Below are 72089 nucleotides of genomic sequence, written 5' to 3'. Positions count from 1 at the left end.
ATTTGACATGTTGTTTAATATATAATGAATTCATTGAAATTTGTATGTTTGAATGAAATGTTATTTCGAAATGATTAAAAATTTGACAAGTCATTTGTTATATATTGTTTATTCATTCAAATAATTATAATTTTTATATCTATTTGAATAATTTGTAATTTACACATCTTAAGTAATTTAGATGTTTGAATAATTTGACATGTAGAAATCATCATCATGCCAAGGAAGAAACCAAAAAATCAAACAAATGAAGATAGAGAGAGAGATTTGGCAATTAAAAGAGATAAAATGAAATTACTACATGAGCAAAAAAAATTGCAAAGCAATAATGAAGAATTGACTTTCGAAGAGGATCAAGAACCACCGGTACAAAGAAACAAAGAGAAAGAATTGGAAAGACAAAGAGAACAAATGAGACTATTACACTCAAGAAGACAATTGAATTGTGAAGCTACACCATCTTCCAATGTTGGAGTCATATTGTCCACCACACCATCTTCCAATGTTGGAGTCATATTGTCCGCTACACCATCTTCTAATGTTGGAGTCATATCATCCGCTACACCATCTTCCAATGTTGGAGTCATATTGTCCACTACACCATCTTCCAATGTTGAAGTCATATCATCCTCTCATGTTGAAGAGACACTAATTTTTAGATCTGATGATATACACACTCCATCATGTCATGTTGAAGGCACAAAATCAACACATCAAGTAGGTGATATTCCATATTTTGCATCTTATTGTCAAGGCACATCATCTTCGGTTCAAGGTACAAAATACACTCGACCTTATGTTGATGTTCAAAATATTGAGGGAATGGAAGAGATTATAACACCTTCTAGAATTCATTTTAGAAGACCAAAATATTTGATTGATATTGATACTAACATTTTGAAATCAATGCCTGACAAGATTAGCAAGTGTACTTGTCAAAGAAAAGTTAATCTTATGTGGAGATTATTTTTTAAAGAATTAAATATTACAGGTCAATGCCAATTATTTGCTGAAATGATGAGGAATTTGAAATTTAGGCCTATCATGAAGATTCTTGGGCTAAGAACGATAGACGATTCAAATGAAAAAAATATTGTAAAGAATCTAATGAGTGCTTATGACAAAGTGGGTTCTAAATTAGACACCGAAGATAGTAATATCACAAGACGAGTACTTACATCGACAATAGTAAGTAGCCAAATGAAGAAAGCTTGACTCATGAGAAAGAAAAGAAAAACATTAAAAATTGGTAGAGGTACTCTAAGGAGAGTCATGCTAAGGCATAAGAGATTGGAAGATCCAACAAATGAGTTATGGACATTTAGCAGTAGACTACTGTGAAAGGATAAAGAAATTAGTAAAGCCTTGAAATCATTGATCGAAGATTTTTGAAAAAATAACACACGTGTTTCCCCTAATCAAAGAGATGTTGTAAGAAGGAGGATTGGTAGCCAAAATCGCGAACCACATGCGAAACATTTTTTGGACTCAACTCAGACACAATTTTTTGCAAAATTTATTAGTATGTATCCTCAAATTCGAATAAGTCAAAGATTTTTTGAGATGGGTAAACCTTTTTATGTGAAGATAAATCACACACGCACAACTTGTTGTTGTAGGATACATATTGAATTTTCTAACCATTTTGATATTTTTAGGCATATATGCGTAGTTTTGCATTCTCAGTTTGTTTTGCAAGATTGTGACATGAATGAGCCACCAAGATCTTCAAGAGAATTCATATCCAACATTTTATGTGAAATAGGAGATGACCAATAATTTTACAAGACATCATGCTTGGATGGTACATGCTTATTTTGTGGTTCTTTGCAACTTTTATCAACTTGTCAACATATGGATAGTACACATGCAATTGGAAATGAAATAGTAGATTACAAAAAATTTAAGACAGTGACATATGCTCTAAATGATGGGAAACATGGTAAAAGATGTGATTTAGTCATTGAAAAGATTCCAGTGTATGAGTTCATGAAGATTTTTTGTAAAAATATTATTTACGAGTATGCAAGGCATACCCATAGAGCTCGATGGCTAGATTTGCAATTCAAGTTGTGCAAGGATACATTTTCACTAGATACCATTGTTTCAGTTGTAGATTTCGCAGAGAACTACACACTACAACCACAAAATGAGGTGCAAGAAAAGTATTATACTTCTCAATAGGTTTCCATATTTGTTCACATAACATTCATACATTCACCTACAAGTACAAAGGATGATAGGAAGATTTTGAGGGAGTACCATTTTTACATCAGCAATGATTGATCACATTTTATGAAGTTTGTACATGGTTGTTTTCAACTATTTTATGGAGATTTGGCTAATAGGGGCATAACATATCATCAACACATTATTTAGTTAGACAATTGTGCATCTCAATTCAAGAATGCATGGATGTTCTATTGGTTGAGTAGGATGCACAGGTTGTGTAGAATTCAATATATGTGAAATTTCACAGAGGCTGGTCATGGTAAGAGAGAGCACGATGGTGTAGGTGCATGCATTAAAAGAGCCTTGGCTTGTGAAGAACTAAAGTAAAAAGATGGAGCAATATTGATAGATGCAAAATCCATCGTCCAATGGTGTAACGCTACAATGGGTCCAGGTAAGGAGGTGAGTCTACAGTTTGTAGATTTTTTTGGTTGATAGATAATACTAACATTGCACCATATCAGGATTGTTGCACACTAACATGATCTAGTAAGTTACACTCTTTTAGAAGCTATGATGCAGGTTCATGGAGTATCCACACATGAAAAATGGCATGCTATTGTCCATCATGTGCAAAGAAAAATTGGGATGACTGTGAGTCAACTGAATGGGTGGACAAATGGGATATACAGGTTTTGGACCCAATTGACACCTATCATCCCCCACAAGCACTAGAAATGGTAGAGATGGATTCGTCTATTGACTTTGACTGCTTGTCAGATCTAGTGCAACCCGATAATATATATATTTATATATCTTTGTAATTTCAATATGTAACTTTATAACTTTTACCCAAGTATTTTTTGAATTAATGATCACATTTTGTACATTTGCCACTGCAGGCCATATTTTTGTTATTATTGCACCTGAAGACAATGAAGAAGGGACATATTATTATTTGTGTTGTTGTGTTGAAGCCAAACAAAAATTGGATCACTCGATTATAGATGGTGAAGGTTTAGAGTACCATGTCAATGTGGTGGTTGTAATAGGCACATGGCTTAGATGATATTCTATGAAGAACCCTAACTTGTGGTTATTCAAGGATTGACAAAAAAAGAGGAAGATTCTTCATTATTCAAACCTTGTTGTCGCATCAAATGTCCACTTGATAAAATATGGTGGAAAACCATATAATAAGATTCTTTGGAAAGTTCGCAAGTCAGACCATGAGGCAATACATGAGACATTAAAATGTTGAGTAGATCCAATTGGCTCATTAGATTGAATAGGGAGAGAGGGAGAGAGAGAAAGAGTGATCAATTAGATCCACATACAATGTTACAGCCTCTTCCCCAAGATGATCCACATGACTAAGGTGGACCATATTATTATGATGTGTAAGTGATGAGATTTAGTTTAAATCATAGATTTTATGTTTTGATTTGTTTAGAATCTAGATACATTATTTGAATTTATATTAGATTCTTTAATAGGACCCATTTTTAGATTAGTCATTTGAATAAGCGGAAGTTTAGAATTTGTTGTTTAGATCAAAATGTAATGAAAGAATATGAAAATTGTTAGAATGTGAATGCTTTGTGATGTAAAGTCATGATTGTGTGCATGTAACCAAAAACTTCAAACTGGCGAATGCAAGGCTACAATGGGAGAAGTTTTGAATACTCATCAAGCAAGGGTTATCATATAACTCAGAAAGCAAGGATTTCTACAAATGGATAATTCTTAATGACAAGCCAAATTTAATTTTTTCCATTCTCTAATTTTAGAGGATTAATCTTATCTTAGATTTTTTACTATGCTAATTCTTCATTTGTAGGTCACTAAAGAAGAGGGCTAATAAAGTTGAAGCATAAGTGATAAAGGGTGAGATGCCAAAATCATCTGCAAAATGGTATTATCAATTCACATCCTCAATATTTATTAGTGTTCTTTGTTCAAGTACCATTGTATGTTAATCATCTTATGCCTAGAATTGTAGAGGATCACAATCATCAAAAAGTAAGAAGGAAAATAGGTCTCAATCTGATGATAATGGGGCAGTTATAGATATAGTTCTCTCTAAGGATAATGTTGATCAACCGATGTATAGGTTGAGAGAACCAAAAGACTATTGTAACATTTTAAGATTTAATTTTGTGGACTTTTCCCTCATTTTGTACATGATAGGTTTGTTCAAGTGACATATGATGAGGTTGTTTGTACAATGTAATGATTGAGTTGAAGTGATTTATGAAGTAAAGGGCTATTTAATGTAGCTATTTAAATCATGCATATTTGATGGCCATTTCTCTCTATTTTTTAGTCCTTTTTCACAAAACTATTTCTAACATGGTGTTAGTTGTTCAAGTTCATGAATGATCACAATATCCGTGACTATACAACAAGTGTGTGTGTTTGATGCAAAGCCCTCCTATATTCCCCTAGGAACCACAACTCAACTCTAGTATTCTCTTGTATTCTTGGAATCTACCCAAGGAATTAGACTCTACTAGGGTTCAAGAGGAGGTATTTGACTTGGTAACATCTTCCTACAACCATGTCTAAGAGGTTATAACCCAAATCTTCAGTTTGTCTTCTAAACACTCACATTGTTCACCATGCACCTAGTGTACCCTAGTGCCTCCAACATACCAAAACTCGTCCTTGGCTTCATACCATGGCCCCAAAACCTTAGATCATCTCAAAACATCCCATATAACATGTTCCAACTCCTTGCACACTCTCAGCAACTCATCTCTTACACTTTCTCAATTTTGCCTCTTCTAGGCTTGTTCCAACTAGCCCTTGCCAGTCACTAATTTGCTGTTTTCTCCAAACTTTTCCATAGAACTTCCTAAACTATTGGGTGATTAAAATACCCTTTTCATCACTCTATAATATAATCCAAAACCAACTACACTTGTTTTGTAAAATATCACTCAAAACTGGCTATTTCAGTCTGCCACCTAGGCCTAGTTTGAGGCCATTTACAAAGCAACTCACAATCCCTTGACTTTTGGAACTCCCATGACCCAAAAAAGTCTTAAGAAATGACTCAGATGCAATGATTCTTCTATTTTTTTGGTCTCATGATCAACTTTACAATGGTTTTTACAAAACCCTCCTTTCTAGCCCCTTTACCCTAGGGCTTTCTAGAACTCTTACTTTGCAATGTCTCTAGAACCACAAAATGGTTCAAACACCTTAAATTTGGTTATATTAGATGAATTAAAACATAAAATGCAACTCTTTTTTGGAGAAATCACTAAATCGACCTTGGGAGCAATCACATACCCCTTTTTATGCACTCAAATTTTAGGGATAACTATGCATTCATTGCTCAAACTTCAAAACTCTTACATTATCAATAAATTTCGACCATCCAAACTTGTCTCCCACACATGGGAATGAGGTTTTAAACTCATTTAGACTCTCAAAACCAAATGAAACCTCCCTAACTACCCCTCTAACCACCTTTGTGCATTAATAACCTTATTTTGTTGTCAAATTGACACTTTTAGTTGTCAATTGACAAGTTTTTGATATTCCTTGCTACATGACTATCCCATTACATTAATATGGTCATTTGAGACCTTATTTAACAAAAAAAAAAAACAAAAATCATATCTACCCTTTGGACCCCTTACATGACTTGATTATTGGCAATTTTACAAAATATTGCACTTTTAGTGCCTTTTACATCTTTTAGAGGCTTTGATAGCCTTATTACATTATTCAAGACCTTTATAGGTCTTTTCTATCCACCCCTAACCTAGGATCAATCCAAATCCATTCGTAGTGACCCCTAGGTACCTTGTAGGCTCAATGATGCCATTAAGGCTTACATTAAAGCTTTGATTACAATATGATCAATCTATGATCAAAACAAGATCACATGTCCATGATTAAACTCATTAAAAGTTTTAATGACCTTACAAGGCCATTTTTCTTCCAATCCACCTAAGGATTCCTCATCTTGCCTCCTACTTGTGATCTTGGTGCTCCTGCACCAGTGTTGGCCAATAATCAGAAAATTTGTGTTATCGATTGAGCTACTATGTAGTGCCTCTCCCATTTGACTTTCGTAAGTCATCCTGATGGATGCAACCTTGCTGATCTTTTGTTGTGATGGGATCATGATTGTGACCCTGAGTGGTCTACACCATTGAGGTGTTTGGATTTATGTTTCTGTATCAGTTGCTTTGATTATGCTTTTGACTGATCTTTGAGATTATGATGTGATTTTTGGTTCACTGAGGTTTGTGCCAGTGGTTACCAGGATCGATGTGGTATCATGAGGTTGTTCCGTGATTACCCTGAGATGTGTGCAGAGATTGCACTGTGTACTTTTTACCATGCTACACGGGACTAGGTTCCTGTAGCAGTGGTTAGTCATGTTTATGACTGAGTTTGCTTATGTGTTTTAAATGCCTTTTAATGCAGAGTAATCAATCATTATTAAATGCTTAAGTAATTAGAATGGATTATTCTTGTTGGATTCTTTGGTTATGTGCTGCAGACATTTACCTTGTTTTATTTTGATCTGAGAGATATCTGTTCTCGTGTTATGTTTACATTTGAGATGACCCGAGGGTCAAATGTTACTCTTTGATTCTAGTATCATAGACATTAGACTACTATGCTGTTCAGTTAATCATATTGCATGATGATGCTATTTTGAGATGACAGTGTGTTTTGTGATGTTATCTGGTTATTTGGTATTTGGACATACCTTTGATTTTGTTATGTGATGGATTTAATGCTATGGTTATTCACTTCATTCTTGCGTTGCTATGCCTTTTGCGAACGTGAGTGATGTAAATAGATTATTTTAATATAATTAAATAAATGGTTAAATTAGGTGATTTAACGCATTATTGCTTCGGCTATGTTATTATATGCAATTGCACTTGATCGTGTTGTTTAGTGTGCAGGATTATATCCCTGGCAGTGGCACATGGAGTTAGTGATTCAACCTTTCATATTTTACCAATGTTGTCCTTGTATGGTCGACGTATCCTTTATTAAAATGTTTAATTTAAACCTTTCGATGATTATTAAATCTGAACTCATTTGCATTATGTGATTAGACTAGTAAGCATGTCTGTGCATTTAGAGGTTCGCATTGTCGCGAAAAGTTATTAAGGAGGTTTATGTGTTTTTTGGATTTTCAGGCTTTTTAAATTGATTTATTTTAATTTCTGGCAGCTTTGCCATAGATGAATTCCTATTTATAGGAATAGCCTATTTTCATTTGGGTCGATTTGGGGTTTAACTGGATTGGCTGGTTAAATGCCCTAATCGATTATTCACCCAAAAAGTGAATAAATATCCAAAAAGGAATTTAATTCCTCACTTCTCACTTTTGAATTGGAAAGTTGGAGAGTAAAACCCAAAATCCTCTTCATGAGGATTTACTGTTTTGTTTGTTGTGGGAGCTACGGGCGTGGGATCGTCGCGAGGTTGGGCTCGTTGGATCCAGCTCGGAGAAACCTTGGATTGCCACGATTTTTAGCTACTTCTACGAGATATTTATTTTATGGTTCAGATTCCCGTTTTGCCCTTTTGGTTGTGAGGTAGGGCTTTCCCATTTTATTGGTTCTGCTTCGTTTCTGCTTCTATTTTTGGTAGCTTTTTGTTTGGAGGCTGAGAACTAGTGTTCCCCTCCGTTTCTGTATGCTAGTTCTACCCAGTTGGGCAGGTATGAACGTTTCTCTATTTTTTTGAGATGAGGGTTTGGGATTTTACGCCGTTATGCTGGCCGTTTTTGCATACGGTGTCCGATTTCATTTATTTTTGGATTTTTAGGGTTTTTGAACCCAAAGGCCAAATGGGTTTTAATTTTGAAGTTTTCCAATTTTTTGGAGTTTTTACCTCGTTTTGCGTGCCGCCCTGTTTTCTCAGGTTTTCTTGGCACAATGTGGGTCGTGGACCTTGATGATCCGTTTGGATATCAGTCAGACCACTTTAGCACTTTTATGTTGTATTGGGATGCGTGTTGCATCCGTACTCCCGACGTTGTGTTCGGTTGAGTGATTTTATATTTGTTATGTTTTTGTTGGACCTTTGCTTTTGTTTCATGAACGCTAGGATTCGTGTAGAATCCATACTCTCGGATTGAGGCCGATTGAGTGAGTTCATGATGTTTGGTCTTGTTACATCATTGGGATTCGTGTAGAATCCATACTCTCGGATTGAGGCCGATTGAGTGAGTTCATGATGTTTGGTCTTGTTACATCATTGAGATTCGTGTAGAATCCATACTCTCGGATTGAGGCCGGTTGAGTGATTTTATGATGTACGATTTTATTGGCTTTGGGATTCGTGTAGAATCCATCCTTCCCGTGTTGCTTTCAGTTGGGTGTTTTCTTTGCATTGTGTTCTCATTCCTGTCCTTGTGTTATGATCTTCGTGATGGTGGTGCGCCACACACGAGTACGTGCGCGTACGTTTGTCGGGGGACTTGCGAGTCTCGACCTTCCATGTCTTTTCTGGAAGTTTTGATCATTGGGGTTGGGTTGGGAATTTGCATGCCTACAGGCACTCATCGTTGGATGAGCATGGGTAGGGTAGGGTAGCATCTAGAGGGGGCTTCTATCTCGCAGCTCGGCGTATGGCACCGAAGGTTGACGGAGGATAAGAAGTTTTAAGTAAGTGATAACTAAATAAAATTGTGAGAGTTAATAAAACTAGAGATAATGAAAAGATCTACATTCGTGTGATGGTTCCAAGGGAGTCCCTTGAGAGTGTTGCCACACGTGATCCAAGCTTGGGCTTTTGGATGCCAAGCGACTCTCTAGGATGTCAGCCCCTACTTAGTAGCCTATTGAGATGTCTGACCAGGACCTGTAGTTATGCATTGTCTATGTCTTGGATTCAGTCATCATACTGCTTGGCGTGTGTGTTAGCCATGGTTGTTGTTTTGTGTGTGTGTGGTTGGATCATTATCTCCATCAGCACAGTGGGTGTGGACCTACGGGTGCCACGTGGTTGGGAGGCGTAGCTACCTTCACCACTGCTAGGGATCGGTGTACAGAGACGATCTTTTGTCCTAGTGCGACCGTTGCTGAATGTCTTCACTTGGTACTTCGGGTTCCGAAGTATGCTTTCTTGTGATTTATGCTTTCATTGGGATGCTTGTATATCATGTTTAGATGATGTTAGTTTACTTGACGCATTCCCTTATCATGATGTTTAGCATATGATTATATGACATTATTTGATTTAGTAATATATTTGTTGCTTATTTCTGTTTAGCATGTGATAGGTGATGTTATCTATTGTAGGATTATCTTTATGCTTTACTACTAGCATGTTAGATTTCCTTATGCTTATATTGTTGCATGTTTTAGTAGTGACATCCCTATTACGACAGTATTGACGATCTGGTCGGTGGCTTGGGATGTTACGCACGAGGGATGTCTAGGACCCACGATGGTCTTATGATGCTATTGACGGTTGGGAGGAACCAAGTACTTAGTTTGGTTGTTTTGTTCCTGAGATGTATTTATGTACATTGCGATGTTGCTTTTGTTCTCTGCGATGTTTATTTTCAGTGTGTTCTATGCTGTTGTAGTTTAGATGGTTGATGTTCTCCATTTTGTGTTGTTCTTGCACTCGAGTGTTCATTCCTCGAGCCTTTGTGGATTCGGTACTCCCTGGTGTGGAGGTTCTTTGCTCTATTTTGGTCCTTTTTGCTTCTGGGAGTGTTTTCGTGTTTCTATGGGCGACATTTGTTCAGCATGGTGCGACACTTTAAAAAGTATCGCACGCCCATGCAAACTATGTCGTACGACACTGTAAAGTATCGCACGGCTTCTTGAGAAATGTCGTACGACACTGGAAGAGTGTCGCACACCTTCTTGAGAAATGTCGTACGATGCTGAAAAGTGTCGCATGCCTTCTTGAGAAATGTCGTACGACACTGGAAGAGTGTCGTACGCCTTAAGGAGAAGTATCGCCCTCCCATAGTAAAAAGTGTCGCACGGTTTTTGTGAAAAACCTGTGCGTGCCATCAGCGGGCACTTTTCTTCATGATCCGATCTTTTTGAGAGTGGTTTTGGATACCCTTTTGGGCATTCTTCGACCCTATGCTGTTGCATTTTGAATTCTGTCGGTTTCTCTTGAAATCGAGTTTTCGTGTTTCTGTTTTAGTCTCTTGGGGTTTAAAATATATCGTTTAAGTATAAGTTGACGTATATTTAATTCTTAAGATATATTTTAATATATGCGACAAATCGTTTGAGATAGGTTTCAGACCTCTCAGAGATAAGTTATGGATTCTAGGAAATTTCAGGGCTTCAGAAATCCAGACTTAGCCAATTTTCAGGGCTTCAGGATTTCAGGCTTAGCCAAATTTCAGGATTCTGCATATTACCCCAGCTTGGTGTTTTGTTGATGAGTGGTTGTTTCTTGTGCCCTCATCATGTGTGTTGTCCTTGTTGGCTTTGGTTGTGTGTGTCAGTTTGGTAGTGGCGTGTGGAGATTCGTTGGTTGCCGGGATTGTGTTGAAGTCTTTCGTTGCGATCTTTGTGATCCCTGTATGATGTTGTCTTGTACATTCATACTTGGTTAAAAAAAAAATAAAAAAAATCTTGGCTTGATTTGAATCCTTGATTCCAAGGATCTCCGGGCGGGGTATTACATACTAGATCTTGTCATTTTCATTTTTTTCCTTGAGAAAATTCTTACACTTAGCATAGCTACTATCTTTCAAAAGTTCTTCCTTATCCTTATAAATATTGGATTTGAGTGTAGTTTCAATATTTGGTAGCTTATTACCAAGAGTAGTCATCTCATAGAAAAAAAGTCTTCTAGCCTAAGCTTCTCTTGAAACTTTTTTAATAGTTCTTAATTTCAAAATAGATACAACTTTTTCATTGTAACATGTAGGCACAAATCTCATAATTTTACTCATGTTCATCATCATCGCTTAATGGTATAGGGGCACCAAGGTCATTATATGAAGATACATTCATTGAAGACACCAAGGACTAAGGATCCAATGGACCTCTAATACAGGGAGACTCTACCCTACAAGTGGACTCCACTTCACAAGCCCAACCCTCAAACTTAGGGTACTCAAACAACTTGGATCAACACTTAGGAAATCCCTGCCACCAATAGGCCTACAAAGGCAAATACTTATTAGATGGTTTCAACACTTGACTTTTCAGATGGAAATGGTTATTATAGACTCAAACCGATAAGAAAAATCCAAACTTGAGGTTTCTCAACACTCAACAATCAAATTTCAAAACTATTATCAACACTTCCTACTAGAACAATTTCTAGTTTTAATGATCAAACTCCCAAACCATACAAAGGAACCCCCACTATTTTTGTATTTCTAAACACTCTTCAACATCCCCTAAGATATTCCAAAAGATTAACCACCAACTCAGCTCCAACATCAAGTTATGCCCACTTTGTGTCACAGTCCTAAATGGCTAGTTTAGGTTGGTTCAAGGAAAACATAAAAAAATGGGTTCAAAAACTTGGTTCAACCCCTTAGATCTCTGCTATATATCAAAATTTTCCTTCTACACCCTTCACTTGGGTTAGATTAATCAGTTTGGGATCTTGATCCTTCTTTTTCCTTCAAATCTAGACTATACATAAGATTATGTTCAGTCTAGGGCTTGCTGGTAAAAATAGATGCCGTACGTGCTCCTACAACCCTAAATATTTGCCATCTCAAAGAATCCTCTCCTAACTTTTATTCCAAAAAGTGGCATTGAAATCTCACAGTGGGTTTGCAAGTTAGGATTCCATCTTGCTGAAACTCTCAAATTTGGAGTAAGTTTGACCTACCAACACTAAAACTGATATAACTTTTTCTGTATACAAGATAAAGACCTCAAACCAATTGAAATGGAATCCTAACTCAACCCTCTATCCAACCATATAAGACTTGTACCACCACCAATCCGTACAAGCCATACATAATTGAAAAAATAGTAAAAAAAGACATAAAATCTGAGTTTTTTATTCACCAATGCTATCCACCGTCTGTACAATGACATTTCCCATGTGTGGGGATCTTAAGTACATGCCTTCAAATAGTTATAACTTCCATTTGGATGGTTGGAACACCATACAACCTCATTTTCAGTTTGACAACTATTATTTGCAAAAATTGCTGTTTGGCAACTTTTTGCATTTTGCAATTTTTTGCATTGTTTAAGGTTGGTTTAGTGGTTTTGAGTCCTATAATAATCATTTGGATTGATTAGGATTTATTTAGATTGGTGGTTAGCTGAAATTCCAAAAAGTGCAAAAGTTGCAAAGTTGCATTAGAAACTTTTGGGAAATAACCATAAAATTGTCTATATTCCTGTATTCCTTTGAGGTTTTATTGTTGCCAAACCTTTTCTAAGTCATAGAATTGGAATCAAGTGAAAAATTTAAAAATTGCACTTTTTGTGCAAAGTTGCATTGTTGAAAGTTGTAAAAGTTGCTCAAATTTGCAACTTAGTGGAAAAAGGGTCGTGGGATCAAACTGTCTACTCCATTAGCTTCGAGTGGCTGGGTAAACACTATCTCCAACCTCGTCTTGTCCCCTTTAGTGCTCGAACGTTCTCAGGCATGCCGAATTGGAATGTCCCTAAGGGTCATTAAATGCCATAGGGCTGCAATCTTTGACGGGGCATGTCTCGGAGCTCGTGTGAGGTATGGATGCAATTCTAGTTCCTACCAGACTGTGTTGTGGAGACCTAAAATAACCTCTCTCACTTTTTGGAGATCACACTCTATTTTTATTTTACAATGCCATCTCGGGTGATGCTGAAACTTACAGTGTTGGCTAGTACAAAGTTGTCAACTGCCAAATCTCTCTCACCTTTCATCGTGGGATCGAACTATCTACTCTGTTAGCTCTAGGTAAACCCTATCCCTAACCTCATCCTATCCCCTTTGTAGCTTGAACATTCTTGGGCACACCGAACCGAAATGTCCCTAAGGGTCACTAAATGTCATAGGGCTATGATCTTTGACGAGGCATATCTCAGAGCTCGTGTGAGGTATGGATGCGATTCTAGTTCCTACAAGACCATGTGGCAAAGACCTACAATAAAATCTCTCACTTTTTGGAGATCACACTCCATTTTTATTTTACGATGCCATCTCGGGTGATGCTAAAACTTGCAGTGTTGGCTAGTACAAAGTTGCCAATTGCCAAATCTCTCTCACTTTTTGTTGTGGGATCGAACTGTCTACTTCATTAGCTCCAGGTGGCTGGGTAAACCCTATCCCCAACCTTGTCCTATCCCCTTTAGTGCTTGAACATTCTCAGGCATGCCAAATTGGAATGTCCCTAAGGGTCACTAAATGCCATAGGGTTACGATCTTTGACATGGCATATCTCAAAGCTTGTGTGAGGTATGGATGCAATTCTAATTCCTATAGGACCATGTTGCAGAGAACTACAATAACCTCTCTCACTTTTTGGAGATCATACTCCATTTTCATTTTACGATGCCATCTCGGGTGATGCTAAAACTTGTAGTGTTGGCCAGTACAAAGTTGCCAACTGCCAAATCTCTCTCACCTTTCATCATGGGATCGAACTGTCTACTTTTTTAGCTCTAGGTGGCTAGGTAAACCCTATCCCCAACCTTGTCCTATCCCCTTCAGTGCTCAAATGTTCTCGGGCATGCCAAACCAGAATGTCCCTAAGGGTCACTAAATGCCATAGGGTTGCGATCTTTGACGGGGCATATCTCGGAGCTTGTGTGAGGTATGGATGTGATTCTAGTTCCTACAAGACCATGTTGCAGAGACCTACAATAACCTCTCTTTCTTTTTGGAGATCACACTCATTTTTCATTTTACGATGCCATCTCAGGTGATGCTGAAACTTGCAGTGTTGGCCAGTACAAAGTTGCCAACTACCAAATCTCTCTCATCTTTCATCGTGGGATCAAACTATCTATTCTGTTAGCTCCAGGTGGCCAGGTAAAACCTATCCCCAACCTCATCCTATCCCCTTCAAAGCTCAAACATTCTCAAGCACGCCGAACCAGAATGTCCCTAAGGGTCACTAAATGCCATAGGGATGCGATCTTTGATGGGGCATATCTTGTAGCTTGTGCAAGGTATGGATGTGATTCTAGTTCCTATAGAACCATGTTGTAGAGACCTACAATAATCTCTCACTTTTTGGACACTCTATTTTCATTTTACAATGCCATCTCGGGTGATGCTGAAACTTGCAGTGTTGGCTAGTACAAAGTTACCAACTGCCAAATCTCTCTCACCTTTCATCGTGGGATCAAACTGTCTACTCCATTAGCTCTGGGTGGTTGGGTAAACCCTATTTCCAACCTCATCCTATCCTCTTTAGAGCTCGAACATTTTTGGGCACACCGAACTAGAATGTCCCGAAGGGTCACTAAATGCCATAGGGTTGTGATCTTTGACGAGGCATATCTTGAAGCTCATGCGAGGTATGGATGCAATTCCAATTCCTATAGGACCATGTTGCGGAGACCTACAATAACCTTTCTCTCTTTTTGAAGATCACACTCCATTTTTTTTTACAATGCCATCTCAGGTGATGCTGAAACTTGTAGTGTTGGTCAGTACAAAGTTATCAACTGCCAAATCTCTCTCACCTTTCATTGTGGGATTGAACTGTCTGCTCTGTTAGCTCTAGGTGGTCAAGTAAACCCTATACCCAACCTTGTCCTATCCCCTTCAGTGCTCAAACATTCTTAGGCATGCCAAACCAAAATGTCCCTAAGGGTCACTAAATGCCATAGGGCTGTGATCTTTGACGAGGCATATCTCGGAGCTTGTGTGAGGTATGGATGCAATTCCAGTTCCTACAGGACCATGTTGTGGAGACTTAAAATAATATCTCTCTATTTTTGGAGATCACACTCCATTTTAATTTTACAATGCCATCTCAGGTGATGCTAAAATTTACAGTGTTGGCCTGTACAAAGTTGCCAACTGCCAAATCTCTCTCACCTTTCGTCGTGGGATCAAAGTGTCTGCTCTGTTAGCTCTGGTTGGCCGAGTAAAACCTATCCCAAACCTCATCCTATCCCCTTCTAATGTAGATGAAATTATGATGAGCCCTTTAGACAACCCAAAATGAGCAAAAGTGTAGAAGTGTTCCAAGAGACCCTTCTAGGTCTTGATGGGAAAAATCTAAAAATAGTCAACTCTAGGAGGTTTCAAGGCATCAATAGGTTTATTTTGGCATATCTAACTTGTTCCAATCAATACCTTACAGTTTCAATATCTTCTAAGCCAAAATGCTCAATGTATCAAAATGTTGTCAATGCAAGTTTTTCCAATTTTGTGATAGCAGCAAGACAAATTGATCAATAAATTTTGTTTTTCCCAAAAGACTCTTTGAAAAATGGATTTTTTGGATACCCTTTATCCTCACACAAAACATATATAAAACTTAGATACCCTTCCTTTGGAAAATATCAGAGATCCTTCACGCTGCCCCTGTTTCCAACGATGTAAGAATGATGTAATTACAAAGCAACTGATAGGAAGACTTAAGATCTGGTATGTTGATATCAAAGGTAGATTTGGGGCCATTCTCCTATCTAAAGTTAACTAAAGGAATATGTTGATTGTATCACTTCATATGTACTGACGAAGAATATCATATGTATGAATTGATGTAGTGGTATAATCCATTGAGGGAGAAGTCTTAACATGACTTAGAGAGAATTCTTAGCATGAATATGGGAGAATTCTTAATGTGATGTTTTAATGCCAAGATAAATAAAGAGAAATAAAGTTATAATCAAGAATAATAAAAAGTAAAGGGGCATAAATTATGAATGATTTGTTACCTTTGAAATTTTTGTCAAAGTGGGGGAGATTGGTTATAGGGAGATTATTTATATGGAGATGAAGATAAAATATTGAATGGACTTATATCAAAGGTAGTGATGTAAAAATAGAAGATATGAGTCAAAGGGGGAGAAATGAACTATTGGCGAATGCTACTCAGGGAGAGAAGTGTTATAGTTAAGATATGAGTCAAGCAGAGACATGAAGTAGAGAGGTGTTGCAATCTAGTTCTATGAGTGTTTTCACAAGGGGGAATATATAATAGAAAAAAGTGGAAACATTATTGTGTTTCATCATAATTTGAAGATGATAAATATTGGTGAGTATTGAAGAATATGAGTGTACTCATCCATGAATAAGTCAAGAGGATATGTGAGTATTGTCATGTTGTAGTGTTATGATATGTAATTGTTGCCATTAATGTATGTTTTAAGATGAGTGTTGCCATTAATGTTAAAGGGGGAGATTGTAGGCATAAATTATGCAACACTACTACTTGATTTATTGATGAATATTGGTATAGATTTGATAATATGTGAATCCATTTTTTGGTTGTCATTAACATTCAATATTTTACTTAGTGTTTTTAGCATGTTACTAGATATTGATTGAATAAAGTATGCATTTTAGAATGTTGTAGGAGTTTCAATACTATAGTTTGATTATGCTATGTATAATGATGCTATGTTTATGATAGTACCTCTTAATATGAATAATTGAGTAAGTTACAATTGATGAGATCAAACTAGGTAATTGCTAAAATAGTCATTGACAAGCAATAACTTTATTTCAATGTTATAAATATCAATAACATATTAAATAGGTTTGTTTTGTCATATCTAACATGTTCGAATCAATATCTTTCAGTTTCAATACCTTCTAAGCCAAAATGTTCAATGTACCCAAATGTTGTCAATGTAAGTTTTTCCAATTCGGTGACAACAACAAGACAAATTGATCAATAAATTTTGTTTTTCCCAAAAGACTCCTTGAAGAAATGGATGTTTTGGATACCTTTTATCCTTGCACAAAAAATATATAAAACTTAGATACCCTTCCTTCGGAAAATATCAGAGATCCTTCACGCTGCCCTTATTTCCAACAATGCAAGAATGATGCAATTACAAAGCAATTGATAGGAAGACTTAAGATTTTGTTTCCAAATTTTGCATAGTCTCTTAAAATTTCTTTAATTAGGAGATTCCACACTCAATTTAAATCTAAGAGTTCCCTAACCCCAGAAGCCCCAATTTACCCTTTTAGAATCCTTGTTCCTAGGGCTTGGTCAATCCCACACGTGCCAACACTTTTCTAACCAATTAAAGATGAAAAAATCAATGTTTTTTCATCACAAACATGTTCCCAAACTCAAACACTATCCTTATTAAGAAAAATCTCCTACTATAGGTTTGTCCCTTGAACTTTAACCCTTGTTTTCACAACTTTCTTGCTTGGTGGCCACCAATTCTTCAGATTAAATTCTCATTACAAGGTTAGTAAGCATGGTACATGTTAGAGAACTGTCTTAGGGAGTATGGTTTTAGTTGTGCGATCGTATTTGTGGTGATTCTTACAAACTAAGTTGATTTTTTGAAGATCCTAAGTTGTGTTATTGTGATATCTCTACTATCTCTAACACTTTTTAATTGATGATAAAGAATGGTGGTTATGTATTGAAGCTTAACAAATGGAGAGCTTCTCAAGCTACTAATTTCTTTCATGGAGTTCCTAATAAATCTCAAGGTTCTCATTTAGGTGACCAATTGCCAGGAGGTCCATGAATATTGCATGATAATTGCCAGGAGGTCCTAATAGATCTTGATTAATAAAGTTTATTGCTAATCAATATTGTATCAAAAATTCAAACTAATTAGGTATTGAATTAAACTTGATAAAAAAATCATAGAGAAGGAAAACTTTAAACATGAACAAGATCATAAATCATATGATGATGACATATTGCAAATGATTAACTTATGCTTAAACAATGATAAATTTTATTGTTAATCAATACTCTATCGAAGTTTCAAATAGATTAGGTATTGAATTTAATGTCATACACAAACATATCTAATTTAGTGTCATACATGCACATATCTAATTTAATGTCATACACAAACATATCTAATTTAATGTCATACATGAACTAACATATAATGTAAAATGATAACCAACAATGTCATGTATATTAACAAACACATAATATATTATGATAACCAATAATGTCATATATGAACAAACATATCATATATTAACCAATAATGTCATAAGCCAAATAATTTCATACATCAAATAAATGTCATACATCAAATATAAAATATCATATACATCAAATGTGTATCAAATATGTCCATTGATGCCTATATATATACATGTCTAGATCAACTATATCTTTTCCTTCCCACGAGGGGAAGGAAACAAATCTCTCAACGTCTTCTCTCATCATGTGGAGGGAGATGGTGGAGATGACGGGGTCCTCCTGACACGCTCGCTCGTCCTCTTATTGAGGCTCTTCTCCAACTCGAGCTGATACAAACGAAGTAGATATGAATCAATATTTATTATACATTGAAATCAAATATATGTACACACAAAATCAATTATTTTCTTACCGCCATCAAATAGTCACTCTGTAAGTCCACCTCGAAGGCTCGTGGATGATTAGGCGTGATGAGACCCTACAACAATAAATAACATTAGAAATTTTGAGACTAACTATTATAAACAACTAAAATGAAGAAAATTATTTCATACCTCAGTCAATGGCTATGAGCTAGCCATAGCTACGACCACTCCACAATCAACAGACTGTCAGAGATGAGGAGGTGTGTTCAATGTCATGAGCTGCATGTCATACAATACACATTACATGTAACATGAAACATGAAATAAATATAATCAAATGAATTAAATTAACATGAAACAATTGTACCTATACGAAGCTCGTACGATGTTTATGCTCTAAGTCCGTAGTAAAGGTTGAGGGTCATGTGGAGAACTGATGCATATGCATAATTTTTTGTCAATCCTTAATATGATTACTTAATAAATATATGTATTAATTAAAATGATTAAATTGATACATACCTTTGGACTCGTGGAGGGGACAGAAAATGGGCTTGGAGGATTGCTGCTAGGCTCGACAACACTCTAACCCTGAATTTTGAACAATGTCAATAGATGCTAATTAATTAATCATTCACTATACATATGAAATGTGATCAAATTAGTAAATTATAATTGTAATTTACCTATGTGTCAATGCCAAATGTGTCGTTTAGGAACTGATCAGTGATGAGCCCATCATCCTCACCATCTCCAACATGAGTGCCAAATGTGCATAGGGATCTACATGAAGTGCACATGTGACCACAATGCACAGAAAGCTCCCCCTCAACTAATGGGCTTGTGGAATGGATTAGGGTATGCATCAAAGCATTAATGGTTCGTAGAGTGCTGGCCTCTACATGTTCCTTCACAACTGAAGGAATAGTCACATGCTCGCATTGTGGCTTGACCACAAGTGCCCTAACTACATTAGGGTCATGACATGCTCCCGGCCTCTCAAATGATGACCCCCACCTCTACCCTGGGAGTCTAATATATCAAAATAATTGGGGATCTCCCCAAGGAAAAAATCAAAATATAATTTCTTCAAAAAATACATGGGGACCTCATGATTGTTGCAAGGAGGGGCATCAAAAACCATCCACCATCTATCCCAAAAATTATTTCTAATATCATCATGTATGCACCAATGGATGGGTAGCTGTTTAGTACCCTCTCTAATAGTATTTTGCTCACCGGGTTTTCTAAATAATGCACATATTCTACCTTTTGGTATTTCTTTTTTTCTAACATCTTCATATGACAATTTATTTGCATAAAATCTTTTTTGTTCATCCCTCTTAACCCGCCAAATATCTAACTAACCACTAACTGAGGCTATCTGGGTCTTAATGGATTTGAGGGATAATTCCAATTGAGCCCTCATTGGATTAGTTTGTCCAAATTCTTTCAACCGAGCAATGAGTCCTTCTAATTTAGTTTTGCCTCTCTCTATTTCATTTATTATATTTTCTTGTGTGCCTGACAGAGGTCTTGCAATTGGTTTGGGTTGTGGAATTTGTTGTTCTTCTTGAGGAGGGTTTTTCTTTTGAGGTTCTTGAGGGTTTTATGGATTTCCCGGTTGATTATGGACATTTCTTGATAAAAAATAAATTGAAATCCAAATAAATAAACAAATCTAAATAAAAATTGTAAAAACCCTACAAAACAATATGAAAAACATATCAAACAATGCAAAGTTAAGTTTAGATCACATACGACGTTGGCATGGGTGTGCTTGTGATCTCGAATTTGGCCAACAAGGAGGCATATTAGCAAGGGATGGTGAAAATGTTGGATTTTTCAACCCACGTGCGCACTACTTTGCAGGAATAGTAAAAACCTCTGATGAAAATGATGGGCTGTGGGTGTGCAGCCCATCATATATAAAAAATTGATTTTTATAAAAGCATGTACATGCTATGGCTCGAGTTACCCAAGCCATAACGTATACGCACTATTGAAAATATGAAAAAAAAAACTTGTTACCTTTTTGGCACCACAACTCAGTGCATATGCCCGACTATTACTTCTAAAGTGGACCATTTTTTAGTTGCTATGTGATCTTTGAAAGACGACCTTTGTTTTTGTGGATATCCTTGTGTTCAAGGATCATTGGTGGTGGTGGGCAAGCTATTTGGCCATGATTTTTGGCATGAATTATGACCCTTTTAGTTTCATCGATGATAGTGATGTCTTAGTGATGTTGGTATGAGTGATTATTATGGTATTTATTTTTGCCACATTCTAGGTGGTTTCTTTTGCTTGACAAGGTGGCTTTTCTCATTGGTGGTGTTTGTTGATTAGGGAGTTTTGTACTTTGATTGTTGGATCTATGGCTTCTTGATTTTTGGGCTTCCCCCTCCATTCTCTAAGCCCACAAAATTGTCCCTTATTGGAGACTACAATGCCTTTTATGGAAGAGGTGGTACAAGTTGATGGCACTGTCTATATAGGGACCAAAATGTACTTTTATTAATTAATGATAAATTTTTATATGAATGTTAATTTGTTAAAAAATACAAAAAAATTAGTTATGCAAGGGCATTTTGGCCCCTCTATAGCCAAAACCCAAGTTGATTAGGCCTTTCATGTTATGCAAGCTTTTTTTTGTTGGAGCTACAAATTTTTTGGGATAGCATGGACCACCCTTGGCATTTTATGCAACAATGAGTTGGTGTAGTGAGTTGTACCAATGGACTTCTCCTCTACAAAATACATGACCTCCCACCATGAACTCTTATTATCAACTGTGAGTTTGGGAGTTCAGCTTTACAATTTTTGGCTGATCATTGCTCCTCTTTCATGGCTCCTCCTTGTACCTTGACTCCTAAAGTGCATTGGAGAGTTTGTCTTTGCCAATAAACTTCAACCCACATTTTTTGAGCCACTTTTGGCATTAGGGAGAGAAGAGGGTAGAAAAGCCGGTGGTAGGCTACCTTATCCCTTCTCGTGGCTCTACTGAAGCATTGATCCTCAATCAACATCATTTTTTGTGTTCTCCATGAAATTAGTTACAACCACAACATGTGCTATTATTTTTAAAGAGACATGTAGGTTATCACCCCTATAGGCTCGTACCATTCTCAGGAAGCTACTCATACAATAGACATGGAAAATTGGGTTGAAATGCTACTTAACCATTTATTGACTATTGAAATAATTGCCATTGAACGAGTTTCTTGAATGCAGGAGAAATCTATGCATCAGTTCAAGGCAGTATGTATATATATATATATATATATATATATATATATATATATATATATATATATATATATATACATATATATATATCCCTTCCAATCTTTCTTTGATTTGGGAAATGTGAATATTGTGCTTGCATAAACTAATTTTGGGATCCCACTTGATTTCAAGCTCTACCTTGGACATTTTTGTTGCCAATCATGGAATTTTTTTTCTTCAATGGTGTTCTAAGTTGTTCCTCAGCAACTCATCTTCAAGCTCTGTCACATCACCTCTTCTAGCCAATTTTCTTGGTAGATTTCCAGAATCAAGGCAATGATTCTTGGTGGTTTATTTGTTTAAGATAGATTCATTAGCATTGATGGAGGTCTCCTAGTGCCTTGTGCATGAATTTTTTTGGAGCCTCATGAATGCTAGTCCTCCATCCTTTCTCGGGCCTAACTCCTACATAAACTCCCACTTCAGGCTACCGAAGAATTGGAGGTTTTTTCTTGGTCTTCGACATTTTCTTCTTTGTGGGCAAACTTATTTGATGTGGGACATTTTGTCCATCGATGTATGTGGTTTCAGTAACTATTATGCATGCCATTTTTTTGCCTTATCTGGAAATTATTCTAAAACACATGCATTACATTTTTGGCCACTAATTTTTAATCTAGCACCAGTCCTTTGATTTGGTGACAATGACATTTTTTGACATCCTAGTTTGTTTTTGGTGGTTGGAATTTTTGTTTCCAATAGGGGTCATTTATTGCTATTTTTTTTGCCTCAACAACCATTTGATCAAAAAATTTGGGCTCATCACTTGCTAACATCAATGCCACATCAGCACTATATCAACATTCCTGTCATCTCCTCAGGCTTTTTTTGGACCTACCTTAACATTTTTGCTCATATCTCAGGCACACAGACTCCATTTTTTACAAATGAGATATCGTTGGAATGATGGTTTTGACCCCATCATAGTTGTATAATTAAATTTTAGTTTTGATACTTTTTGATGGCTATATCTATTGTCAAAGTTAGGAGTTCCATTTTTCACTCCTGGAGACATATCTTGTGTTAGTTTGTGGTGATTGATTAGGGAAGTACTATACATACTTCATAATTATTTGGGGCTTAGGGCATCGTCTTGAGAAAATAATTTTGGGCTCTATTTTATCAAGACTTTGGGCCAACATGTAATTATTGATTATAACCCTAAAGTGGAAAAAATACTTGTATAAAAGGGATTAGGGTTAGGGATTATTTCATAAGGTGTGATGCAAAAATTGCTTCTGGTGGCAATATTGAACTGTAAGGAATTATAGATTGTAATCAGGTTGTAATCACTAGATCATATTAATATTAGACTTTCTATTTGGTGGATGTAGCCCAAGGATTGGGTGAATCATGTTAAATCTTGGTGTCATATGTTCTCTTCTGTGAGATCTATTATTTTCTATTATTGTTTATATTTACATGTATTTGTTCTTTATATTTGTGGTTTTATCCTAACAAGTTGTATCAGAGTGAGGTTTTTTTCCAATTATCCGCTATAGGAAAGTCTCACAATTGAGTGGAGCTATGGTAGACAACAGTAAGTTGAGGGTTAACAAGTTTAATGGGCAAACATTTCAGTTATGGAAGATGCAAATGGAAGACTATCTTTATCAGAAGGATTTATGGAAGTCGTTGGAAGGAAAAAACCAAGAATAAGAGATCTATGACAAATGATGACTGGGATCTTTTAGATAGAAAGGCACTTGGAAGCATTTAATTATGCTTGGCACTATCAATGGCATTTAACATTGCAAAAGAAAAGAAAATAGAAGAGTTGATGGAAACCCTAGTGAAATTGTATGAAAAGCCCTCTGCTTCAAACAAGGTATTTCTCATGAAGCACTTATTTAATATGAAGATGGCATAAGATAGATCTATTGGAGATCATTTAGAGTTTAATATTGTTACTATTTAGTTATCTTCTATGGGTATTAATTTTGATGAAAAAATTAGGGCTGTCTTGATTTTGTCTACTTTTCTTGAAAGCTGGAATGAATTGGTAATGTATGTGAGTAATTCTATTTATGGATCTAATACCCTAAAATATGATGATGTGATCGGTGTTATTTTGAGTGAGAAAACTTGTAGGAAAACCTTAGGTGGATCTATATCATGAAGTGCCTTGAATGCACAAAGCAGAGGTATGATGACTGAGAGAGGAAGTAATTTCAAAAATAATGGGAAATCAAGTAGAAAGTCAAAGGGGAAGAGGTCTCAATCCAAAGGACTGAGAGATTGCTTGTACTATGGGATAATGAGGCACAAGAAGAAAGATTTCTGGACTCGAAAGAAAAATGAAGGACATAAACTAGAAGGGAACAAGGAGGCAAATGTGGTAAGTAAAAAATCTAAAGAAGATGCTTTGCTTCTATCTTTAGAAAGTGTTGATGATTCATGGGTTTTAGATTCTGGTGCGTCATTTCATGCTACACCTCATAGAGGTTATCTCATTGATTATGGCTAAGGGGATTTTGGAATTTTTTTTATTTGGGGGATAATGAACCCTATCATGTTGGAAAGGGAAAAGTTGAGATTAAGTTGCACAATGGGAATCATTGGCTACTACACGAGGTAAGACATGTTCCAAGGCTGAGTAGAAATTTAATTTCAACAGGGAAACTTGGTGATAAGGGTTGTGTAGATACTTTTAATGGTAAAAATTGGAAGGCTTCAAAAGTTTCCCTTGTAGTAGAAAAAGGTGTGAAAGTAGGTACCTTATATCTTTGTAGAGGTCTTATTATTCCTTCTACTTTGATTGTTTCAGAGAAAAATGAATGTTTAGGAACAATTATTGCAATTGAGTAGGAAAAACAAATAGTTGCTGTAGATTTTGATACAACATTGTGGCACAACAAACTTGGGCACATGAGTGAGAAAGGTATGAAAGTACTTCATTCAAAGTAAGGTTTACTAGGTCTAAATTGTGTTAATATGGATTTCTATTAAAGTTGTGTCTATGGAAAACAAAAGAGAGTGAGTTTTGTGAAGAGTGGGAAGGAAAAGAAAAATGAGAGATTAGAGCTTGTGCATACAAATGTATGGGGACCAGCTCAGGCATCTTCCCTTGATGGCTCTCATTATTATGTTACATTTATTGATGACACAACTAGAAAATTCTAGGTTTATTTTCGTAGACAAAAATATGATGTATTTCAAACTTTTAAGCAATGAAAATGCTTAGTTGAAAATGAGACTGGTAAGAAATTAAAATGTCTCATATTTGATAATGGTGGTGAGTATTATAGCCATGAATTTGAAGATTATTTCTCCACTAATGGTATTCATATACAAAAAAATATTCAAAGGACTCCAAGGGAAAATGGAGTTGTTGAACACATGAACAAGACTATAATGGAGTGTGCAAGAAGCATGAGGTTGCATTCAAGGTTGCCCTTAAACATGTGGGTGAAGATTGTCAATACTACTATATATTTGATTAATAAAGGTCCCTCTACTCCTTTGGGCTATGGTATTCTAAAGGAAGCATGGAATGGTAAAAAGGTGAGTTATTCTTTTCTTAGAACCTTCGATTGTGAAGCATTTGCTCATATAGTTTTTGAAAATAGAACCAAGCTAGAAGCTAAGTCAAAGAAATGTGTATTTTTTGGATATGGCATTAATGAATTTGGTTATAGGCTTTGGGATTTTAAAAATCATAAAATTGTAAGAAGCAGATGTCATATTCAATGAGAGAGTGTTGTACAAAGATATTGATGGGGACACAACCTAAGCACATAATGGACACAACAGGAAAGGAAAATTTTTATTAACTGTAAAAATATGCTAGTACACTTAGTATAGAGAAACAGGCTCCAAAACATGCCCTATGGGCTTACAATAGCATAAATCTAGAGATAAATTCTTCTCCCAGTACCTTCTCTCAAACTCCACTCCTAACTACTTTTTACAATGCTAGAAACGTTCTTAAATAAACCCCAAAGGGTTAAGGATTAGGAATACATTCTAGAAAGTGCTAGTTGGCATCCCCTGACCAAATAGAAGGCTCCAGAAGCTGCGTTAGAAGTCAACGCAAAATTAGAAGAATCTAAAAATGGTAACCGAACTTTCGGGAGGCATAACTTTTGAACCATAGCTCCGATTGATGAACCATTTACATTTTTGGAAAGATCTCGAAGAACTCTATAGCCCTATGAAAAAGATCTTCTCATCCCCCATTTTTGTCTCTATTCAAGGTCATTTAATGCTCCTAACCTGACTTTGAAGCATTCTTAAGAGGTCTCCAAAAATTGAAAAACTGCGATAACTTTCAAATCGTGAGGCCTTTTGACCTAATTCTTTTTTTGGAATGCTCTAAATTACAATGAAAATCATCCTACCAATTTACACCTTCTAGTTCACCAAAATGATGGCTCAATTACATACTCCTATTTTTTTGGTATTTACACGTATCCCATGGTGATTAAAAAATCTAACCTAGAACACTAATAGTGGAACTGTGAGAGTTGGAACCTTTATTTGACCCAAATAGATATCCAGAAATGAAAACACATGAAATAGAAACTAAGTCTAAGTACATTTTTTTGAGTGACATAGGATTGCCCTTATACCTCTGGATGCTCTTGCATCAGATATGTTGCAACAATATAAGAAGATAGAAGATGATTATGTAGTGCTAGATGATACTCCAAAAGATGATGTTCCAAAAATTCCTCATGATGTACACCAAGTGCAATAAAAATACCACACATCCCGGTAAATGTTACATGGTCAACAAGGATAATTAGAGCCCTAGAACGATATTCTCCTTCTTTGTATTCTATTTTACTAACAGATACTGGTAAACCTAAAAGTTATGATGAAGCTATGTAGGTGGATACTAAGATTCAATGGGAGTTTGCAATAAAAGATGAAATGGACTCTTTGCTAAAAAAATAAGACATGGGATTTATGCAAGTTGCCTATAGGTAAAAGGAATTTACAGAATAAGTGGGCTTACAGGTTGAAAGAAGAGGATGGAGGTAAGAAAAGATTTAAAGCCAAGTTAGTTTTAAAAGGATTTGCATAGAAAAAAGGCATTGATTTTGATGAGATATTATCTCCTATTGTTAAAATGACTTCTATTTGCACTATTTTAAGTATTGTGGCTACTGAAAATTTGCATTTGGAGTACCCTAATTTTTAAATAGCCTTCCTTCATGGTGATTTGGATGAAGAGATATATATGGCTCAACCATAGGAATTTGAGGTCAAAATTAAAGAAAACCTAGTGTGCAGATTGAAGAAAAGTTTATATGGCTTGAAGCAAGCACCTCGACAATGGTATCTAAAATTTGATAATTTTATACATGAGCATGGATATAGTAGGTTTTATTCAAATCATTATGATTAATTTAAGAGGCTAGATGATGACAGCTACATTATCTTATGATTATATTTTGATGATATGCTTGTAGCTGGGTCTAACATGAATCATATTAAGGGGTTGAAATGCCAGTTAGCACATGCATTTTCTATAAAGGATTTGGGGGCAACAAAAGAAATCCTTGGTATGAAGATTTTTAGAGATAAGAAGAACAAGAAATTGACTTTATCTCAGGTTGATTATATTAAGAAGGTGTTGCAACATTTCTCTATGGATAATGCTAAAACTATCAGCATGCCTTTACCTAGTCATTCGAAGTTGACTAAGGAGATGTGTCCCAAGACACAAGAAGAGGAGGATAAGATGTCTAAGGTACCTTATGCTTCAGCTGTAGGAAGCTTGATGTATGCTATGGTATGTACAAGGCTAGATATTGCACAAGTAGTGGGAGTCGTTAGTAGGTATACGTGTCATCCAAGAATTGAGCATCGAAATGCAATAAAATTAATTCTTAGATATTTGAGACTTATATCCAGTAAGTGTTTTCACTTTGGGGGCTCTACTACTAATTTACAGGGATATGTTGACTTATATTTGGAAGGGGATATTGATACTAGGTAGAGTACTATAGGTTATGTATTTATTGTTGGTGGGGCAACAATGAGCTAGGTTTCTAGGTTATAGAAGGTTAATGTTTTATCCACTATAGAGGCAAAGTATGTTGCTGGTATAGAGGCAAACAAGGAGACGATATTGCTTTAGTTCTTCTTGGAAGAATTGGGACACCCTTAGAGGGATAATCATTTGTTTACATATATTCAAAGTTCCATTCATCTTCCAAATAATTTTGGATAGTTATAGTTGGACAAGATACATAAAACTGACAATCTAGCAGATATGTTTACAAAGGTAGTGACAAGGGAGAAGTTGAACTCCTCTTCAGCTTTAGTTGGTCTTCTAGACTGAGAAAAATAAAGGAACAACAGAGTCGAGGGTGGTTTGATCTAGTGGGAGCTTCATGGCATAGTGACATAGCTATAGGATCAATCTCCAAGTGGGAGATTGTTGTCTAGTGTGGAGAATGATCAGTATCCAAGTGGCAGATTGTTAGTTTGTGGTGACTAATTAGGGAAGTACTGTACATACTTCATAATTCTTTGGGGCTCAATTTTTTTTTGGGCTCTATTTTATTGGGTTTTTGGGCCAACATGTAATTATTAATTATAACCCTAAAGCAGCAAAAATACTTGTATAAAAGGAATTAGGGCTAGGGATTGTTTCATAAGGTGTGGTGCAAAAATTGCTTCTTGCAGCAGTATTAAGTTGTAAAGGATTATAGATTGTAATTAGGTTGTAATCACTCGATTGTATTAATATTGGACTTGTTGTTTGGTGGACATAGCTTAGGGATTGGGTGAACCATGTTAAATCTTGGTGTCTTGTGTTCTCTTCTATGAGATCTATTATTTTTTGTTATTATTTATATTTACATGTAATTGTTATTTCTATCCGTGGTTTTATCCTAACATCTTGAGCACCCGATCTCTGATTTGGAAATTCTTTATATCATTGGAAAGGTCTTTTTGAGCTCTTTCCAATGATGTGGTTATTTTTCTAGATTCTTCTCCAGGCACATTCTATTTAGTCATTTGTATTTTGGTGGATATCTTGGTTGTTTTAGGTCTAGGGATCAATTTCTTTTAGATGATTCGTCATGACTTGTACTATCTTTTGTATTAGTCTTATGTCTCTTTTGGTCTATTTAGACATTATTTGTATGCATTCTTGCAAACACATTGAGATAAAGTGCCATATTGCATCTGTATTTTTGTTTCAACTATTTTTGCCTTGCTTTGCCTTCTTATTCGAGTAGTGCCATCTGAGGGCACTCATGTAGATTATTATATTCTTGGGATTCAATATATCTCATGACTTATTGTACATGCATTAATTTGATTAAAGTTCCACCAGTGGGTTGATGTTTGCCTTTGTTTTCCATCTTCCTTTGTCTAGTGAGTGTCCCTTCTGTAACATTAGCCTCATGAAGTGTTTGAGATTGATCAGCTCAGTAGACACATATGCCCTCTTTTATGCTTCTTGATTGTGGTTCCTTAACATGTAGTTCTTTTGGTTGACTTTTCCAGTTGCTTGTCACGTCACCCTTGTTTGTATTAGTGGATTTTTCTGTTGTTTCTCATGCTTCCTCGGTTTGATTGATCAACTCTTCAAACTTTGGTGTTTCATGCCATTTGTATCTTTGAGTTCAATTGTTTTCCTTTGTGTACTTCCTGATTTGATGTAGGCTATAGTCTCCTCTACCTGGTTAGGTTCTATTTCAGTGGATTTTTTTCAGATCAGCAGTTACTTTTGAGAGAGCTTTGTAGCTGCTGCATACTTCAGTGATGTTCTACATGACCATCTTTTGTTCCTATCTTCCGGTTCATTCCCTAGTTTGGAGACTTCTTCTTTCTTTTTCTAGTTTCTTTCAGCATGTTTTCCATCTCTTTTTGGAGTAGGGTTTTTCCCATGTGGTTTTCTCTATTTCTTCTCTTTTTAGAGATTTGGTTATGCTTGGGTACCTCATCAAGTCTTATTGAGAGGACCCATTTATGCTTTTAGTAGTAGTTTCTAAGTTTTTAGCTACTCCCTAAGTTTATCTTAAGGGGGGATGTTAGAGTAATTAGATATTTTTTGATTAATTTTAGTTGCTTAAGCTAAACTTTAGGCATCTAATAATTAATTCTTTAATTAATTATTTTGATGCAACCTAGGTTAGACCTTTTTACGGCTTCAATCTCCTTTATAAGGATGATCTCTCATTGTAAATGTTGATTATTGAGATTAATTCATTATTGATATTAGCAATCTCTTTAAATTTGCTCATAAAAAATGTCTCATCTATGGATCTGACAGTTCTTGCCACCATAACATTTTGCTTCTCTTTCTATGATAGGTGTTTGCACGCAAGTGATTCTTGGGAACTATGGAGCTGATCTTTTATCAATTTCAGTATTTTGAGCTTCACTTGGTTTAGTTTGAGCTTTAACCCTTTCATATTCTCTACTTAACAAGGCCAACCATGTGAAGGTGGAAGCTCATTTGGCCTCCCCCCCCCAATATAATCACTTTAAATTCCCCATTAGCAACTGAGAAAATATTTCATTCATTCATTTTAGAAGTATACCATTGAATCATTATAATCACATAACATACAATTAATTAATACATATAAATATTCATCAATAATTTGTGAACACATCAATCATTATATTCACATAACATTCATTAACATGACATATAATTCATTAATAACTCACATAACAATATTCAATAACATGACATAAAATTCATCAACATTCATAAAAATCCATCAACATTCATCATCAATAAGCAACATTCATAAAAATTCATTAATAAGCAACATTCATCATCATAAAAATCCATCAACACATTCATCATCAAACAAGGTTTTTAACATTCATTTCTTCATTTATTTTTTCTTTTTTTGAAGATAAAGGCTAATAGGAACATCTTGACTATCTTTGGTATTCTGTGGCTCTTGTGGTTTTGATCTTACAACATGCGGCTTCCTCTTCTTTTGTTGAGGACAACGTTGATGCGCCTCTGTAATAAGAAATAAATGGGTTTAATTTTAAAATTTTTTTTAATGTTATACATATTTCATTAATCAAAAGAGCATAACAAGGATTTTTCTTTACCTGATAGTGCCTCATCATCTATTGTCACATTTTTTGCAGCCTCAACCTAAACATGCTCAACACTAAAATTATGCTCTGCATACTAAAAAATTATCACATAAAGGTTGCACCAATTGCAATTTAAGATGTTACATTTTATTAATAATTACATGATTAATTTTCAATAGAAATTGAATATTTACTTGTATCATTGTGATACACATAGAGGTCTTCATCATGTGTAGGATCCCTACCTTTGTCATCATGAGTAAGATCTATGATGGGAGTAGTAGGTTGCAGTAAAATGTCATGCAAACATTGTTATCATTGTTCAAAATTAACATCAAATAGATTATTTTTCATAAAGTTATCAATTACTATTATTATTCATTTGGCCTATTTACCTATATGTCAACTGCTGCATCATAATCTTCTACACCTATTTGCCCACTGGAATTTGTGTGGTGGTCGACAACCATTGCTTTATAGCCTTGCTTGAAGCCAATTTGTTTTTCCTCTTCTTGGTGTTAGATTAAATTCAATACCCTATATTTTTTGCATAATATTGTCAATAATTAATGTATTTCTTATTTATAATTTTATATATAAAAAATTGGTATGAAATTTCATTTACTGCTAGTTACAAAGCATGAGTTAATTTTCATATATCCACCAGAGCCAAGATGATGTTGACCAACCTTTTCTTTCCTAGCTTGTGTCACCTTTAATGTATCCTGCAACCTATATATGCAAACTTTGAAATATGTTAGAAACATGTTAGATTATATAAATCCACAATCAAACTTCTAGAAATATGTCAGATTATATAAATCCACAAATGAATTAAACATGTAAATTGTAAAAAAAGAAGTTGATGTTAGCATTTTTTTCCAAAAATGACAAGTTTTAGAAAATGGAAAGTCATCCATCTTGGACAAGCTCTTACAGGAGGTGAAAGGTCATTTATTTTGTATAAAATAATGTAATCTCATATAGAAAAGAGAAGAGGATATGTGGAGTTAGAAAGATGAAGAGCAAGGTGTAAGAGTTTGTATAATAAATCTGTCATTTTTTGTGAAATATTACTGATATACTACTATTTGGATTGCAGTCATATTATCTCCTCCTTTGTCTCAAGGTTATGGTAATTTTTAAGTTTCTTATATGTGGAAATGAATATCTAGAGCTACTATTCATATTATAAGTGTGCATAACATCTTTGGGTTATGGCAAAAGGCCTCATTGCTCACAATTAGACAATAAAAACTGTGCAAATTCATAATGAAGAATACATTGATTGTATGATTCTCACTATATGGGGATTAGGGAAGGTGTTAATTTTTTCTTTGTTGTCTTGATAGTTATCCTATGGGTTTGAATTATAAACATTTCTCCTTGTGAAGAGTTGACCTCAAATCAACATGTTAATTGTTGTTGCAAGTAAAAATAGTGAATCAACATTCTTGAAAAAAATGTGACAGAGGCCTGGTCATAGTGTGCATGTGCATTTGAAGGTTGGTATACATTCATGAGATGTTGAAGATTCCCTTGGAAGGATGAAGTATATGAGAGACTGAAGTTTATGAGATAGTTATCATATTTAGTAATAAAACCCTCATTATAACAAGTGTTTGAAGGTTTGGGTATCTCCTCAATGACTAGGAGCTCGAAAGTCAGTATTATGGAAGGTTATGACATGGTAATGATGTATTGAAGGTTTTTTGTTCTAGTTCTTAACACTTTTGAGAGGTTATAGGTTGAGTGTGTTCTTTAGGCCTATTAACCTAGATTAGGGCCTATGAGTTATGCACCTTAATGAACAAGTTAGAACCTAAGATCACTAGAGATCACTAATTTGTGCATAATTATATTAATACTACCACATACCTATTTTTTTAAGGTGGTGGGTTAATTCCTTTATCCCTTATTTTCTTATCTTTTGCATCTTCAAAGATTTCATTCCACTCCAGCTGTGGCACCATAGGAGGACACTCATACTTTGGGTTCAGCTTTAGAGCCCTTCTATATTGGTCTCTCACATTATTTAGATGTTTGCAATACTTTTTTAGAAGTTGGGCTCTGTTCAAAATATTTTGACCAAAAAACTCCTCCATAGTTTTTATGAGATGATCTTTTAATTCATGGGCTTTCTTAGTCCAACTTTTAACAAAAACAAAATTGTTAGTTAACAAAATAAGTTCAAGCTATGTACGTTGTATATATTACAACAAATGGATGAATGGAAAAATGTAGTAACTAATTATATTAAGCTACGTACCTTTTACATAATGTGGGTCCAAATATCTTCAATGTTATACCATAAAAAGTTTCATAAAAAAGATAATTTCCTACAAAATCATCACATCATTAGTCGAAAATGAGTTATGAATAAGTAAAATATAATTACACTCTAAATAATTACAATTTTAAAGTACCTGGAAGCTTAGACAATTTTAAGGGAATCATATCTTTCTCAGCTATCAACAATGATGCCTCTAACGATCCAACAGAAGTAACATGGGCTACTCCAGGAAAGACTGGTAAATTATCAATAATACTAGTATCAGTTCTATCACCATGAGAAGGTGCACTTGTCACTACATAAAGTTGATTCAATGTCATAATATAATCAAATGAAAAATAAAGTAAAAATATTATCATATTTAACACATAACAAAATGTAGCAAAACAAGGATTTACCAGCTCTAGTTGTAGCAGGTGTGGATGTTTGCATGCTCCTTGTTGTCGATCCTGTAGTTGGAAATCTCAGAGTGCTGGCCGACCTTGTGGAAGTAGGTGTATGAAAATCATCAGCACCTAAAAAATAGTCATATATATAATGTACTTTTCATGTCCCCTATTTTCCTCTAATAGAATTTAATAATAAATAATAAATAACAATGATATTGCTATTGGGAGAAACTCTCCACCCATAAGTCATTCCAAATAAATATTATGAAGTCAAGGGTAAGTATTATACCACTATAAGTGGAACCAACCCTACAATAATATATCAGGAGCAACAGATCACCATATCACAATAAGCAATATTTGAAAGATAGTTGCATATGTTTAAGGATCAAAATCAGACACATCAATAACATCATCGAGAACACTTGCAAGTCTTCATCATAAGATGAAGAATATAAAATGCATTACTATGAGTGATAGTAATTATAGTGAGAGTAGGAATAGATTGTTACTTACTTAAACTGTCATATCAGAGACAACTATCAATCTCATTAATTGCACAGTTCAAAGTAAAGATCATCCTTGCATAATTGTTATCAATTATATCAGAAATAATAAAGATAATCTTAACATTGATGAATTGCACTAAGTGTAGATATATAGATCAAAATCATCTTACATATACCTAATTGTTGTATTAGAGATAATAGTGGCATTGTTCTCATATATCATATCAATTATACAACATAAGAACAATAATTTAAAAGTGGTATTGTAGTTTTCTTACATCAATCATGTAACACCTTGCCATGTGACCCAAAAGAAATTAACCTAAAGTTTTACTAAGTTTTCCAAACACATTTCTTTTAAGATAAATATGCAACAATAGTTATAGAACAATGGAAGCAATTGACATACACTCATACATCAACAACACATAAACAGGTTACAACTCTTAAGGGTCCCATGATGATGAATCACATGTTTTTTATATTAATACTAACTCCAATATATAACACATCCACATCAAAGAATAATGTACAAGTATGATTCCATTTAAATAATATACAATTATATATGATGCCACTTGACAATAAACATAGTGCACAATCATCCACTATACAGGTCACATGGTATGAAAGACTAAAATAATATACATCATGAAATAAATTACACCATCTTGTAAGATCTATGAAATCAATTAAAATACACTAAGTACAACCATCCATCATAGAAATACAAAAATAGATAGAAAGAAACATCTGCACAAACACATCTAGCAATGACATCTAACAGTTAGATCTCAATGGTATAAGAAAAAAAACTACTATCTGACCTCGTGGAACTCAAAAAGGTCCACTGATGCAGGAGCATCCAGAGGTATAAGGGCAATCCTATGTCACCCAAAAAAATGTACTTAGACTTAGTTTCTATTTTAGGTGTTTTCATTTCTGGATACCCATTTGGGTCAAATAAAGGTTCCAATTCTCACAGTTCCACTATCAATGTTCTAAGATAGAGTTTTTAATCACCTTGGGATATGTGTAAATGCCAAAAAAATAGGAGTATGTAATTGAGCCATCATTTTGGTGAACTAGAAGGTGTAAATTGGTTGAAAGATTGTCATTTAATTTAGAGCATTCTAGAAAAAGAATCAGGTCAAAAGGCCCCACGGTTTGAAAGTTATTGCAGTTTTTCAGTTTCTAGAGACATCCTAAGAATGCTTCAAAGTCAGGTAGGGGCATTAAATGACCTCGAACAAGGCTAAAAAATGGAGGATGAGTGAAGTTGGTCCATAGGGCTATAGAGCGCTTTGAGAGCTTTTAAAAAATGTAAACTATTCGTCAATCGAAGGTACGGTTCAAAAGTTATGCCTCCCGAAAGTTCGGTTACCGTTTCTGGATTCTTTTAATTTTGTGCCGACTTCTAGAGCCTTCTATTTGTTCAGTGGATGTCTACTATCAATTTCTAGAATGTATTCCTAATCCTTAAACCTTCGAGGTCTATTTAAGAACATTTTTGGCATTGTAAAAGGCAGTTCGAAGTGGAGTTTGAGAGGAGGTACTGAAAGGAGAAATTATCTCCAATTTTATACTATTGTAAGCCCTTAGGGCATGTTTTGAAGTCTATTTTCTTTGTACTAAATGTATTAGCATTTTTTCATAGTTAATAAAAGTTTCCCTTTCCTGTTGTGTCCATTCTATGCTTGGGTTGTGTCCCCATCATCCACTCCCACCGCACTGAGGAGATAATCTCAAGTCTCAAACATGATAACAAACTCAACAATCAAATCCAACATCTAAGTCAAGGAAAACCTAAAAGCAATCTAACTCAAAGGTACCAAGATAGAAATGACATCTAAAACCAGAGGAAACAACGACATGTAGGAAATCTATTATGCATGTGGGCAAGTGTCATTGTACGAATCAACTCTAGGGTTACCTGGCTAGTCTTTTAATCCTCTGGCCCCCTAGTGACTCTATGCAACACTATTATCCTTTTGTACTGACAAGGCTTACTAACAAGTCATCTCTAAGGTTACTCAACTAGTCTTTTAATCCTCCAACCCTATAGTGACTTTTTGTAGTACCAATATCTTGTTAATTCATTTTAAACCCATTTAATGAAATGTTATCACTTGTTAAAATAACCTACAATGAGTTACCTAGGTAGCCACTTTGGGCTCCGACCTCCATTACAAGCCAGTTCCCAACATGACATACATATAACTTACCCTAAGCTCATTAAAATCAATAGATAAAAAAAGACCACATATTGTACATCAACTCTTAAACAAGCAACTAACAAGTACCAAAAAACACTAATCATAATAACATATTCTAGCAAAATAATCATCCTAATAGGATTGATCCAAGAAAGTAAACATAAACCAATTCCATGTCATAACATGACATCACCAAGAACAAATCTTACAAGCACCTTAGTCCTATACAAGCGACTGGAAAGCAATCCAAAAATAACTGATCAAAGACTCAAAGGTTATATCAGATAGGTCACACCATTCACCTTAGTTTCACACAAAAACACTAGAAAGTAATAACAATCAATAGATCAAAACACCTCATAGAGCATACGGGACACATTACGATGGTTGAGTATAAAAGATCATATACAACGCATCATCATGACATCATAGATAAAACTCCCAAGCCTCTTGTAAACATCTTGATTGGTCAAAGCTAAGTCAACCCAACATGCAACAGTAAAATCACACGTCATAAAAAAAAGTGCATACAAAAGTGAATTTCATAATTCATTAGGTTTTGGAAACCCTTAAGTTCAATATTTACTAAAGGTTTTTAGATTAAATCATAGACAATTCTATAATGAAAATCAATTTTCTCAAACAAGGGTTTCAACCCAGAGAAATTCTAAAAACAGAAACACAATAGACACAGAGAAGATAGGAATTTGAAGAACAAGCAACTACCGCACAAACCCACAAGATCCTACCTGGATCTGATGCTAAAACAATGAATGCACAAGCACACAAGAATCTTCTTTTTCCTTCGAAAACTCTCTTTTCAAAAATTGGCTCCTCCAAACTTGTGAGTCTAGAAATAAGCTTTGATTTCCTTAATAAAGAGTTTTTGCCCCCCCCCCCCCAAATCAGGGCTTTGATCATGCAATCATGTGAAAACTCTTTGTATTTAATTATTATATTTTAATTTTCATGCACACACTTTATGCAATTTAAATAGAATAAACTTTATTAAATTAAAGCTTTCTCTCCCTTATTAATTTTTGAAGCATTTTTAATAATATCGTTATTAATTTAATTAATAATATTATTTAGAGTTAAGCAAAAGCCTACAACACAACGGTAACTTGAGAGCCTCTCATGTGAGAGGTCTTGCATTTGAATCTATCTTCATTTAAAATATAATAATAATTAATTCCAACAAATAATAATAATTAATCTAGGCTTCAGTTGATTAAAAATAAATAAATTATTTAAAGTTTATTATTTAAAATAAAACTCCTAAATAATTATCATAAAATTAAATAAATATAACTACACCATAATTAGAACCAAAACTTTATCTTTAAGTTTTTATTTTTATTTAAATAAATTCACGAGACCTTTTTTTACTAATATATTTTACTAACTCAATTAATAACATTATTTAGATTTTATTATTAAAATAAAACTCCTAAATAATTAATGCCGATAGTTAATGTCGATAGACATTCTATAATGGTAGAATGGGGGAGTGAGATGGTGTGACCGTGTTAATGTTAACTTTTATTCTCCTAGGTTAAATTTGACAACCATCTACATGTCAAAAGTTTAAATTTTATTATAAATAAAATATACTTTTAAAAATAATTTAATAAATACCACATAAAATATCCATATAAATTATTATATTTGGAAATATAAATCATCCATTTTTTAAGAAATTAAAATAAAAAGCTTAAGTTAGCAAAAAGCTAAATAAATGGAAATAAATGAAGTGTAAATAATTTTAGATGTAGTAAATTAAATTATAATTATTTTGTAGTGGATATCTATCGGCATTTCTTTAGATAGATTTATTTAAGATATCTATACTAGTTATCATTAAGTTAAATAAATATAAATACCTCAAAAATAGAACCTTAATATAGTCTTTTAAATTTAATTCTTTCATGCACATTTCAGGAACTTTTCAATTAAAATATTCTTTTATATTTTCTTTTTCTCCACTTTATTAATTAGTGCAAGCACTTATTTAAAGCATAGTTTATTATTTAAATTAATAAGAATATTAAAGCTCATTATTTAAATGCAAATCTAATCTAATAATTATTAATTAAATAATCACAATAAAATGATATCAAATCTTTAATATTTTAATTCTATTTTTATTCAACTTCTTAAATTATACTTTTAAAATAAATATTTTAAACCGAAGTACATATTTATAATGTAATTAAATAATATCATACTCTAATTTATTTTTAACCAATTTTCTAAATTAGACTTCTACTTTTAGACCTCTAACTTCTAATTTTAGAATTTTTAAAATAAATTTAAAGCATAAATTTAATCAGTTTTTAATTAATCAAAAATTCATATTTTAATATTTTCTTTTTAATCAAATAATATTTATTACTCAACTAATAATATTATTTAGGGTTTATTATTAAAATAAAACTCCCAAATAATAATTATTAAATTAAATAAATATAAATAAGTTAAAATTAGGACTTTAATATAATCTTTTAAATTTAATTATTTTATTTAATTAATTCAGGAGACATTTTAATAATATATTTATTAATTCAACTAATAATATTTTTTAGAGTTTATTATTTAAAATAAAACTCCTAAATAATTATCATTAAATTAAATAAATATAACTACGCCACAATTAGAACTATAACTTTATCTTTATATTTCTTGCATACATTTTATGTAATTTAATAAAAAATAAACTTTATAAATTTTATGTTTTCTCTCTCAAGTTAATTACGAGATGTAATAATAATATATTTATTAATTCAACTAATAATATTATTTAGAGTTTATTATTAAAATAAAAATCATAAATAATAATTATTAAATAAAATAAATATAAATACATCAAAAATAAAACTTTAATATAATCTTTTAAATTTAATTCTTTTATTTAATTAATTCAGGAGACATTTTAATAATATATTTATTAATTCAACTAATATTTTTTTTTATTGGTAAGAGGTCGAAGCCAAGATTAATTGTTATGTGTTGTGATTAATTATTATTATTGTTTATTAAGCGTGAGTAGATTCGAACCCAAGACTTCTTTGATAAGAGGCTTACAATTTGTCGTTGTGTTGTAGGCTCTTGCCTAATTCAACTAATAATATTATTTAGAATTTATTATTTAAAATAAAAATCCTAAATAATAATTATTAAATTAAATAAATATAAATATGTCAAAAATACAACTTTAATATAATCTTTTAAATTTAATTCTTCTATTTAATTAATTAAATATCAATTTTTTTTTATAAATCTACCATTAAATTAAGTCATTAAATTATCCTTTAACTTGATTTAATTATAATAGAAAATCACAACAGACCCATAAAATCAAATATGACAACTCATCATATAGAACATAAAACTAAATCAAACACCGAGGTCAAAATCATGAATTCTCATCACTTGACAAATTCAAAAAGGTGAAACTAACTCAGATACTTGTCCTATTTTCTAGGACAATTGGCTTAGGTTAGGATTTGGACTGAAGAGTTATTTCCCTACTTATACCATTGAAATACTGCAATAGGGTACTCTCATCCTGGCAATTCAGGAAAGTTGATACTTGGTACCTGCAATCTGCATAAAATCCACGCATGTACAAACACAATATTCTAAACTAAAAAGGAAATGGTAGGAATTGGTGCATCACATAGATCCTAACTAGCAGGTGACTATGACTCCCTTTCTCGACCACATCAGAAATGTCAAACATAAAGAAAATAAACATGCATGCCATACACATGCAAGTATGGGGTAAGTATCCATAGAAATCGTATAAAAATTATTTGTCTAACTAACATCATTAAATAATTGACAGTCACTAAATGAACATATATATCATCATCAAAATAATCATGAAATAACTAAAATAACTAGTACTAACGTAACTCAACACATATATTAATTGAATATGAAATACAATTAATCAATTTCGATAATCCAACACTGCTAAACATAAAACAAAATCAAAAAATTGGCCTAAAAGAATTCAACAATACAATTAGAAAAGTCAAGTAGGGGTAGGCATTACAATTCATTATTGTTTAAAGTGTTATTTGATACTTTAAGGAAATAAGTCTCTTGCAATTGAGTTTTGTAAGTTATTTGTACCTATTTTCCACATTTTAATAAAATGAGACATTACATCAAGGGCATTATTGATGAGGAGCTTGTAATGAAAACTATATTTGAAGAATTTATATGGATTTGTAAGTTTTTATGACAATGATAATGGAATCATATCAGAGGCAATGATAGATATTTTTAGGCTGACTATTATGTACAACATAGATATCATAATTATATCATCACAAGCTCATGGACATGGAATTGGTCAAGAGGATATACATTTAAGACTATATCATCATAAAGGTCCAACAATTATAATCAGAAAAGATATATGAGTTTTCCACATATAGCTAAGATAACATATTAGGAATGAGTATCAATGATAGAGTATGGATAATGGATTATATCAATCTTGAGTATCAAAGAATGAATACAAGTGATTAAGTAAAGGAGAAGAGTGAACATGAAAATAGTAATATAAAACTGTCAATAATAATCATGAAGAAAATAATGTCCCTTCTGATGATTGAGAATTGAAATCACATATTTGTAGGGCATACACTAGTACCCTTATCAGGTGGAAGAACTTAGTGTGGTCTCAAAAAGTCATGCAACAAAACATACATATTGTGGTTTATGATCCATAAATTAGTATAGTACATAAAGCTTTATTGAACTATTGTCCTAGCAAAATACTCATTGTTTCTTACTTCCAAACAACATGCTCTATGACACAATTCATTTCTTGTGGCCTCTTTCTCTTCTGTTGGATGCGAATCCATCACAAGCCCAAAAATTTGTAGATTGATAGTCTTAAGGATCTTTTTATATAGGCTAGCAAAGTCACTGCTATATGCAATTTCATCATCGCATAATAGTGTAGCCACCATATTAGCAAGTAATTGCTCTTGTGCAATATGTTCATTTTCCTTTCCCTATGAATCAAATTATGAAAAAAGATATCAACAAAACAATCAAAACAAGTCCAAAACCTTCGCAAAAGTAACATAATAATTTGACATTTTATAAAATTACAATTGCATTAATTATCATACAAAAGGTTTACTTGTGCTAGAGAAGGGGTGGAAGCAACATCCCTTCCTTTGTCATCTAATGGATCGGCCATGTCACCCTATGACAAATAATATATATAAAAAGATCAACATAATCAAGGGAATAGTCCACTTAGCACAAAAACTTATTATTAAAATGGTATATTGTATATTAGAGTTCTAATTGGAAATAATTAGTTTAAATTTTACATATATAGTACTTGTAATACCCCAAAATTGGCTCCTTGCCATGATACCAATTCTGGTCTATTTCTGATCAATCCTAAGACCTATTCTAATAGGCAATTCTCATTTTTCTATTCACTACTTGACTTAATTGTCAGATGCAGAAAACCCTAATCTGCATTCATCAAATTTCTTTTTAATTCCTATAGTACATACTCATAATAGTCACATTAAACCTACTTGATTTAATTATACTTTAATTATTAAGTAATTATACTTTAATTATTAAGTATTTATCTTGATTAATTAAATGTAATTATTTAATTAAATGGGAAAGGTATTTCTAATTAATTAAACAAAATTATTTAATTAAATGGAGTACTTACTTCTAATTAATTAAACAAAGTTATTTAATTAAATGGGAAGCCATTCCTAATTAATTAAATGAAGTTATTTAATTAAATAAGAAAAGTGTCTCTAATTAATTAAAAATTATTTAATTAAATAGAAAAAGTAATTATGAGAGCATATCTCATTTTATTAAATTAAATATCTCAACAAAATCTCTCTTCAGTTCAAAAAGGGAAATTTCCAGTTCACTATTGATCAAAAATGAGTTAAATCAATTAACTCCTTTTTCTACTCAAATTAAATCAGTTAACTCCTTATTTTACTCAAATTAAATTTGTTAACTCCCTTTAATTTGGGAATCTCCCTTTATGACTGAACCTCATCTTCAATCCTGACCGTTGATCCAAATTGATCTCAACCGTTGATGGATTCTAGGAAAGTCTATTTAAGAGACCCTCATCTCTTCATTTTAGAGGATGAATTTGGAGGATTTGCTATCGAATTGCTGTTGAAATTCATGCTCACATTTACTTACATTTCTTGCATACATTCTCATTCTTAGTTTAATCATGCATATGCTTAATCTAGTTTGCTTTATTCGTTCTTAGATTACATTGCATCTTTCATTCTAGATTAATCTGCATACTCATTCTTAGCTTAATTTTATTGTCAAATCCTTCATTCTTAGAGGGTCTAGTTGCTTAAATACCTCGAATCTGAGGATATCTGACAAGCAATTCCCTTTAGATAGAAGGCAACAGGTCGCTTTGCAGGCTGATTTTTGGATGAACAATCCAATGTTAATTCTGAGATGAATTTGCATACAGTGACCATGTTAGCAGAGGCCACATATTCACGCATACATTTCTGGCGCCCACTGTGGGGCCCAAAAATCAAGTTTTTTGGCCTCTTTCTGTATTTTTTAATCATTTTTTTGTTCTTTGTCCGTACTGTTCCGTACAAATTCAAGAATCTTCGCTCGAGATTGTTCATTTTCATGCGAGGATCCAGAATCTTTGTGCGAAGATTCTTTCAAATCATGGGAGAAAGTTCTTGGGCGCGCGAAACTTCGTGCGAAACTTTTTCTTCGTGCGAGCCGAATATAATTTTGCGCGAGACAAAAACAACTTTGCGCAGGCTTCAAATAGTTTCGCGTGAGACAGAAATAACTTCGTGCAAGCTCATACAGTTTTGCACGAGACGAAATAACTTCGCGCAAGCTCAGAATAGTTTCGCGCGAGATAGAAATAACTTCGTGTGAGACTCTGATAATAGATGCTATTTTTTGCATTGATTTTCATGTTTTATGGTTTTTTTGCTAACTGCTCACTGTTTTTGGTTTTTTTGTGTTTTCTAAAATTTTGCAACAGTAATACAAATTTTTTTTTTTTTCAATTTTTTATCATTAAAAAAAAGAAAAAAAGAAAAAAAAAAAGGTATAAAATGAATTTTGACTTTTGATGTTTTCATAGGTTTTAGCATTTTCTGAGCTTTTTTATGGGTATAAAAATGAACAAAAAAAGTTAAATTTTATTTTCCCATAGTTAAACTTCAGTTTTCACTAACATGTTTTCTCTTAAGCATCTTTATTTCCATTTTTTTGATTTTTTTTGCAGCATAACAATGGTTTGTAGGACAATTGGAAAAGCGTGATAAAGTTGTTAAAAACAGGTAAAACATCTACTAAGCGCGTTGCGAGGATTACCAAGTAATTCTCTTTAACTGATAACACTTCATTTGGAGCTAAAATGAACATCTCTTGTGTCAAGCTTGTGTGTATTTCCTTCCTTTTTTTCATTTTACAACACATGCATAATTTGATACTAGGTTGTGATCTCTAATAGTTTCATCTAGTAGGCTTAGTTATTAGTGATAGATCTAATTAGATATCTTGGGTTATTGGACTCGCTAATCCGTCAGCCCCTCATTCCACCCTATGGTTGCAAGATCAGCACCATGTTAAAGGGGAGGGGTCTACAGAAAATAAGCGTTAAATGCTCCACCAAGCAACCCTTTTGTGCTTTCTAGAACTCACTAGTTTTTGAGTTGTGGACTCGTTTTGGCTTGTGTGAGGGGTTAAATGTTCCACATCTTTGGACTCACCTCGCATTAGTTAAAGCGTTAAGTGTACCACCTTATGCTTTTTGATTGCTTTTGGATAGATTTGCTTTCGAGAATTAACATCTGTACACACATAGTAATTAGGCCCCCATGAACACTATTCGTGGATCTTGAGGGAGTGGGTTCCTAGTGAAACTCCTCTCTAAGACAAATTCCTTGTAGGTGGGGAGGATACTTTGAGCATCTCGCAGATAGATGAATCTTCAACTTGTTGATTAAGGCATCCTTTCTCTGGAGAGGTTGATAGATCACTGGGAGTTGATATCATAGATCTTTAAGAGATACTCTTAGTTTAGCATGTCGAATTAATCTGTCTGCTTTGATTGGGCTAAAGGTGAAAAGGTGTCAACACCTTGAATCTAGAAGCTAAGTCCCCTTGTGGTATACTATTGTGAGTCGATCACCTTTAGAGAGGGTTAACCGTAGCAAACAATCCCTCTACAAGGAAAACTGCGTTGACGGAACCTCAAGCGATAATAGCCATTTTTGCCATGGTAGTGACAACCGCTATATAAATGTCCTTGTGGAAGAAATCTCCATGGGTGTGGTTCATTGTGGGTTGTCAAATCTCCCTAGCAGCTCTTGAAGATTAAGTTCTCAGACCATGTCAAAACCTCGGTGCGCCAGGATTGGAGGTCACCCCTATGAGTCATAAAAGTTGCAGAGTCAAACCATTACTAAAAACTTTAGAGAGGCCAACTTTTTACTTTTTAGGAATGTGTGCAATGATTGCAAAACTCTTTGAAAACATACACAATTAGCTCTCTTAGGAATCAGTGCAAAACTAAGTCACTTGATTGTTCATGCGCAAGGTTGCTTATGCCCTTGCTCATTGTTTTCAGACATGCTTGATATCACCTGCTTGCTGTTCTACATGTGCTTGTTTATCTACCTGGTTACTAAAACGATCAGAAATCTTGCCAAAATCAGTTGCTATTCTGAAACTGATCTGCTTTCTCATGCGAAAACTTTTTTAGTCTCGCGCGAAATCATTTGGTCCTCACATGAAATCATTTTTTCCTCACGTAAAATTAAAATTCTGTCATGAGTCTTTGTGTGACTTGAGATCTTTCTCGTGTGAAATTAAATACTATCACTAACTTTCGCACGAGCCATAAAACTTCTTCGCGTGATCTACGAAACTTCTTCGCGCGGCTTGTAAAGGTTTTTCGTGCGAAATCTTGTGTCAACATTTCCACTTTTGGTCTGATCTAGCTATCTGCGATCTGTATGCTGCCCTTTTCTGCGTCCTTTTATCGCTCTCTATCTGCAAACAGTCCCAAACAGTGGCATCCTGCTTAGCTAATGACTTGCGATCCATACTTTAACTAGTCTTGTCTCTCAATTATTTTGCTCTTGTCCTTTAGTGCTTGTTGTACTCTGTGTCATGATAGTCATAATCTTTGGCTATTCTAGCCTTCAAATTAGACTATTCATACCTTAGTATACTGCACTCTTATCTTGCTTTTCTGAGACTACGTTCTAGTGTGGTCCTTGTCTAAGCTTTTACTTCTTGTCATTGTCTATGACTGTGGCAACTTGACTTATGTTCAAAAACTTGGCTGTCACTACTTGAAACATAGTACATCAAAATGGCTAATAACAAATGAGCCAAATCGAATATTCCTAGTGAGGAAGAAAAGCTACTTATTGCCAACATGAAGCAACAAATCCAATCAATGAGCACACAACTTCAAAGATTGAAGGAGGAAGATGACACATCATCGAACAAATTCTCCTTGCGAGATTATTTACCTTCCTATAATGTTGAGCCCAAACCATCTCAAAAAAATTTGCAAATACCCAAGAAATCTACAAATATTTTTGAAGAAAAACCTTGGGAATCTAAACCAAAGTGTGATTTCACCCCTTTGGTAAAATCTTATGAATTAACCTTGGAAGAACTTCTTGAAGAAAAACTCATTACTTTACCTAAGCTCACTTTGGCGGGAGCTTCCTTTATGAGTAACTATTGTGCCTATCACAGACATAATTTACATAAAACTTCACATTGTAAGGAGCTAAAAAACAAGATCCAAGATCTCTTTGACAAAGGCATAATTCAAAAATCTAAGCTCTCAGCTACTAAAGATTTTGCTCTCAAGAAGGATCAACCTCATGAAACCATGTCTAGTAACGGTTCAAACACAACTTCTACTTCCTCCAACATACATCCACCTTCTAAATTGTCCAATCTTTCCAACACATATTCACCAAAAGAACTAACTACTACCCCATTTAACTATGTGTACCCTCAAGGACTACCTTTAAAGGAAACTCAAGCTAATCTTGACTTAGCTGCAAACCTCTCCCATACTACACAAAGCAAAGATCCAAAACCTCCATGTTTTGCTCCTCCTATTATCCCCACTCCAACTATCCCTCCATTGTCTCTTCAAGAGCCTATTATGCAGCCTCCAGAAATATATTTGAATATAGATTTAGATACTCCCTTATCCTTGGATTTGGTTTCATGTTAAGAGGACCACTTAAATCATGAAGAAACAAGTGTTGATCAAGACCAAGATTCCTTCATCCCCTTTCAAATCTTCCTAGATCTTGTGCCTCCATCTCAAGAGCCACATAGTCCTCCATCTCCCATGTCATTCACCTCTACCAAGCAAGATTAAGATATTCCTTCCACCATCCTTAAGGAGATTATAAAAGACCAAGAGAAGGATTCTTTTCCTATGTTACCCAAAATTCCTTTTGAAGAGAAAAGTGTTCCCTCGCTCTCTTATTCTACCTCGCTACATTCACTTCCAAACTATGCTCAAGCTTTAAATACTCCTGTCAAAGGTATTGCTCCTATAACAGTTCCTCATAAATCTATTGATGGCTTTGGTCATTTTGCTCACTCTAAAGATGCTGATATCCATACTCATGGTCCGTTCACATCTTCTAAATCTATTCTTGGTCCTTATCCATCTAAGCTAAAACCTTCAAGTCTTCCATCCATATTGGGACCTTATGTTCCTCTATCTCCTACTTCCATGCTCAACTCATTACATGTTCCTCCTACCCTACCCCAAGATCAACAAAGATACACATACTTGAACTCTTCACATTCACCTTCCATGAAAACCAGTCATATTGGCCTCATTCATCCATAAATCCCAAGTCCTTTGGAAGAAATTCGGATGATCAACTCAAACACAAGTGCATGAATCCATCCTCAAAAGTTCACTATGTCTCCTCTAATCAACATGTGAATGTCAAGAAGGAAAATATGCAAAAGAGACCACAAAGGTCCACTATTGAAAGAGCTCAACCAAAGAAAGTATGGGTTCTTAAATTTGTTATTGAAGAAATGCATTCCAAAGCATCTAATGAAAAATCAAAAGCTATATGGATTCCCAAGTCTCTTTTGAAGGACTTGAATATTGAAAACAAATCAAAGTTGACATTCAAGCTTCCAAAGGCTTCCACTCCATCTTCTTCCCAAAATCTTCCTAAAAGGGTTTCAAAGCCTTCTACTCCACCCCTCTCCAAAATGGCTTTTCTACCTTATATATCTAAGCCTCAATCTATTTCATCCATATTTCCTCCATCATTCCACTACCCTTCAAGGTGTGTGTCAATGTTGATCTTGCCTAATATATCATCCACCCTCATGAGATCGTCTAAATCTTATGCCTACTTTCCATCCTTGCTTGTTTTAGTCTTTCAAAACCAACAACCTTATCCTCCATCTACCTCTCATTTTCCTATCATTTCCCTTCCATTACCTTATCAGCATCTTTGAGTGTACCTTGATATGGCCTTGGCTTATCATAACTTATCTTTCTTATAGGAGCACTATTCAAATTGAAGAAGGTTTGAATTCTTTCCAAAAACTCTAACAATCCAAAAAAAAAAAAGAAAAAAAAAAGAAAAAAAAAAAGAAAAAAGAAAAAAATGTGCCTCGGTGAAAACCTGGAAACAGGCACCTTGGTAGCAAAAGTAAAGATAAATAAATCTGTCCTATGGTGAAAACCACTTCTTGTGGTGCCTTGGATAAGTACCATGATGAAAACCTGGTAAATAGGCATCATGCGTAATTCTTCTATCCATGACATCCTATCATGATCTTGCTTATCCTTTAGATGTCCTCATTTATGAAGTCATTCACTCATAACCTCCATAACAAACTTTGTTGTCCTATTCACTTAACCCTTTGGTCTTGATCAATGAAAGAAAGAAGAAAACTTGGTTCTTAGCAATCTCTTGACATGGTCATTTTCTTGGATTACTTACATGATACCCTTCATTACACCATGAGCTTATATTGTTATATCTTTTTTCGTAGCTTGGGTAATCTTGTGAAGACTTTCCTTGAGGGTAACATTCACTACTTCATACTCCTTGCCTATCCATATCCACTTATCCACCAGCTTGTTACTCCATCTCATCCTACATATTGTCCTGCACCTTGCTAGACACTAGAACAAAATCAAGGTAATCCTTCTTGAGAGCTAGTAATCTCTGAAAAAGTTCTAAAATTTTGCATAAAAATCTAAAAATCAGAAAAAGTCCTGAAAAAATTGTTACCCTAGTGAAAACCTAGCAATAGGTGCCTTGGTAACATAAAAAAAAATTGAAAATTCCAAAAAATGCAAAAAAATCAAAAAGAGAAAAATACAAAAAAATTGAAAAACAAGAAAAGTGCCATTGCTGAAAACCTGGAAACAGACATCATGGTAGCAAAAAAAAAAAGAAAGAAAGAGAAAACTTGCCAAGAAGGTGAAAACATGGTGAACAGGTGCCTTTGTTAGAATGTGGTGACTGATCAGGAAAGTATTGTACATACTTCATAAATAGTGGGGTTCAAGGCATCGGCCCGAATTTTTTTTTTTTTTTGGAAGTAGCTGACATGGTAGCCGACATATGGCCGACATGTTATAACCCTAAAGCGGTTTAATACTTGTACAAAAAGGGCTTAGGGTTGGGTATTTTTCATGTGTGGTGATACAAAATTGGTTCTTGCGGTGGTATTGAGCTGTAAGGGATTACGGATTGTAATCAGGTTGTAATCACTGGATTGTAATAAGATCGCACTTGCTGTTTGGTGGACGTAGCCCAGGGATTGGGTGAACCATGTTAAATCTTGGTGCCTTGTGTTCATTTCTGTGTGTTCTATTATTTTTGTTATTGGTTATATTTGCATGTAGTTTTTATTTCTATCCGTGGTTTATCCTAACAGCCTTTTGTTCCCAATGCTCCATCTTGCAACACATCTTCTGGCTATTCTGTACAGTCGCTTTCACTTCCCTGCTTCCTACTCATGTATCCATGGATTGAGTCTTGTCATAGCTCGGGGGCATTCCCCCTTAGTGTCACTATTTTCAAGATTCTCATAGAATTTCCATCGTGACAGTTACCAGTCATTCTGACTACATCTGCCTATTGTCGCCAGTGTCACTCTCTTTTTGAGATTCTTCTCATAGAATCTCCTTCGCGACAGTCACTAGTCATTCTAACTGCATCTGCCTACTGTCGCTAGTGTCACTCTTTTTGAGATTCTTCTCATAGAATCTCCTACGCGACAGTCACCAGTCATTTTGACTATGTCTGCCTACTATCGCCAGTGTCACTCTCTTTTTGAGATTCTTCTCATAGAATCTCCTTCGCGAGAGTCACCAGTCATTCTGACTATGTCTGCCTACTATCGCTAGTGTCACTATTTTCAAGATTCTCATAGAATCTCCATCATGATAGTCACCAGTCATTCTGACTACGTCTGCCTACTATTGTTAGTATCACTCTTTTTGAGATTCTCCTCATAGAATCTCTTTCACAATGATCATCAGTTGTTTCAGCTGTGTCTGCCAACCATTGCTTGGGTCATGTCTCAAGATTCCTTTATGGAAGATCTCTTTTGCATCAGTCACCAGTCATCCTGGCTGTGTCTGTCTACTGTCACTTAGTCCTTCTTAGGTTCTTCATCCTGAAGATTCCTCTTTGACCTCAGTCACTAGTCATTCTGACTGCGTCTGCCTACTGTTGTCACCCTATTGAAGAGATTTCTTTCGAATGTATTTTGGACATTAGCACATGACATCAATCCCAAAAGCATTGAACTCAAAAATAATATACTTGTTTGGATATGTTGAGCTTTTTCTTTGTTTGATTTGTTTTTGCTTTATCATATCTCCTCGAGCAACTTGATGATGTCATCTTTGACTAGAGAAGTAATGACTAGGGGCATGATCTTTTCTTGGCTTTCTATCTATGGTTTAGTTCCAACAAGTTGATATGTTCCTATAAAAGAAGTGTCCACTATAAGAGCCTCCACCTTGTATTGGATGGCCGTGTGTACCTCGACTCCTTTTATATAGATACATCAATGACATTGGTTCTTCTCCTTGTTTGTTGGAGTGAACTCTTCATGCTACAGTAAATACTGATACTCGTCCTGCTAAGTGAACGTACGGGTCACTGCGAGTATATCTAGCACACTTCTGTCTCAGGTTACAAATGCAAGGGTCATTGCAGACAGAATGAATATTGAGTACTTCGCATAAGATGGATCTCCCGTGTGTTTGGTGTGTCTATTATGCAAGCAACATTTAGGTCATCCTAGAGTCTATGCTTTGATGCTTATGTTAACTTGCTACATTAAAAGGGACAAATCTTCTGGTCATTTTGGCTTCTTGTGCCTCGAATGCTTACATTTAATCCTGACAAACCAATAACGTATGTTATATTCATATTTCCATGATTGCAATGTCAGCGGGAATTGTATGACCTACAAGCTTTGTTCTATATCTGGTGATGATTAAATATCGAGGCTTGGTAACCAGACCTAGGGTTGCATTTAACATAGTCTTGCATTGCATACTTCACTTGCATAAGCATGCAATTCAATTGAAAATCTACTTTCACCTTCTCTGATGAGGGATTGCTGATCTCTTCAAAGTATCATGTTGTTTCATGAACTGCAAAAATGATTGATTAATCACCCTCTTCACTACTTTGGTTGCTCTTAACCCATTTTTTGGGATCAAATTCAAAATTTGACACACTTAAGTGGCTCAAAATGCATTTTAAAATTTTTTGTGCAATCCAAATCTTTTTGATACTTTGCAATTCTTGGAATCTTTTCAACTCAAACTTGGTCTTTTGGATCTCAAAATCACTTCGGATCAACCTCCAAATTTCTTTTGATCATTCTAATCTCTTCATATTTCTTCAGATCCTCCAAATTTCTTTAGATCGTTCTGATCTCTTCATATTTCTTTAAGATCATTCTGATCTCTTTATATTTCTTCTCATCATTCTGATCTCTTCTATATTCTGAATAATCTCAAATTTCTTCTATATCTCATGATATACTGCTTCAAATTATATTTTTGGTGTGTCATCTTTCGATTTCGCTCCCAAGGGGGCAGGATGATTACATCATTGAATACCTATTACTTGGGGCATCTGGTTCCCATCTTATGTCCTAGTCACTTGGGGCCTCTCATCACTTGGGGCATTTTGGTCCCTTCTATCTGGCATCTTTGCCATCTATCTTATCTTTTCATCAATTGATCAACCTTATAACAACTCTTCTCAGAGTTTGATAGACAGGTATTGGGACAGTCTAAACCCCGACTGGATCAAGCCTCATTCTGGGGATGATTCTATGACTCATGATTGGACCTTGTTATCTTTTTTTCAATATCTTGGGTATCTAGGTGTTCTATCTGGATCCTTGAAGGTTAAGCTTCATTCTAGAGATAGTCTTCTAAATGCTTTCAATCTCAGGTATCTAGGTGTTCTATCTGGATCCTTGAAGATTACGCTCTGTTCTGGAGATAGTCTTCTAAATGTTATTATTCTCAGGTATCTAGATGTTCTATCTAGATCATTAAAGGTTAAACTTTGTTATGAAGAAACCTTTTAAATCCTTATCAATTTCAAGTATCTAGACGTTCTGTTTGGATCTTTAAAGATTACGCTTTGTTCTAGAGATAGTCTTTTAAATGCTACCAATCTTAGGCATCTAAGTGCTCTACTTGGATTCTTTAGGATTAAGCTCTGTTCTAGAGATAGTCCTTAAAAGCTTATCAATTGGTCTCCGTGTCATCAACTTTGGAACCAATCTCACCTTTGCATCATGCTTTTTGATTTTCTTTGAATTGAACGTGCTGCTCGTACATTCATTCAAAGAGGGGCAAAATGTAATACTCCAAAATTGGCTCATTGCCATGATACCAATTCTGGTCTATTTCTGATCAATCCTAAGACCTATTCTAATAGGCAATTCTCATTTTGCTATTCGCTACTTGACTTAATTGTCAGATGCAAAAAACCCTAATCTGCATTCATCAAATTTCTTATTTAATTCCTATATTACGTACTCGTAATAGTCGCATTAAACCTACTTGATTTAATTATTAAGTATTTATACTTTAATTAAATTAAATTATATCCTAAGGCTAATGTACTATGGAATTAAATTTATTTAATTTAATAAATACGCCTATCTTGATTAATTAAATGTAATTATTTAATTAAATGGGAAAGGTATTTGTAATTAATTAAACAAAATTATTTAATTAAATGGAGTACTTACTTCTAATTAATTAAAAAAAGTTATTTAATTAAATGGGAAGCCATTCCTAATTAATTAAATGAAGTTATTTAATTAAATAAGAAAAGTGTCTCTAATTATTTAAAGATTATTTAATTAAATAGAAAAAGTAATTATGAGAGCCTATCTAATTTTACTAAATTAAATATCTCAACAAAATCTCTCTTTAGTTCAAAAAGGGAAATTTCCAGTTCACTATTGATCAAAAATGAGTTAAATCAATTAACTCCTTTTTCTACTCAAATTAAATCAATTAACTCCTTATTTTACTCAAATTAAATCTCTTAACTCCCTTTAATTTGGGAATCTCCTTTTATGACTGAACCTCATCTTCAATCCTGACTGTTCATCCAAATTGATCTCAACCATTGATGGATTCCAGGAAAGTCTATTTAAGAGACCCTCATCTCTTCATTTTAGAGGATGAATTTGCAGGATTTGCTATCGAATTGCTGTTGAAATTCATGCTTACATTTACTTACATTTCTTGCATACATTCTCATTCTTAGTTTAATCTCATTTTAGTTTAATCATGCATATGCTTAATCTAGTTTGCTTTATTCATTCTTAGATTACATTGCGTCTTTCATTCTAGATTAATCTGCATACTCATTCTTAGCTTAATTTCATTGTCAAATCCTTTGTTCTTAGAGGGTCTGGTTGCTTAAATACCTTGAATCTGAGGATATCTGACAAGCAATTCCCTTTAGATAGAAGGCAACAGGTCGCTTTGCAGGCTGATTTTTGGATGAACAATCCAATGTTCATTCCAGGATGAATTCACATACAATGATCGTGTTGAAGTGTGTGTGTTAGCAGAGGCCACATATTCACGTATATAGTACCTACAAGTCCCATGATAGTAACTTTCTTTGTATCTGTATGATTCAAAATGTAATCTATTAGCAAATCTTCCCCTAAACTTATTGATTTTATCACACATACAAAAACATGATTTCCCTCATGCACCTTAAAAATGCAATTGGGTCACTTATTAGTTGACCCAGGATGTGTACTATTTATAAAATCTACAATGTTCCCTATTGCTTTTGGCCTTCCATCAATGTACACAACAAGTCTTTTACTTTGATCATTTTCTTTCCATTATAGATAATTCGCTGATAGTGCATACCTATGCATACTTTTTTTTTTGAATTGAACTATCTACATCGAATTTTTGTAATTATAACAAGGTGCTACATACTCCATCAATTCAACAATTTTTTTATTACTGAACTTTATGCATCCATGGAAAATAGGCCCAAACCATGTAATGATGATGGAGCTATGCAATATATCCTCTTGTTAACACAAAAATTAGTGTTAATTAGAGGTAATTCCTTGGGTACCCATTCTTTCTCAAGATGTGTGTACCTCAAGGGAACCTTGATGTCGCCCTTTGTCTCATCATCATAAGAACATGACCCCCCTTGAGCAATGAAAAATTGCATGCGTTTGTTAAATTTTCTTCTAATCTTTTTTCCTCTAGTTTATCTCTCTTTCGTAGACCTACCACATGTCTCATTGTCCTCTTCTATTCCAGCATTTCCCTCACTCAAGGAAGACAAATTGTGAGGCCTCACTTTGATCCATCATTGTACATTGATACATTTTTATTTTGATATATTATGACTTGATATGCTGAGAGATTGCTTGAAGGACTAGACATTATTATATTATCTTATGTCATGTGATGCTTTACTTTAAAATACCTAATCATGTTATTTGAAGTTTTATAAGCATGCATAATGATGGTGTAGTATAGTAAATGAATTTAGGATTAAGAATATGATCAATACTTCAATTGTGCATTTTTTAATGGTTAAATATGTGAGCAAAAAAGAGATAAAGTTTATTTAAATGGAAGTTTGATGTTTTAATTCATGCAATTATCCAAATGAGTTTTAAATATATGCATGTGATTTTTCTCGAGCTACTGATGTGTGAATTGAGTGTGGAGGATTATTAACCATATAATTTAACAAAGAATTGGTGAAACCCAAGGTTGAGTCTAATAAATAGATGCAAACCTCGTTGTTTCATATTTTATTTGTATTATAATATGAATGTGTGTACCATTTTGTAATGGTAAGGTGCTTAATGTTACATAATAGTAAATCTTATGGTATCACTTGACACTTGTAATTTGTATATGTGTATCAACATGATAGTTATGTTAGAATCTGATAAGATTAATAACCAAAAAAATTAGTGCAAAGAATAAATATCTAAACTATGAATGCAAATGATACAAAATCAAAATAGCATCATAGAGTTAGTCTCCAAGAGAGTAATGCAAATGCTGGAAGCAAAATAGCATTAAGAGGATGCAAAAACAAGAGATACAAATACTAGCTAGGTAGCATGCTTATATAGGCTAAGAAGAGGGAGGAGGTGGCAACACCAACCAATGAGGAGCAACCATCTATCAGACTAAAGATAGCAAAGTATCTTCCCAAGATAGCTAATGGATGCACACATGTAGGAAGGTGACACCTCACAACCATTCACCTAATAAGACATGCTTTATTAACCTAAGCGAGATTATTAAAAGTGTAAGAAAAACCTAGCAAAATAGGAAAAATAAAAAACTACACTAACACCCCCCCATAAGCGAAGCTTAGGTGGATGCTAACCTAGCAAAGCTATGAAAGAAGGAAAATGGGTCCCGGCAATAAGGCCTGATCAGGTACCCAATACAAGAAAAAGAACTAGATAAAGGAAACTAAGCCTACAATCCAGGAAATGTCCCAAAGAGAGGAACACAAAAGAACATGAAGCATCTCTGAAGCATGAAGCTGCAAACACTGTCAGAAGAAACTGTTGGAACCCCCATTGAAATAGTACATGGCCAGGTAGAGAAGACAAAGTCTGAAGAGCTGATCAATCGAAGAGGTGACCTCCAAAGGTAGGAATGAATGAGTGCCTATATAGTAGATGAACCATCTCACCGAAATGCATAGGTGCCTAGCCACTGCATCCACCTAGTACATAGGAACAAAAATTGAATACATAGATCACTTAACCAAACCAAAGAAGTAATAGAGCCAACAGGTGAACCCCCCCATAATGCTGAACAGGGAGAGGGGTGATAGGAACACTGAAATGCAATGCCAAAAATATCTGCAAGAAGAAGAATCAGGAACACCAATAGTGCAATAGAAGTACAAGCACAGGATAAAGGGCGGTGTCACCGACACACTAGATGGGCTAATGTTGTGGAAGAAAAATTCACTTGACAAAGGTGGATGAGCACAATATGGAAAAACATCATGACCGCCCATGAATCTTTATAACTGAGTGCGAGTACAAACAAACACAAGGTGTACAAGATCCCAGATATGCAAAAGCAGACACTTTATCTCAGTGTGTTTACAAAAAAGGAATGCAACAAAATAGAAGCATACAATGCTCAGAAGTCAGAAAGAAGAGTGAGCAAAAGAACAGAAGAAGAGATTCTAGGACCTGTAGAATCCAAGTAATCCGCTAGAGTGCAAAAGTTCAAAACTCAAAGGAGAAAGAACTTGGAGCAAAATATGGATAAAAGACCTCTTCAACTAAATAACTCATAGAACCAGTTTTCCAATGATATCTGGCGAGCCCAGAAAAGAGTCTGAATGAGCAAGATATGGCTCCCGAAAGGAAAAATAGAACATATGGATTTGACTGCCAAAATAGGCAACCAGACTGTAGCAAAAGTCAAAAAAACCTATACCATCATCTCCATCTCAGAACCAGCTTTCTGACGCATTTTTTGAATTGAAAAAATACATCCGTATGCTCAAGTTACGGAAGAAAAATTGACAGGGCCTCCTCATGAAGAGCATATGCTAAAAGTGAAACTTGAGCACAATAATCAAGGAAATAAATAGCACTACTGCAATCTACTCAAAAAATCATGCACTTTCAAAAAAAGAATCGCCTCAATATGAGGTCGTATGAGAAAGTTATGATCCTCCAAAGTTTCCAAAATGAGAACTGTGCACAGTCATGACTGAGAATCTACAATTTTTGAAGAATTCATGCATGAAAATCAAAAAACAACTCCACTAGTGGATAGAGCACAAAAAAATAGTCAAGTTCATAACAAGAATCATCAAAATTGGAGTCCGTATGAGCAAGAACAAGACATTTGAACACTGCGTTCAAATCTATGATTGCCAATGGAGAGGGGTATGGCTGTAGCTTTGCATGCTCGATTTTGCAAAATATGCAGCTTGCATGCAAAATCTAAAAGATACCCAGATAGTTTTTTGGTGCTGCGAACAAAACCCCAAAAACATTTTTCTTTCTAATGTATAGAAGATGTTGCTGTAGTGTAAATTAGATGCCTTTAACAGTAAAAAATGGCTCCAAAAATCAAAAAATGACCCCAGCAACTAGAATATGACATGCAAATGCTGGATCAACTTCTTAAGTCCATCAATGGCATGCTGGAACCTACAATACTGATTGAAAACTCCAAATATGCAAGTTGGTTGTCAAATTTGAGATTGAAATCCCAGAAAAAAACCATTTTTGTCAAAACTTTTCTGATTCTCAAGATCATCCAAAGATGCAAGAGAAGAGCATACTTCATTTTTCAAAAAAATTACAATAAAGTTTATTAGCCCCCCCAGAATCTCTCAAATAATGAAACTAAAATCTACTCTTGCACATAGAAAAGCTCTGATACCATGTTAGAATCTGATAAGATTAATAACCCAGAAAACTAGTGCAAAGAATAAATATCTAAACTATGAATGCAAATGATACAAAATCAAAATAGCATCATAGAGTTAGTCTCCAAGACAGTAATGCAAATGCTGGAAGCAAAATAGCATTAAGAGGATGCAAAAACAAGAGATACAAATACAAGCCAAGTAGCATGCTTATAAAGGCTAGGAAGAGGGAGTTGGTGGCAACACCAACCAATGAGGAGCAACCATCTATCAGACTAAAGATAGCAAAGTATCTTCCCAAGATAGCTAATGGATGCTCACATGTAGGAAGGTGACACCTCACAACCATTCACCTAATAAGACATGCTTTATTAACCTAAGCGAGATTATTAAAAGTGTAGAAAAAACCTGGCAAAATAGGAAAAATAAAAAACTACACTAACAAGTTAGGGTTAGTCGAGTAACCTGATAATCTGAGATAGATTAAGTTGATAATCTAAGATTGATTAAGTAACATAAGGCTAGCTAGTTGGTAACCTAGATTAATTACCCTAATTAGAGTTTAGTGAAAAGGTGTCATTCTTAGGTTTTTAAAAGTTCAAATATTTCAAGCCAATTAATAGGTCCTAAAATGATCCTAGAGGCCAAAATCAATGAAATCCGAGTGCCTATGGGTTATGTGTATGGGTTGGGGACATTTTCCACCTTTCTAGATCCTTCTATTGACTTTTATGACTTCCTAAATATCTCATATTTCCTTTAGTGCAAAAATTAAATTTCTCTATGAGTTTGCCAAGTTTACACTCCACCAAAAAGATTGTCTTAATGGTAGGATCAAGTCGGAAGACCCTAGAAGGCCTTAGTCAAGTCTAGAGTTATTGTAATTTTAGGTGGGTCAGTTTAGAAGCCTATTTAATTATAAATTTGAGGGTTGAAGGGTGTTCACCCATTCTCTACATTTAGAGAGAGTAAAGCTAAGATTGAAGGGGGAAGAAGGATTAGCTCTTCTCAAATTTTTATTTTCCATAACCATTTGTGAAGGTAGGAATCCCTTTTGGTATTGTTCTTCATGTTATGTTTTTATTTTCTTAAGTAGACCTATTGCATGTGTGTGTATTCGTATGTATGATGAAACATGTGAGAGATGGGTTATTATGGGTTTCTTAATTATTTTTTCTTTCATATTTTACATTTTGTTTATAGGGGAAACTATAAGGGTTGTGTTTGCATTAATCACTCTTGGACAGGGCAAAAGTGGCCATGTATGGGAGGAGGGCCTCAGTTGGACTCTAGGTTAGTGCAAAGTCTATCCTCATGATAAGAAGAGGAAGAAAGTAGGGTGTTATGGGACCCTACTTGTCAATACAAACTGTTATGTGTTTGGAGAGATAAGGAGGGAAAGAAAAAAAGTTATTTGTGATTATTAGCCTCGCAAAAGGCATCTTTTTTGGTGTTGTGATTGACTTCTTCTACCTTGGAAAAATCCACCTTCTCCATAGTCTTGGTTTGATAAGGAACCTATTGTGCAAACCTGAGATGAGAGTAATTAGCTCAATGTGTCTATGTATTTGAATCTGATTATTACCCGATCAGTTTTAGTTCTTCATAGTTGTTTTGAAGTAAATTTGCAGATTTCTTAGTTGATACCCTGATTGGGAGAAAAATTGGATTCAGAGTTTTTGTATTCTTGAGTCAAATGTTATGGAGACTTCTCCTAGGGATAATGATCCCAATGTAAAATTCATTGTTAACCTTATTTTTGAAACAACTATGATATTGGGTTTTCTTCCCTGATCTTTCCCGATTGAGTATTTGAATCGAGTTTTAAAATAAATAAATATGAAGTGGCTAGCCCATGTATGATGGAAAAAAAGAGCAATTCCTTTCTTATGGCATTTTTTTATACATTTCATTTCATATGCATATGATTGATGGTGATTAGATGAAATGACATTACATAAAGTTATGCAATTTGAATATGATTAGATGTTAGAGGAAAAATTGATTTATATGGATGTTACTTCATTTTTCTTTGATTAGTAACTATATAAAAAAAACACTCCTACTCGAATGTATAATATAACATCAAAAAAAAAATATGATTACACTTATCCATGAAAATGAACAAAAAGAAATATCCCCCTTATGCCATGTAAACAAAATTGTGTATGAAAAATCAACATTTGGTAAAAAAATGATCCTTTAGAAATTCATCTTTTTAGAGCAAAAATTCTCTCTACCTTTTGTATATGGAAGTGCTTAATCCTCTTTTGGAACATTGAATATACTTTAAGAAACTCCCTTTTGAATCCTTGTCTTAATTCAAATAATAGACTTGTAAATATAAATTACAATACAAAAATAAAAAATGAAAAAAAAAATTAGATAAACAATTAAAAAAAATATCTTTACCTTATCCTATCCCTCACCTAATAAACATTGCTACATAATTTTCAAAATTCTTTCCCTCCATGTGATCAGGCAGATGAAGGCAAGGTGATGTCATCCACCCACTTGGCGATACTCCTTTCCCCAAGAGGAGTACAAACCCTTAGTATTGGATGACATGGTTGTCATAATTTTTAGCCATCAATGCAATTAATGAGGAATCAAAACATTAAATATAGACTTACCTCTGCACATACCTCTGTAATGTACCATGTTGTCTCACATCCTGTAGCACAAAACTTCCATTTCCCACATTGGAAACAACACACCTCATTCCCCATGCGAGACATGATTGGCACATTAACCTAGGGGTTTGGGGGTGAAGGAGAGGTGTTGCAATAAAGATTTCCAATAAAGTTTGGTTGCTATAAAAAAAAATCAAATCGCCCACCTCTCCTTGTGTAGGAAATTAACTTTCCACACATGTGTACCTAGACTTGAAGGTGCATATCCTCCTTGGGTAGTGCTATTGGAAGGGCTCATGACCTAGGGAAGGGGGAAGCCACTTGCCAAGTGGCTTAGGGAGTTAGGGGTTAGGTGGTAGGGGTAGGGTTAGTTAGGGATGGTTAGATGGTAAAGTTAGTTTATGTTAGGAAGTTTAGTTATTAAGGATTAGTTAGTTATTAAATAGTATTAGTTATGGTTGTTATTATTTTATAAAGTATTATTTTATGATTTCAAGTATTGTAATTAAGTTTTATAAAAAGGTTGTGCTCTATTTTTTAAAAATTTGATAAAGGAAATGGTTAGAAGTTAGTAAGTGTTTAGGTTTGTAAGTTTTAGATTTGAATTATAATTAATTAGAAGTTAAGTAATTGTTTAGTGAGTTTAAGAAAATGTAATGTTTATGATTTCTAATTAGTATTATTTAATTTTATTTGATTTTGTCAATTTTTTATTTGTCATTTAATTTTGGAAAAGTGAATTTAAGGTAGCATATTTTAAAAGAGGGATTAAATATTTTGAAATGCAAAATAAGAGATAGATAGAGGAAATATATTTTTAAATTTTAAATTTTATGGGTTTTAGTTTTAATACTTGAATATTTTAATGACCTTGTAAATTTAATTTCTATAATTTATAGTTTTGATAAAGCTTTATATGTAACTAAGAACAATAGTGTATTGGGTTAAGACTAAGTTAGATGAACATCTTAACATTGAATTGATCTATGAAACAAATGTCTCAAATAATTTTGATAGTCAATATTTTTATGATTGTAACCAACTTAAAAGTTCTTTAAAAACTAACAACAAGTCTTAAGGTATTTAGATAAACCACCTGAAATGATGCAACCTGTTTTAGCTAGGAGATTTAACCAACATACGAAATGAGATATGGAACCCTAGAAAACCTTATGTATCTTGTGTGTGTCTTTAGTCAAACATGTATTAACATAATGGATTAATTAAATTTAAAAAAAAAATTGTATTTTTGCCCCGATATTTTGGACATGACTCAAATCTGATAGATACATATTTGGTGGCACTTGAAGCCCATCAAATGAGAGATATAGTTGGAGCGAAATATTTTTCTATAAAGTGAGGCTAATATTGACAAATTTTTCCTAACGTTAATGTTGAAGGTAAAGAGAAAGTTAACATGTAGTAAACTTATACCTCTTGATCCATGTCACTTTGTATGATCCTCGTTAAAGGGGTATAGTTTCTTGCATATGTAAATCATTTATCTTAAGTTAGTTACAAATTTTATCATACTTATGCTACAAATTATGTATAGAATATAACATGAACAATATGCATACATCACAAAAGACATAAAATTCTATATTTTTTATTGGTTACCTCTAGAAAAAATATATTATAAGTAATCAACAGCTAATACATTTCCATTTATCATGTCATTGATCACCTTCTTTGTCTATCTCATCATCATGAACATCATCGTTATTGCCATCATCATCCATATCATCAAAATGACCATTGTCAACATCATGATTGTGACTATGACCATCATCAGCATTAGCATCGCCATCACCATCGCCATCGCCATCGCCATCGCCATCACCATCGCCATTGCCATCGCCATCGCCATCGCCATCCCATCACCATCACCACCACCACCACCATCAATTACATCACCATCATCATGAACATTGTAGAATCTGTGAAATCCAACTTCACAGATCACCAAGAACACCTGCATGTAAATTACCTACTGAAGAGAAACAAAAGAAGGAAAGAAAGAGCTTAGAAAATCTTAGTGGTGTGAGAGAAAATATATTCCAAAATGAATAATATAAATGCTGTACGAAAATACTCTAGGAGAGCCTATTTATAAAGGCCTCTAGAATGCTTCTAGAATGAGCTAGAAAGAGCTAGGAGATAGGCATGACAAATAAGCACATGTCCACCAAAAGTGGATTATCCTCCATGTAAATGAGAGGATAAGTATGACAAGGTGTATCTTTTGTAGAGATGTTGTAGACACCATGTGCTTAAATAAAGTGCTAACTCCTATGTTGTCAATAATACAACACATGAGAGTACACATACTCCTAGGTGTCAAACTAATAAATAATGCATTTATCCTAAGTATACTTAAGAAAAGCATAAATAATAATAATTTACACTAACACCCCCCTTAAGTGCAACTTAGGGGAGTGCACTTAAGCTCACAAAAGCTATGATGAAATACATAATGGGTCCCAACTACTAGGCCATGATAGGTACCCATGTACAAATGCAACCTCTAAAAATGGGGAAAGAGGGAAAATTGCATGGGAAAAACCCTCCCCCAAAAAGAGGTAAGTACAAACATGCTAAAAACATGAAGGAAGGAAGGCCTCAACAAGACTCCCCAAGGAAAAATTTTGTAACCCCAAGCATAGACTGCAACTGAAGATATCATGGCAATGCAAAAGGTTTGGTGAAGATGTTGGCAACCTATGCGTCAGTGGGAATGTACTCCAAAGAGAGAACACCATCCTGGATGAACTGATGGATGGAGTGCATATGCAACTCAATATGTTTAGTATGCTGATGCTCCACTAGGTTGTAAGAAATATGAATAGCACTTTGATTATTGCACCATAGAACAATGGGATGATCAGGAGGAAAACCAAACTCAGTCTCAACTGCCGAAGCCAAAACATCTCCTAACTAGTAAGCATTGCTGCTCAATACTTAGCTTTTGTAGATGAAAGTGAATGGGCATGCTGCTTGTTACATGACCAAGTGATAGGACCATAGCTAAGATAAAAAAAGAAGCCAGAAGTAGACTTTCAATCATTGACATCACTAGCCCAATCTGAGTTAGTATAGCCAACAATGTGAGGAGTCCTTGATGTGTAATGAATGCCATACATAAGTGTGCCTATAATGTATCTCAAAATGCACTTGGTAGCTTGCCAATGACTCTCATGAGGCTCATGGGAAAGCTGAAAGACAAGGTCATCTGCAAAGGAAAGATCAAGATGAGTGTGAGTTAGGTACAACAAACTACCAACAAACTGCCAGTACAAAGTGGGATCCACTGAAGGTAAAGAGAAAGAGGTGGACAAGGTGACACCTGACTAAAAAGGTGAAGAAACAAGCTTGCAATCAAGCATGTCAAAGAATCAAAGCATGTTAAGAGAATACTTTTGCTGATAAGAAAAGATCCTAGAAGAGGAGTGAACAATATGTAGTCCAATAAAATAGTGTAATAGGCCAAGATCAATCATCTCAAACTATTCCATCAATGCATGCTAAAAATCCTAAAGCATAGAGGATGAGCTACCTATGAGGATAATATCATCAACATATAGGACAAGGATCAGAACCTCAACCTCAAGACACTGAATGTATAGTATAGGATCAGAATGGTAGCAGATGAAGCTTGTAGAAAGTAGAAAGGAGTCCATATTCTCGTACCAAGCCCAAGGGGCTTTTTTGAGACCATACAATGAGTGTCAAAGTCTGCAAACCAAGGAGGAGTCCTACACAAATCCCAAAGGCTATTCCATATAAATTTCCTCAATGAGAGCACCATGCAGGAATGCACTCTTCACATCCATCTGAAAAATGGGCCATCCCGATGAAGCTGCAAGGGATAAGACAAGGTGAATAGAGTTCATCTTGGCAACAAGGGTAAATGTCTTAGTGTAGTCAATACCCTCAACCAACGAAAAATCCTTCGCAACAAGATGAGCCTTATACTTATCAATCAAACCATCATCAACAAAATTAGTACGATATAACCATTTGCATCACACTAACTTTCTTCTCTTAGGAAGAGTACAAAGATTCCAAGTATGATTCTTCATCAAAGAAGAATACTCCTCCTCCATGGAAAAGTCCCACTTAGAATGTCCTGTCACTGCTACAAATGTCAGAGGATCATCACAAATAGCATGACTAAGAAGACTAGACCCTACAGTATGAGATTGGGTGCGATGGGAAGTGGAAGGGTCACCAGCTAGAGATCCTACAACCTCAACTATAGCTCAAGCCCATTTAGACATCTGTAGAGGATCTTGTGGCAGAGGCAAATGGGGATCACCAAGATCATCATCCTCATCATCTAGAAAAGAGATGAGAAAAGATGAGGGAGTAGTGGTAAGTGAAGTGGACTCTGGAGGCATGGTATCTACTATAGGAAGGCTCTCATCAAAGTGGAAATCTTGTCAAAATAGGACCTCTCTAGAATCAAGATCAAACAAACTACAAGCCTTAACATCCTCGTAGTAGAAAAAAAAATGAGTTGTCAGCTCTTCCATTCCATTGCTCTCCTTTGAGCATCAGGTACAAATGCCCATGTTGCACTACCAAAAACTCATAATGAAGATTCATTAGGCTTGACATGAGACCAAGCCTCCTTAGGAGTCATATGTCAAACTTCCTTGTGAAGCATCTGATTTTGATTATAGTTGGCACAATTGACTGCCTCTGCCCAAAAGGATGAATCCATGGACTTGGACTAAATCATACAATTACCCATCTCCCAAAGTGTTCTATTCTTTCTCTCTGCCACACCATTCTATTATGGAGTGTAGGGCACTAAAAATTGATGTTGAAGACCATGTTTAGAGAAAAAATCTTTGAAAGCTTGGTTCACATATTCTACCCCATTATTTGTGTGTATCCATCAAATAGAAAGATCAGACCGCTTCTCAACAAATGTCTTGAAGAATTGAAATGAATCAAAGACATCAAACTTATACTTCAAATAGTACACCCATGTGCATCTAGAGAAGTCATCAATGAAAGTAAGCACATATCTAGCATCAGAACAAGGAGTGGGAAATGACATGAGGTCACTATAAACCAACTCCAAAGGTGTTAAAGCACAAGTGGATCATCCATGTGGAAAAAAATTCCTATGTTGCTTGCCAAGTGCACAAGCCTAACAAACAACATCTATATAGGAAATTAGGAGAAGCCTAAGAATAAGTGCCTGTGTGCTCATCTACTGAAGATATTTGCAATTGGCATTGCCGAAATGCTCATGCCAAAGTCTGCTTACTAAATCTGCATGTGTTGCAAGACAGGAACCTGTGTCATTAGAAGACTCAAATCCATCAAATCTATAGAGGTGAGATGTAGAGTCAACACTCCCATTAGGAAAAATCATCTTAGAATCATGTAAGTCCTGAATAACCACATTATGCAGTGAGAACTCAATTGTCTTACCAAAGACAGAGTGGCAAATCTGATAAATGGAAAATATGTTCATTGAAATGTCAAGGACAAAAATAACTGTTGGTGCTTTGAAACACTACAGGTTTCAAATTACCCTGATGAGAATAAGGCACATCTAGGGGTAGCTAATTCCCATCCTTAACATATCCTTTCAGACACCAAGCCAACTATAAGGCTAGACCCTTCTTCTACTTCAAGCTTTGCAAAACCTAGGTAGGTGGACCTCAGATTCAATCTATATGGTACTAGTGCTAAACATATTCTTGAATCTATAATCAACAAATTTCACCCTTATTTATCCTAATGAATCATGCAATAACATAGATCTATGGTAGCTAAATGCAAGATAATGAAATTCATGAGCCGAGTGAGGGCATTCTATTGTAGCTCTTCAACATGAAAGGGAAAAACATTTGATTAATGATGTTGAGTTTAGCAAAGCCCCAAATATGCAGAAGTAAGAACTAATTGATCCTATGCCTTATCCATTAGGCAATTCTATGAATCAAATACCTACATATGGATACTTGAGGCATATTCATATAATCAGATATCTGATCTATCCATTCACCTTGTAAATAGACATCTATCTTCATAAGAATTTTCACTACTTACTAAATATCCTCCCAATGAAACCTACAAACCTATCAAGGTAAATAAGCATTTACTTGGCTCTTTGTTCCAATAGAAAACTTATCCAGACATACAACCTTAAGGGATTGCAAATGAGTTTAAGCTCTTTGTTCTTAAACAAAAAACATTACAGATAACAGAGGAAGGAGACGATAATCAAAATGAAACTAAAGAGATTTTTGCTCAACTGTATTCATTTTCTTGAAATTATACATTCATATGCCTAAAATTAAAACATAGAAATGCCTAACAGATTAGAACTAGCTGTATTATCTTCACTACTACTATTCATACAAGAGAAATTGTTGAAGAAAATGTGGTGTCACAGTAATGAAAACAAATCAAAACTGGAACCATTGGTCTCACAGATCTAAGAAAACTCAAGATTGGAACCCCCTATGGTATCATAGTAGTGAGTCCTTTTTTCTTCAAAACTAGAACCTCTACAAAGAATGAGAAAGAGAATGATATAGAGGAGAATGAATTCCTGGATCTGTGTTGAAGATGACATGTGTCCACTTGGAAAACATCTCCTAGCAGTGAAAATAATCTCTCTAATCTCTCTCTGCAACTGGTAAATCAAATCCTCATCATTTGGCCTCCAAAAGCACAAAATATCTTAGATATTTGATGAGAATCATAACTGATTTTGATGCCAGATTTGGACTCAAGGAAAAAGTGAAAAATCAATTAAATGGTGTCTAGAGGCACAATAAACTTATTAGAATTAATTTTTTCCACAATCAAGCTTCAACAAGATTTTATATCTACCTCCTAACCAACCTTGAAGCTCAATGGTGAAATCTTCCCGTTCTACTGAGAATGCCCTAGAAATTACAAATCTACTTATAACTTGAACTAGTGAGCACTTGTGTAAAAAATGACTCCATATTTGGAAAGTTCATTTCCTCCCTGTTCCAATGGTATATTGGAGTGCCTATTTCAGATAAAAATTGCCCCTATGGCTCCCAACCATAGCTTTACATAGCATTATTTTATAAATTTGACCTTTTTAAAAAGTTTCAAACTATATAATGATTCAAACTTTATTTAAAAGTTTGATCTGCATGTTTAGCCAAAATATAAAAAATTAATTTTATGACTTTGATTTTTTCCTTTGTTTTCTCATTCAGGTCAAACTTGAGATCTTTCAACAAAATTATATAATGAGTTTTCAAACCCTACCTTAAAAGAACAACTAAAATCTAAGACAACCCTACCTTAAAAAAACAACTAAAATCTAAGACAACTTGTAAATGTATGCAAATCCAAACCCTCTAAACTTTGAACAATCCTTTTGCTCCAATTCCAAATTTTGCTCCCCAAAACCTATGTGTGGAGAAATGAACTCTAATCTCTTAATAAATAATTTCTCAACCTAGGGTTTCAGTTTTACAAACATGCAAAAGCCTTCTCTTTTATTATTTTAATTTATTTAATCTTTGTGGATACTTTTTGTGTTTTAGTTATAATAAAGTTTATTTAAATTATTCTCAGTTGCTTTTATTAAATAATAAGACATATTTAGAAAGTATATTTATTAATTTAACTAATAATAATATTTAGAATTCATTATTATTTTTGATTGGTAAACTGTTGAAGCTTTTGATTATATTAAATTAATAAAATAAATTTACAACAGAATACCTTTGTTCAAAAGGGCACTGGTAGGAAAGAACGAAGAAGAAAACCTCGAATCTTGCCCGGACCATAGTCCTTTATTATTACATTATAAAAGGGGCATACCTTAGTTGTCATACTTCAAAATTTTACTATTATGACAAGGAAGCGGACTATAGTCCTTTGAAAATTGAGAGTTCTGATGGTACCTGAACTAGTCAAATAGAATCCAGTTTCTAGGAAGGTCATTCCAACCAAAGCTTTAGTCTCTTAGTATGTACCCCTTCTTTCTATTACTTGAACCACACATACATTACTTTTCTGCTTATCAGATATACAATTGAGAAAAACCATTAGTGTTGTTAGTTTAGAGCATTTTGAAAAATGATTTCTTGGTAGGATACTAAAATGCTGTGATAACTGGGGTCAATCCAAAAAGCTGAACATTATCAAATTTGATCAAAATGTTCACTAAGTCCTAACTTTCTTTAATCAAACTAGAATCCATATTAAAAATTTAGGGTCCTATTAAACACCGGGGTTAATATATCACTCTAGGTCTCTCTAAACTATTAGTAGAGAATTCATCTCTTATCAAATAATGCCATTTTCTATCATTATATTAAAATTATGTGCTTTATTGAATTGCCTATATATAATGCTCAGCAATGTCACTTAATTTGCATACTAGGATGCTTTGAGTACACTACTAATAGAGAAAAACATTCATGTATATTAATGTCATCATGAGTGAATACCCAAGCTGTTTGCCACAGAAAATAAGATAACTGACCTTTACCTACATGGATACCAGAATAAGAAGATATCAATTAGCTACCTGTATAAGGTCTAATATTATCCTAAATTTCTTACAAACACTTAAAATAGAGCATACTGTCTAAACAACTCTTCTAGACAAAGAGACATTAAACATACAATAATTATCCTTCTAGTGTGCTTTAACTTATGCCAAATTGCTCAATCTTCCTATCACAATAAGAGTAATCCTTTCAAGATCACCATATATTTCTACTATTGTGGTTGAGAAACCTAGTTGTGTTAATCAGATAAAGATATCTTTTGAGAAATTTCATAACAGATACGTAATAGTGCCAGTCAAAGAAAGCGAAGGGATCACTGATATAAACTTTATATATATTAGAATTAGTATGAATTTGCATAGATTAGGGTTAGGGGATCTCCAAGCTACTACACATTAGACCTAGCTTGCAATCCAACTTCTGAGCATCCTACCAGCATTAAAACATTTCATAGATGATATACATATCACGCAGTCCTAACTACTCTTCCAAAGGAAGAAGCTTTAGATACAATCCTTGCTAATCCTAATATCAACGATACCTTTACTAGTCCTAATACTTAACTATTAGTGATTGATTCTTTCATATTAAAAGAGATTTCATACTTATACCAATAATACCATTCAATATCATCATATTGAAACACTGTTCTTTATATTTAGAGTTCATTATTAAAATGAAACTTCTAAATTAACTATTATTAAATTAAATAAATATAATTTTGCCAAATTTGGACTTTTAATTAAATCTTTAAAATTATTTCCTCTATTTAATTAATTTCTCAATTAATTAAATATAATTAAAAATTAATTTTTCTTTATAATATTTTTGTTACATTAAATTATTTAATAACATCTTTATTTTATTTAATTATAACTAAAAAGCACAATAGACCCACAAACTAAAACAAGAAAACTCATCTAAAAGTTGAAGTACAAATTCAAACTCAAGGGTCAATAATCTTAAATTAACAATATCCAAGGAATTCAAAAAGGAAAATAAATCAGATACTTGTCTTATATTCTAGGACAATTGGCTTAGGGTTAGGATTTGGATGTGAGAACTATCTCCCATCTTTACCATTGAGATACTGCAATAGGGCACACTGATCCTGGCAATTCAGAGAAGTCAATGCCCGATACTTGCAATCTGCATAAAAGCCAAACATGTACATATGCATACAAATCTAAACTAAATAGTCAATGGTGGGGAGTGGTACATCGTGTAGATCCTGACTAGCAAGTGACTATGACTCCCTCCCTCAACCACATTAGAAATGTCAAACATACATGTACACCATACACATGCAAGTATGGGGTTAGTAACCATAATAATTGTATATAAATCATCCATCTAACTATCGTCATGAAAAAATTGAAATCACTATATGAACATACAAAACATCATCATCAAAAGGATAAAAAAGTACACATGAAATAACTGAGTATTAAGTAGCTCATCAAATATATAAACTAAGTATGAAATAACATCAACCAAAACAGGTAACCAAGTACCACTAGATCATAACACAATCATAAAAACTAGCCTAAAATAATTCAACATTATAACATGAAAAGTAAACCAGGGGTTGTTAACCTTAGATTGGTTTTGAAAAAGTAGTGACAAAACACATAGTCATTATTCAATGCATGCTAAGTGATTAGAGCGAACTAAGAAATTAGTGCGAGCTAAGTGATCGAAGCATGCCAAGCATAATTTTTCAGATAGTTCATGCCGAGTAATATGATAGTTAGTGTTGAGTAGTCAATGCATGCCGATTAGGATAAAACAACAAACATAAATAAAAACTACGTGCAAATATAACCAATAATAGAAAATAATAGATCACACAGAAATGAACACAAGGCACCAAGATTTGACGTGGTTCACCCAATCCCTGGGCTATGTCCACCAAACTGCAAGTCCAATATTATTACAATCCAATGATTACAATCCGTAATCCCTTATAGTTTGATACTGCCACAAGAAGTAATTTTGCATCACAACATAATGAAAATACCTAACCCTAAACCCTTTTATACAAGTATTTTGTGTCTCTTTAGGGATTTCCTCAATTCTTCCCTAGCTTCTTCCAGAGAGTGTAGAATGAGATGTATCTCGATCTTCTAATTCTCTATATGTTAGGATTAAACTACAGATAGAAATAACAATTATATGCAAATATAAACAATAAAAAAAAATAATAGATCACATAGAAAAGAACACAGGACACCAAGATTTAACATGGTTCACCCAATCCCTAGGCTACGCCCACCAAACAACAAGTCCAATATTTTTATGATTCAGTGATTACAACCTGATTACAATATGTAATCCCTTATAGCTCAGTATCACTGTAAAAACCAATTTCACATCACAACATAACATAATGAAAAATACCTAACCCTAAGCCCTTTTATACAAGTATTTTATGCCATTTTAGGGTTACAACATGTCGGCCATATGTCGGCTACAATGTCGGCCAGGGCCCAAAATTTTTTTTCAGGCCACTAACCTAAACCCCAAAGAATTTATAAAGCATGTACAATACTTTCTTGATCAGTCACCACAATCTAACAATCTCCCACTTGGGGACTGATCAGGCTCCACACTAAAAAACAATCTCCCACTTGGAGACTGATCTTGTAGCAATACCACTACCACATGGGGCTCCCACTAGATCAAACCACCCTGGACTCTGTTGTTCTTTTATTCATGTTTAATCTAGAAGATCAACCAAAGCTAAAGAGGAGTTCAAGTTCTCCTTTGTTACAACCTTTGTCAACATGTCTACTAGGTTGTCATTTGTATGTATCTTCTCCAGCTTTAACTGTCCATCCTCCAAAATTGACCGAATGAAATGGTACCTCAACTGTATGTGTTTGGTCTTAGAATGGAGAGCTGAATTCTTTGCAAGATGAATGACACTCTGACTATCTATGAACAAATAATTATCCTTCTAATGATGTTCCTATTCTTCTAAGAAGAACTAAAGCCATATCATCTCCTTGGCTACCTCTGTAGCAGCAACATACTCTGCCTCTATAGTGGCTAGAGAATTAATCTTCTGTAACCTAGAAACCCAACTCATAGCTGCCCCACCAATAGTAAAGAAATAACCTATAGTACTCTACCTGGTATCAATATACCCTAGAAAATCCAGTCAACATAGCCCTGTAAATCAGTAGTAGAGACCCCAAAGTGTAAACACTTATTGGATGTGTCTCTCAAATATCTAAGAATCCATTTGGCTGCATTCCAATGCTCAATTCCTGGATGACTAATATACCTGCTAATGACTCCCACTGCATGTGCAATATCTGGCCTATTGCATATCATAACATACATCATGCTTCCTATAGCTGAAGCATAGGGTACCTTGGACATCTTATCCTCCTCTTCTTGTGTCTTAGGACACATCTCCTTAGTCAACTTCAAATGACCAGGTAAAGGTGTGCTAATAGCTTTAGCATTCTCCATAGAGAAACGTTGCAACACCTTCTCAACATAATCAACCTGAGATAGCGTCAATGTTCTGTTCTTCCTATCTCTACAAATCTTCATACCAAGGATTTTTTTTTCTGCCCCCAAATCCTTCATAGAAAAT

Source organism: Cupressus sempervirens, chromosome 7 (assembly GCF_028749045.1).
Source record: "Cupressus sempervirens isolate cs-2001-9-10 chromosome 7, ASM2874904v1, whole genome shotgun sequence".
Taxonomy (NCBI): domain Eukaryota; kingdom Viridiplantae; phylum Streptophyta; class Pinopsida; order Cupressales; family Cupressaceae; genus Cupressus; species Cupressus sempervirens.
Note: the sequence above shows the minus strand (reverse complement) of the source record.